The sequence below is a fragment of the Pogona vitticeps genome, chromosome 2, assembly GCF_051106095.1.
Source record: "Pogona vitticeps strain Pit_001003342236 chromosome 2, PviZW2.1, whole genome shotgun sequence".
In the NCBI taxonomy this organism is placed as follows: domain Eukaryota; kingdom Metazoa; phylum Chordata; class Lepidosauria; order Squamata; family Agamidae; genus Pogona; species Pogona vitticeps.
The window spans coordinates 202,366,280-202,438,368 of NC_135784.1; the positions used below are offsets into that span (position 1 = coordinate 202,366,280).

At 42.0% G+C, this 72,089-nt stretch overlaps 1 long non-coding RNA gene across 1 annotated transcript; it reads right to left on the reverse strand.

Annotated features, from left to right (window-relative positions):
* Positions 1-16,971: 16,971 nt before the first annotated feature.
* LOC144586510 (uncharacterized) lies at positions 16,972-47,421 on the reverse strand. Its single transcript, XR_013541371.1, has 2 exons — positions 47,296-47,421; positions 16,972-18,322 (listed from the first exon to the last, which is right to left on the reverse strand). It is a non-coding gene; the product is annotated as an uncharacterized LOC144586510 (long non-coding RNA).
* Between the last annotated feature and the right edge of the window lie 24,668 nt (positions 47,422-72,089).

Sequence of the window (72,089 nt, forward strand, 5' to 3'; positions counted from 1 at the left end):
CCCCCCCCCCCAGTGTTTGCTTAGAAATTTCCCACTTGCCCAGCAGTCAAAGAGATTCTGTCCATTGATTCTCTCTCTTTCTCTCTCTCTCTCTCTCTCTCTCTCTCTCTCTCTCTGGCAGGATTTTGGCTGCAAGCTCATTTCCACCTCTTGGGCTTATTTCTTTCTCCAATCCCAGCTCAGATGGAGCTCTTTAAGGCTTGTGTCGGCAAGTGTGCTCTGAATCTTTAGATCCTTGTTTTGATCAGGAGAAATCCTTGGAGAGAAATGCTTGGGCTTCTGTGAACTGGAGAAAGCTATTCTTGACTCAGCTTTCCTTTCTTCCGTGCATCTGGCGATGGTGTCTTTTCATTGCAGCCCTAAATCAAGCCTGTGCCCCCAGGACACAAGCCTTAAGATCCCATCCACAGACAACTTGCAATCAGGATAGCCCTTCTTGTCTCTCTCACACACCCTTTTGCAGAATACAGCATTCTGTATCTGTCTCTATATCTACACTATGTGTGTGCTCATAGTATATACTGATTGTTAAGAAATTTTCCAAGATAATGTGATAATTTATGCCAAGAGCCAGATGTTCTGAATTTCAGCACCCAGAAGCCCGACCCAGCATGACCATAGTAAAAGAGCAAAGTATGCTGCTTATACACCACCTCATGGTGCTTAAAGCAGTCTCTGGGTGATTTACAATTTAATTACGCAGGCTGCACATGCCCCCCCCTCCCCAGCGAGCTGGGTGCTCAATTTACCAACCTTGGAAGGATGAGAGACTAAGTAAACTTTGAGCCGGCTACCCGGGATTGAACCCAGGTTGTGAGCAGAGTTTGGGCTGCAGTACTGCAGTTTAACCACTGCACCACACGGCTCCTTACCTAGTAAGGTATTGCGGGAGTTGTGATTCACAACATCTGGAGCAGGGCTGGCGCAAGCTGTCCCCATGGTGTGGGACATGAAGGAAAGCACCAGGCACACACCTTGCCATCAAGGTCAGCAATCCAGGACCCCCCGGCAGTGATGATGAAGGGAAGGAGAGGATCCCGCCATCAGCAACCCTCTTGTGGCTCCGCCTTGAGCAGTCAGGTTGTTTCTAAAAGCCAGCTCAGCTGGCTCCTTCAGTATCGGCTCCCGTCAGAGGCGGCCAGGCAGCACAGAGCACAAAGCAAGGGTTCGTCTGTTGGTGTTACACGCACCATGGCAGCACCAGGACAGCAACAGCAAGTATTGCCAGCACACTACCTGACAATGAGAGGTAGGTATTCAGCAATACCTGGCTGCTTCTGCTGTTCATTTCAGCGATGCTGGTTTTTAGAAGGGACCAGATGGTGTGGACGAGAATAGCACAGGCTCTTCTTGTAGCAGCAGTGATGCATAGCAGCAGGGCAATGAGCACGGTTACCACACACCTCACAAGCCACCAGAGGATAAGGACAAGAACCTGTGACTGCCAGACAGGCCCTTGCTGGTCCTTTCAACAGAGTGGCTGTTTTTAAACTTGCTGACTTGTTAGCTGCTCACTGCCAGCTTTTAAAGGCAGTCAGAAGGTGCAGCACACAGTATTGATGCATCAGCCCAACTAGTGGTGGCTGTGGATTTCTTCACCTTGTATGCCAGGTTGCCTGAGGCAACCACTTCATTGGGGATAATGTAGAGGGGCAGAAGTTCTCTACACTTGGTCTTGTTGGAGTTTTTATTTACAGTACAACCTTGCATGTTGTCTGTAGTTTGAATGACTTGGAAGGACTTTCCTAGACAAGGATGATTATCCATCCAGCACTAACCAATCATTCATTCTACTTTTTGGAATTCAAAAATAACCTTGCCTCTCTGCTGAGTGTTCTATCCCTCTCTTTCATCAGTTGTGGCAGTTGTTTTGTTGCTGTCGATCTGTTTGGTTGGTTGCTAATACGCGTGCAGTAAAGAAACCAGTATGCACAAGTCTGTAATTCCAAGCAACTGTAAGTTAAGAAATCTTATTTATTCTTTCTCCTACAAATGTCACAGAGTGAGTTATTGAGACTTTAAGTGCCAGTTAATGAGAAAGGGGCAGACTCTGGATCTCTGTAGCTATTTTCCTTTGTGGATCTCTGTACTTCTACTGTATAGCAAAAGATATTTTTTACCAGAAATGCAAAACTCTGCAACAGGTTTATGGGATAGCCTCATGTACATCCATCGCCTTCCTTACAATAATGGTAAATAAATAATTATCTCCAGCTGTGTATATGGTAGTTTGTTCAGTTATATCTGGTGTGTGGCAGAACTCAGTAAATGTACTTTGGTGGTTTGTGGCCCCAGAAATCCATAACTGGCAGGGCTCCTGCCAGTAGCTGAGAAGGTCTGGAAATCCCAGCTCAAAAAAGTAACTCTGCCGGCCTCTCTTCTTGTTAAATATTCCCAGGCACACCATTAAGAACAGGTTTCTTGAGACACCATATATCAACTCTAACTACATTGCTTTGAATGTGTTTTGAATCAGAAAACTGATTAATGAAACATTCTCTACCACTGGATAGTACCATTTACTGGCAGGTTTGTGTTAAACAAATGATTCAAAACTCAAATGAATGAAGTGAAGTGCCTTGTAAGGTAAGATGCAATGTCACTTTTTTGTTCTCGTCTGAGACACATCTAAGGTCTCGGTTTTGAATGGTGTTTCTTTATAATGCATGAGATTGTCTTTAGCAGATGAAATCAAAACACCTCCTGTAGTCTCTGATCTTAAGTCCTCTTCCAGCGGCAGCAACTGGTGTAAAGGCTTCTGCTAAACTCCGGCTGAGGTTGTAACTGCAAGTGGGATTTCCTTCTTGTCTTAGTTAAGTGCAGCTCAAGAAAAGCTTAGAAGTATCTACTGTATTCGGTACAATTTTGGCTCCCACAACGGATTTCTCTCCTCATCTTGATTAAGTCTAAAAATAATACTTGGCATTTATGAAGCAGTCTTTACCATATATTAGCTTCCTAATTAAAGCAATCTTGAGGAGCATTGCAGAAAAAATCTTTCTCAGAGTAAATTCTGAGGCATAGGGGTCCCTCCCAAGAAATAAAGCAGAGATGTTAAACCTTAATGCCTCAGCTCTATGAATTCCTGTGATTGTTCTCCCAATCATTAACAACTAGTGAAAGTTCTTGAGTTAGAAACCCATTAGTCTGACCCTGAACCCGGTGCTTTCTCTCTGTCTCCTACACCCACTCCTCTTTTTCACTTTTTTTCTCTCTCTCTGTTTTCTATACACTAACGAACAAATTATTTTTTAACTGGGTATTCCATCTCCTTTCCTAATCAAGGGATTCTAACATTAGTCCTATTGCTACATGGGCTTAGAGAAGGGTCACCTGTTTCACAGCTCATAACAACATGTTCACACGTATCTGTTTATATTTGTCTCTTGCCTTTCTTTCAAAACTGGGAGTCAAAGTGGTTCCCAATGATACTTTTAAAAAATCATGGTTTCAACACATAAGACTGAAATGGAAATAAACAGACCACCATCTTAAAAATACAGCTGAATAAAAACTTTAAAGGTACATTAGGTTTTTTAAAAGCGCTGGCACCCCAATTAAACAACTTTTCTTCATCTGCTAGTGAATTGCTTAAAACCCTCTTGAAGACAAATATTTCCATCTGCCAGTCAGAAAGGTGGCCAGATTAACTTTCCTAGGCAGGGAATTCCAAAACCTGGATGCAGGCACTGAGAAAGCCCTCTCTTAGAGCCTTCTCCCCAATTAATTACCAGTAAGTATTTGGTGGCTGAAAGTCAGTAGTAAGTTACAGCTAGTGTAGACCCATTGAATTAGTAAGGGGATGGTGAATCAAAGGCACTCTTCCTGTAGTAAAGTTTTGTGAACATCAAACCGATTGTATAATTGTCAGGAGTGCTTATGAATAACACAGAGTCTTAAATCATCATAGGAATGATTTCTCTCTGCATTGTAGGCCGCCAAAGGAGCCTCCATTACCTGATTCTTGATATGTGAACAGTATTCCAAGATTCAGTATTCCAAGCATTCAGCCTGAAGGCAGGCGATGCAGCACGGCCTCTCCCAATTTGAAGAGACCCTTGTCCAGCAGACTGAGGCAAAGAGGCAGTCACGAAACCAGAAAAATCAGGGAGCTGGACAGGGGACAGATTGTATTTGTCTTCTGTATAGAAGAGATTGTCACTCCCAAATTGGCCTTCTCAGCCACACTAGACATTGTTCCAAAACCTCTATTCAGAGCACATTACATATACCCCTAGGGTGTATGAACGCTTTCGTTTTTATGGCTAGGGCACAATTGCAACTGTGTCCACACCTATAATGATCCCTGAGGTTCAATGTAATTGGTCTATTGCAAAATCAAATCGAATGAGGATATCCTTGATGTTCCTAGGTCTAATGAACCCTATGGGTGGATGGACTTGGCAGCCAGGTAGTCCTGTACTAAATCCCAATATTTATGTATAATATGTTTGATCTTATACACCAAGGGGGGATATTAGGTTGCACTATTAATATTTTTATTGGATTGCTTCTCGTACTGGACAACTGAGAATGCTCTAGTCATTCTGCCCTGCATTTAGCAGATCTAACAATCCTTTCTGGATAGCCATGTGCCAAAAACTGGTGACTACGTTCCTTGCTGTCCCTCTGCCAGCCCTGCATTGCTGTAGAATTATTTACAGAAGTGTTCCGTCATTAATCTGTTCAAATGCACAACAAATACACAATCAATGAACCAAAGATATAACAGCATGTTCTCATAGGATGGATGATTGAGTGGATCAAATATTAATTTCTTCTCCCAGGATCTCATGCATAGATTTGCTACAGAGGGAACAAAAGCTCTCCCCATAGCTACTTCACAGGCCTGGAGATAAAAGGAACTGCCAAATCTGAAGTCATTCTTCTCCATAATGATGTCTACTAGGTCTAACAGGGAGCATGTGGTAGGTTATGCCCTGTTTAGTGAATCCAAAGTGTCCTGAATTACTGTATGTACCTTATCATGTGGTATGTTTGTGTATAAGGCAGACATATCCAATTTTAACAAAATCGCATGTCCAGAAATCTCTCTGTCTTCTACCTTTTGAATAAATTCTGAACTATATTTAATATAAGATGGAATTTGCTGCACAAATGGCTGTAAAAAGCTGTCCACAAACTGTGGTAAGGATTCTAATATTGAGGTTGTGAAGGACACAACAGGATGTCCTGGTGGGGGAAACCCCAGTTTGTGTATCTAAGCTAATATATAAAATACTGGAACTATCATATATGGATTGATCAAAAAAAATTTCCGGCGGATTCTCGGATATATCCATTCATTACCTCTTCCTGCACCATGATCTTAATAATCCTCATGAAATGTTCAGTAGGGTCTCTGTCAGGTTTTCTGTAATGGGCTGGTGCAAGTTAATAATGATTGTATTATGTTTTTTTTAAAAAAATAATTTTAAATTTTATTAACATCCATAGTATGACAATGCAAGTTAGAATTGTAGTACAATACTATCACGTTACTTAAATATTCGTTCAGTAGATTGTCTTTCTTTATACATCCACTAGTTCATATTGTGACATAATTAGTTAATTCTTTTAAAAATATTACATGCCAGCAATCCAAATTACTTCCCATATCACATTCTTCTTTTCTTGAGTTAATTCCATATGTTAATAATGGTTGTCAGGTTTTCATAAATTTATCCTGTTTTATTTCACATCTATATATTTTAATTTGATTGGTCAGCTTTTCCATCAGGATCATTTGCCAGATTCTGTTCTCAATTTTTTTTACTGAAAAATCTTGAACATTTCTACAGTTTTGTGTAATTTCAACTCTTACTGCACCAATAAGATGTGTAATAAGGTCTTTATTGAATAATTTTTCATTTCCATCCTTAAATATTGAAAATAATAAAAAAGCTTCATTTTTAATTACTGTTTGATTCAACAATGTTTCTATCCATTTAATTATTTCCCGCCAAAATGCTTCCACTTTGGGGCAAGAGATCCACATGTGTTCTAGTGTGCCTTTACTTCCACTGTTTCTCCAGCACCTATCTGAGATGTCGCTGTTAATTTTATGTGATTTTGTGGGGTACCAATACCATCTGTGGACTACCTTCAAAACCATTTTTTTCGCTTTGACTGATATTGACTTATATAGATATGCAGTCCATATTTCCATCCATTCGTTCTCTGATATACTGATATTCAAATTATTTTCCCATGTTATATTAAATCCCATACCCCTGGGAAATGCTTTCTCAACCAAATGTTTATATATTATATATTTTTTATATATTATGTTTATGTTTATATGTTTATATATTATATATATATTTTTAAATGCTGTAAGCCGCCCAGAGACCTTTGGGTAGTGTGGGCGGCATATTAATTAATTAATTAATTAATTAATTAATTAATTAATTAATTAATTAATTAATTAATTAATTAATTAATTAATTAAATAAATAAATAAATAAATAAATAAATAAATAAATAAATAAATAAATAAATAAATATTATTGAAGTTATTCCCTTCCTTTTATTTCTATCTTTTTCTATACTATATTGTTCTAGTTCCGTGACCATTCTCATAGATCCATAACTTTGGTATAAATGAGTTGCCAAATTTCATACCTGTATTAATTGTAGGCAATTAGTTTTTATTTCCTTTGTTTTGTCCTCTGTCTAATTGTTATTGGCTTCCCTGCATCAAATAGGTCTCTTATTCTATGAATTCCAATTCTTTTTCAATTTTTGAATTGTACATATTTCTCTCTTGATTTAAATTTTGGATAATCCAGCATAGGGCATAGAGGGGATATTGGTGGAGCAAAAAAATCTCATGTATTTACACCATATTTTCAATGTCTTACAAGTATAAGGATTTTGTACTTGCTCCTTCTTTCTAATTGGTTCCACTGCATAGATATAAGTGTTAACTACACCAATATCCTCATCTCTTTCTATTTCAACCCAATCTGGGATTTCTTCCATCCATATAAACTTTATTACTTGAGTAATTTGAAAGGTTTCATACTACTTTATTAATTGTGGTATCCCTAGCCCTCCCTTTATGCTTTGACCATATTTAACACTGTTTATGAACCTTAATTTTTTCCCTTTTCCACCAATAAACCTTCCTAGGTTTTTTGGCCATAATTTTATTTTATTTTTTTTAATTTCAGGTTGTAGTGGTATACAGTATTTTAAAATAATATAATACTCTGGTTTCTCTTCAGATCGTATAAATCGTTCACCTTTTATAATGGTTGTATTATGTGTGTGTAATCAGAGGCATTCATGATTACCAGAGTTCCACCTTTACCAGCTGGTGTAATGGTAATGGATCTATCTTTGCTTAAATCTTCTAATGCTCTCCTTTCATCTCTTTTCAGATTGGAATAGGTGGCCTTATGTGTTCCCTCTAACCTCTCCAAATCTGGGAGGGGGTTTTTATAAGGAAGAGTAAGGTTTTCTGGAGGTTGCACAGGAGCCCCCAAAATATCATGGGAGGCTTTGTCTTATCCAGCCACTAGCAAAACCATTGTGCCATTGAGGGTGGTGAATTCAGTACTCTGCCCTTCTTAGCAGGTAGAAAAGAGGCAATTTTGTCATCACTGTGACAGTATCAGCAGTGATGGGGATGCTTTTTGAAGCTGTAGATATGATTGGAAGGTGTAGCAGGTAGCCCAAAGGCTATGTACTGGCCATTCCAGGCTTAGGTCTTTGAAAGCTCATTCACACATGTAATCTATTTTTTAAGAAAGGTTCCTTTCCCAGGGCAACAAATCATCGAGCTGTTATTTGCTAATAAAAATACAGGGTTTAAATGAGAAGTTGCTCTTTTTGCAATACAGAACAGTGAAAGCACTTCAGAAGTATGAGGCAAAACATGTAATTTATTGTGTTCATGAATTGCATTTGTTGAAACGGGGTTTTCCAAATATATTATGAATTGGCTCCAGATTGGCACTTCTGCCAACAAAAGGGACTGAGATTCAGATGAGGATCCCACTGTGGGAAAGAAGGGTTTTGCCAGTTCTTTCTTCTCCCACAGCTCCTGTGTCACCTCTCATACTATTCCAGAGGACTTCCCAATGCTTCAGAGCAGCCCTTCAGGAATGCAGATATGGGATGCAGAAGGGGGAAGGCAGGCTTGGCCATTTTCTCTTTCCCATAGCTGGAACGTCCCTTGAGTTTGAAGGTACGTGAGTTTTGTTCGCTGGCACTCTGGAGCTAATCCTTTGTGTCTAAACAGCAAAGTGGAATATGGGAGGTTGCTTTGTAAGGTCTTTTGCTCATAGGTCTTGAAGCAGGAGAGTACATGGCAGGGAGAGATTACAAATGGATCTGAATGGATAGTTCAGCGAATTAGGTATCTGTTTATACAACCAAAGGACAGGAACTTTGATTCCTTCATATGTCTCCCAGGAGACGAGCCAGCCTGTGTGGCCTTGGGCAAGCTGCACTGTCCCATAGCACCCCCAGAAGAAAGGATTGGTATTCTACACCTAGGAAATTCTGAAAAAGGCTGCTGTACATTAGAATCAACTTGACAGTATATTAAAATAAATACCAGTGTTTTATGCTTCTGCAACTGTAAAGTGCACTTTATGCATGGCACATGCACACCGGCTATGGAGTAAAAGCAATTTATCATTGCATTTACTATAAATTGAGACCAAAATCCTTTAGAATCCAATGAAGTATTTTTAGATTTATCAGCATTTACTCCAAGAGTGGAAGAAAATAATTTTTGTCTTTTCAAGAACTGTGAACTAAAATATTCTATTGTATAATCCATAGAGAGATAAGTTGATCACAGGACTGTCCCCAAACATGGCAGAATCAAGTAGTGGAATTAAATGCACAGCTACAGAGTGTGGGGAAATCTATTTTTCAGAGACTGGAAAACTGGGCATCATGCTGTACGGCTCTGGGAGTTGTAGATCAATATATAACATATCCCACCTCTGCTAAGTTTTCACTACATTAAAATTTTCCAGTGGAAAACAAGACAGCACAAAACCAAAACAGGAAAATGGCAATCTTAAATCCTTTTCCCTTGATGCGGTAGCTTTCTGTTTGAAATGTGTTTTTAATGTAAGGAAACATTAGAGACAGGTCTCGTGTATCTGTAGTCCAAAGTGGTACCACCAATTTTGTCACCTTAACAGTGGACCTTCTGATTTCCATCTCTTCGTTCTGCATATGTTTGTCATCATGGTTTTCTTTTGGGTCAAGTCTCTTCATGCCAAAAATAGCCATACTTTGATTGCCATAACATGCTACCAGTAATTCAATGTATCTCTGGGTAACAGGGCATACCCTCCTCTCATCTAGCAAGTTAAAATCAATAGTTTATTTTTTGAGACTCCCAGTGGCCATGTGGCTGGGGAAGTGTGGAAGCTTTAGTCCCAAAAAGTAACTTTTCTAAGCTCTGTTTACAACAGGAACAGAATTGCCATCCCATCCTAATGTACTGATATTTCTTCACTTCAAAAGCTGGACTGCGATTCCTGCTTATTCCATGGGTTTTAAACAGGACCTTGGGTATTCAGGTGCCTAGGAGGCAAAGTGAAGTGTATGGGATAAAATTCATTGATACCCCCCCGCCTTTTGTATCTCAGATGGTTGTTCAATAATTCAGTCTGATGTTCCACTGCAGCTGATGTACTGAGCATGGGTCCCTAGGCAATCTTGTAAACCCTTCAGAGGAACATATTTCAGCTGTGCAAATGGGTAATGCCATCTGTAAAGATGGGCCCGAGCATCCTTTTTGCTTTTCTGGGAAATGAACCGAACTGTTTGAACAGAACACTGAAGTAAGGGTTTTTTTTTTCTTTTTCCTCCTTCCTGCTAACATTTAACTTGAACTGCTAATCAACTCAGCTCCCAAGGCTCCCTGCCTTCTCTCCTTTTTTTTTTCTGTACTTTCTGCTACTCTTTGGGAAAAGACAGGGGATAAAAGGTGGTAGGAGGAAGCAGAGCAAAGCACTCGGTGACAAACAACAAATCATATCCACCAGAATCATGGAACTTCTTAACTGTTAGAGCAGTACAACAATGGAATCAATTACCTCAGGTGGTAGTGAGTGCTCCAACGCTGGAGGCATTCAAGAGAAAATTGAGCAGCCATCTATCAGATCTGCTTTGATTTGGATTCCTGCAATGACCAGGGGGTTGGATTCGGTAGCCCTTCCAACTCCATCATTCCATGATCCTATGACTTATACACTAAGCACAGGGGTAGGCTTGTTTTTCTTTAGAGCTATGTTCGGTTGTGCAAAGCATCCCAGTATTGCCCGTGCCCTACTTTGTCCCTCAGGCTTTCCCTCCCACACCTCTCGTTCAAAGGCTTTGCTCTCAGAACAGGCAGTTGATCTAGATCCCCCCCCAAAGAGGTTTGCAAAGCTCCTCTGAAACCTGAAATAAAATCCAGAGTAGATCCACTGCCTGACTGACATGGGAGCTGCTAGCTTTCATTGGCACCACTAGAGAATAATTTGGATAGGGGTGCATTCGTCCCACATTGGTACAATTCAGGATCAAGTCCGTGTTCTACTCGCAATGCCCATTGCTGAACCAGGTTTCATCCAGAGAACAATGAATTAAATTTGATGAGGATGTGGTTGCTCAGGTCCTTATCTGAGCCTTCTTTTTAACATGGATGTCTTTCCTCTTTTTTAAAAGTGCTATATCCTTATAGGAGTTACTGGACAATATTTTACATATGTGTCCACATTAAGTACATATCTGTAGCCTATGACTGAGTTCTAAAGACAGCTGACCATAATATTGATGCTGGGCATCCTCCACGGATACCGTCTATAACAGAAAATAATTTCTGAGTTCACATGAAGTGAATGAAGCATTTTATTCTTCTGAGAAATTATAGGATTGTTAAAAAATGAATTAGAAAAAATATCCAGTCTTGACAAAAGTATGGAAAGAGCTTACTTGGTGACTGACAAGTATTTGTCAGGGACTGTGGTCTCCAGGCTAAATTTAGAAGACTAAGGATGACTTCAAATTAAAAATTCAGACCTGGGTGCTTAAGATTAGGCTCCTTAAATCTGGATCCAGAAACCTGCAGTTAATATTTCATTTGAGTGTTGAAAGATTAATAGACTGATCCCCAGACTTGCTGCCAGAGCTAATACGTGAGCCGGCTGGGCTGTGTCATGTGGCCCATCAATGCTCTGAAACAGAGCACTAGCCAGGCCAGTACAGAGATCAGGGAGGTAAACTATGCTGTAACCACCACAGGACTAGGAGGATGTCCAGGGTGAAAAAAGTATCATCAGATCATAATACTAACATTACTGTTTAATTCCACTGTTGTTGTTGTTGTTTGCCATCAAGTCATCTCCAACTTATGGCAACCCTATCTATGATCTCCAAAATGTCCTCTCTTCAGCTGTCCTGCTCAGCTCTTGCAAGTTTAAGCCTGTCAGTCCATCTTGTATGTGGTCGTCTTCTTTTCCTGTTGCCCTCCATCTTTCCCAGTATTGTTGTCTTTTCCAGGCAATCCTGCTTTCTCATGATGTGCCCAAAGTAGGATAGCCTCTGCTTCAACATTTCTGCCTCCAGAGGTAGTTCAGGATTGATTTAATCTAGGATCCACTTGTTTGTTTTTCTGACAGTCCAAGTTATCTGCAGAGCTCTCCTCCAGCACCACATTTCAAACAAATCATTTTTTCCGTCAGCTTTCTTCACTGCCCAACCTTCACACACATACCCACAACCATGACTGGGAATAGAAGTGTGGATTATTTTGGTCTTCGTCTCCAGTAAAATATCTTTACACTTAATGTTCTTTTCTAATTTCTTCATTTTGTCCTCCCAAATCTCAATCTTCTTCTGATTTTCTTGGTTGCAGCCTTTGGATGAATGACTGAACCAAGGTATACTATTTCAACTTCTTCATTGTCAGTGCTGAAGTTGGGTAGTTCATCTGTAGTCATTATTTTTGTCTTTAATGTTCAACTGCAAACCTGCTTTGGCACTTTCTTCATTCACTTTCACTAAGATTATTTCCAGGACATTTCTGCTTTTTGCCAGTAAGATTGTATTATCTACATATCTTATATTACCAGTGTTCCACTGTTGGAAGTATATTTTCTGTGAGACATTTCCTGTGGCGCTTTCTTTTTAGCACATTTACATTCTGCTTGGGATGGCATCAGATGCAGTCCTTTCTCCCTGGATGTCCTTCTCTTTTCTGCTTCAGGCATTAACTGCTGTTAAAAATGAGTGGCTCAAATTTTCAATTTTGTGTGAAAATAACACCAGCTCTGTGTGTAGACAGTTTTCGCCCTGCAGGAGATACTAACATTAGATATGCTGTGGATCAAATCTCTCTGCACGATGGCCTTAACAGAAGGGAAGAAGTTGTTGGACAACTTTTTAGAGAGCTGAGAAAATGGATTTTTGTATTGCAGCTTGCTAGAGATGTTTGTCATTTAAAATGTAGTGAAAAGCTCTGATGACTATGAGAACAACCACGGGTCTTGTAACACCTTAAAGAGGAGCACATTCTTGCAACAATGTGTATAATCAAGCAATGAGAAATCAAGTGATGTATATGCAGATGTAAATCAGCCCAGATGTGAAGCAAATTGATAGCGGAAAGCTCTCAATCCATGAATACAACATCCCCCAAGCCCTGCGTGCAATTTCTGTGTTGCTGTGTTCAAAGAAATGGGAAGCATGTGTCATATCACAGGCTCTCTAAGCTTCTGACCTTCTAACCTCCTGTTTATGCATCTTCACCCTTCATTAGCTAAAAGGAAAGGGAAGAGGGATGGCCATGCTCCATTAATATGAAGGCTGTGCCTGCACATAACTCTGGGGAGATATTAAAATGCTGAGCTTTCTTTAGAAAACAACCCTTGAAATAGGCCTCATGGGGAGTATTCTCTTCCCCTCCCCCCACTTTTGGCAAAAGCGAACACTATCCTCCATCATTGTTCAGAGAGAGCAATCTGGGGAGATGCTAAAATATGGTGAAAACTGTTTTGGGGATGTACCACTGCGGACTTCAAGGGGACTTGCCTGCTGAAATACTTCCCTCAAGGAGGGAAAACGGTCTGACAAAAGGAAATGAAATTGTCAGGGAGATGATAACATAAGAGCCATTTTCCCTGAAACATTGCAGAGGCTGGGGGAGGGGCGCTTCATTTATGCATGGAATTTGTAAATATAAATAACAACAACAGCTTTAGTTTGAAATGCTTCAGCTTAAGAACAATTTGTTCACATGTTAACTAGCTCTTTTTTTGCACTGTTTATTATTTTCCATTATATCTTGCCTGTCCTCCAGTTAGCTTAAATGGAAATAAAGTCATGCCCCACTTTACGATTGCCCCACATTACAATGAAACTGCATTACAATGACATTTTTGCGATCGCAAAATGATGGTCTGAATAGGTTTTTTTCGCTTTGCGACAATCAGTTCCCTGCTTCGGGAACTGATTCTTCGCAAAACGACGATTTTCCTACAGCTGATTGGCAGTTTCAAAATGGCCACCGGGTAAATAAAATGGCTCTCCGCTGTTTTTTGGGACAGATTCCTTGCAAGACAGCCACTGAAAATGGCCACCCTATGGAGGATCTTCGCTGGACGGTGAGTTTTTAGCCCATTGGAACACATTAAATGGGTTTACGATGTTTTCGTTCTACAGTGATTTCGCTGGAACGAATTAACGTCGTAATGCGAGGCACCACTATACATGACTCTTTACCCACCTAACAATGACCCCGTGAGCTAGGCCAGGCTGAGAAAGGGTGTTTGACCCAAGTTCAGCCAATGAAATTGATAGTTTAGTGGGGAGTTGAGCTTGGATCTCCAAGTCTCAGCTTGTCCCTATAATCATAACAACTATGATAGCTCTCTCTCAAAATAAAAATTTGTACCCTCTTCTCTGTTCTATCCTGGCAATGGTGGTGGGGTTTGAAGTGTAGATTTCTTTTCTCCACTGTCACTCAGCCTTTTAGGAAATCTAAATTTTGTTTAATTTAGGATTTAAATTAAGACTTTTTGCACACAATGCGTTCATTGCATTTGTTTTCCTTTCATTGTGCTCCACCAACAAGTGTTTGTTTTAAGCAGATCTTTTAACAAAAAATCAGTATATGCACTGTTTCATGTAGATAAGAAATTAATTGCTCTCTTGAATGTGTTTTCAGGAGTGTTAGTGGTTACCTATTGATAAAGTCTGTGCTCTAATTAAGAACAAGCAATATGACATAAACACCTTTGTTACATTCGACTACCCAGAAAGAAGTGGTTTTTAGGGAGCTCACTTTTAAGAAGTTATTTGCTCTAATGGTTTGGAAACTGAAGGCCTCCTTCTTCCAGTTCCTTTGTCTCCAGTTTGATGACATTTTCCTGAAGTAGGTTAAATAGATTCACTGTCATGTCATCGTCTTTGTTGTAATTCCTATGTACAAGGCTGGCTCGTGACAGCCTTTGTTAGAGGAAGAAAAACTGAATGGTGCCCTTATCCCCAAGATGAAATACAATAAATTTAATAATTTATTAGTTGCCTATTTGTTGTCAATTAATGGCATTCAGAACTGCCACCTCGGGCAGCCACCTCAGTCTTCCGAACGATTGATTGATTGGTTGGTTGGTTGGTTGGTTGGTTGGTTGGTTGGTTGGTTGGTTGGTCGGTCGGTCGGTCGGTCGGTCGGTTGATTTATATCCCGCCTATCTGGTAACATGACCACTCTAGGCGGCTCACAACATCATAATACAATAATAGAATAATAACAGCAGCAATAAAAATAATTATTACAATCAATATTAAAAAACATCAAGATGGGAAAAATGAAAAATGAACTACAAGGAGGAGAGAAGAGAAAAGCAAATATTAACTGGAGGGGAAGGCCTGCCTGAACATCCAGGTATTTAGTTGACTTTTAAAAATGCCCAGCGAGGGGGCAGCGCGAATCTCTGGAGGGAGATTGTTCCAGAGGCGATGAGCCACCACCGAGAAGGCCCGGTTTCTTGTTTTTTCCTTCTGGGCCTCCCTCGGTGTCAGGCTCCTCAACCTCACCTCCTGGCTTGCACGGGTAACACGGGTAGAACTTTGTGGGAGTAGACGTTCCACCAAATATCGAGGTCCTAAACCATTTAGGGCCTTATACATGAGCATCAAAACTTTGAAGTCGACGTGGAACAGAATGGGCAGCAAATGCAATGCGGCCAGAATAGGATATGTTGGAATTTTCACGCTCCCGTCAGGAGTCTGGCCGCCGCATTCTGCATCACCTGGAGTTTCTGCATCAACCTCAAAGGCAGCCCCACATAGAGTGCATTGCAGTGGTCTAATCTTGAGATTACAAGCACATGTACCAAGGTAGTGAGCGCCCCCACATCAAGATAGGGTCACAGCCAGGCTATCCGCCAGAGATGAAAAAAGGCGGTGCGGACCACGGACGCCACCTAAATCTCCATGATGAGTGCCGGGTCCAGATGGATCCCCAGACTGCGTACCCCACTCTTTGCGGCAAGGGTCACCCCCCCAAATGAGAGGGAGTCACCCAGCCCACCAATGGTGGGAGCACCCACCCTCAGCACCTCCGTCTTGTCCAGGTTCAGCCTCAGCCCATTCTCCTGCATCCATTGCAGTACGGTCCCCAGGCAGCGCTGGAGGGACAGGACGGCATCACCTGCAGTTGGTGAAAAGGAGATGTAGAGCTGGGTGTCATCAGTATACTGGTGACACGATGCCCCACATCCCCTGATGACCCCACCCAGCGGCCTCATATAGATATTAAACAGCATTGGGGAGATAATCGACCCCTGTGGAACCCCACAATTGAGACTCCACGGGGCTGAGACATTCTCCCCAAGCTGTACTCTCTGGGCGTGGTCCTCCAAGAAGGAACGGAGCCAGGCAAGCGGCAGGCCACCAATTCCCAACTTGGAGAGCCTCCCCAGGAGGATACCGTGGTCGACGGTATCAAAGGCCGCTGAGATGTCGAGGAGAACCAACAGAGACATTTTACCCCTGTCAGCCTCCCTCAACAGGTCATCGTATAGGGCGACCAATGCCGTCTCTGTACCATGGCGCAGCCTGAACCCCGACTGAAATGGATCCAGGGCATCTGTTTCATCCAAGAGAGCCTGAAGCTGATCAGCCACCACCCTCTCCACCACTTCGCAAATGAAAGAAACATTGGCGACGGGCCTATAATTGCCAATTTTGTCCGCCGCCAAATTAGGTTTCTTTCTAATGGGCCTAATGAGTGTTTCCTTGAGGGCAGGAGGAACCCTGCCCTCAAGGAAAGATCCATTAATTATTGCCGTGTCCCATTCTGTTGTTATAGGCCTGGCTGCTTTGATTAGCCAGGCCGGGCAAGGGTCAAGGAAGGAGGTGGTGGCTCGACAGCGATCATGCGCCTTGTCCACACATCTGATTGTGGCAGTAGTAGGGAGAGGAGACACCTACACCCCTTTCACACATTCCCGTAATGACATGGGAGCTGTTTTCCAGCTATCTGGTCCCATGCCATACATGTGCATGTCCAAATCCGCATGGACAAGATTGATCAGGTGCTTCTTTGTCCTCCATCACTGGCTCACTGGAAAAGATGGCAATGTTTTCATTGCGCTCTTCACACACTAAATAGTTATGAACTTACTCTTAAACACAGGATGTTGCCCTATGAAAAAATCACACTTTTGGCCCATACAGCTGAGCATTGTCTTTACTGGTTGGCAGAGCCTCTCCATGACACCAAGACTTTCCAGGCATTAGGTGAAGATGCCAGGGACTGGTCTTTGGGCAATTATTTGTTTATTTAACATGTCTATGCTGTACTAATCATTTGGAACAGTCCTCAGAAATGCTTCCAAACAAGGCAAGGCCACCCCTGTCCTCTGGCTCAGAATCTTTAAAAAGACAATTCAAATGGAAAAGGAATATGAAAGGAAAGAGAAATCTGAGGTAAATGTTTCGAGGTGCATATTCTGACAAAACAGAATAAGAAAACAGACGTTAGTCTTCTCACTATGACCTTCTAGGATAGAAACAGTTCAAGGACAGAAGGAGCTGAAAAATCACTAGTCTGGCACTAAACTGTGGACCTTCCTAGAAGAAGTGGCTCCCAAGGATTTGTGAGAAGGGGCTTTTCTTTTTAATAAGGTGATGAAAAGAAAGGCTGTTCCTTCTTCCCTTTCTGTGTTATTCATGCACAGAAAGCTACTACTCTGAAGGAAGTCAAAACGTAGCCAAGACATGATGGAGAGTGTGAAAACAATTGAGCCTGACAGGGAAACCGGATCAGAATCCAAAGGCTGGTGGAACAGAAACCCAGTGGTTCCCTTTAATATCTGACCGCTACTGAGCAGACCACTGGACATCCATCTCTCTTCATCTGCAGCAGTGGCACCAAAGCACAGCAAAAGCAGCCCAGCAACTCCTTCCTCTGGATTGGTCTCTAGTGCCAGCTGTGTAAGCATCCTTAACAGCAAAAGCTGCAGCTGCTAATCACTGCTCAAGACTTTCCCATAAGGATGATAAGGAAAACAGAATCTGCACCACCGGAGACTGGGTCAGATATAACAAGAAGTCATATTAATCAATAAAAATAAATTAGTTCTGCCTGTCACTGGTTCCCCCATAATCACGTCAAAGACAGCTCTACCAGATGCATTCAAGTCACCCTTGGCAGCCGGTCAGAATAGAGATTTGTGTTATTGATACTGATGTGGGTTAGTTCACACAATCATGTCTCTCACTTGAGAAGCACACTACCAAATAATGACTCACATGTGTGAATTGACTCTTCCAACTCAAGCACTAGTAATAGGACTTTGCTAGCAGTTTAGATCGTCATGGTTCTTTCATAGTACAATCATTTAGCACATTCAGCCATAAAATATTCACTGATCAAGTAATGCGAAATTAACTGATACTCATTTCTATCAGAATAAATCCTGCTTCTCTTCTTCCCTGCTTAAATCTCTATAGCCCTTTCCAGTCAGAAAATCTGAATTCAAAGCTTGATCTCACATATGTGTAAGGGTTCATTCTGGCTATTCAGAGTAGCCACAGGATGGCTAGACTCCTCGTTGTCATTGATCAGGTTGTCTCAATGTGATAAGACACCTTGGTAGGGAAGTATTTCTTGCCTCCAGCTGATAGAACGACTAACTCCTTGGTGAGAAAGATGAAAACAAACCATCAAGACCAGCCATGCTCCACCTCTTTTTGGCCACGGCCCTTTTAGAAGCTGTTCTCAGGTTCCAGGGCTCTCTCTCAAAAAAGGGAAGCCTCGGGCTGTCTGCTGACAAGGATACAACAAGAACAGATGAATCTGTCAGGGAGGGGGGGGGAAAGGAAAAAAAAATAAAGCAACCAAAAATGTGGCACCTTAAAGACTAACTGCTCTATTTTAATTAGAGCTTTCCTGGACAAGTCCACTTCTTCAGACATGAGAGTGGGACTGCAGGGCAAATATTTATGCATGGCCCCAAAACAAAGAGACTGATTGTTTCCTGGACGCAAGTAGTCGATGATGTGGCATATCTGTGTCAGGGGGCCTCTGTTGAGAATGGCTGATCTAGACCTTCAAATTCTTAAACAAAGGAGCAGTCATGCCAGCTTTGGATAATCATGCACAGCTTTGTATGAAACTAGGCATGTTTTTCCTGCAATGGGGTGGGCAATATTTTGTACAAAATCTCATTCTCAACAATGCAAGAACAAGGGCATTAAGCAATTAACTCACCACACTTCCTAGCAAAGCAGATGATGCTTTGCCCAGGAGGCCAAGAAAAGGGAGGATTTATATCCCTAATTCAAAACATAAAGAAATACACTCTGCATGTTCTTGGAAACACTCTGCTCCAGGACTTAAAGAGCTTTCTTCTGGTAATTAATAATTAAGGCCTGGCTGTTAGCAGTATTCTATTCTCCTTCCTGCTATCAGCACATAACAACTACCACCAACACCACCACAACAAAAGCTAGATCATTCTCATTAAAGCTGTGATTCTCCTACTCAATTATAAATCTGTATTTCAAATGTCCTATTCATCTCTGAATACTTGCAATAATGGAAGATGCAAAAGGAATCAAAAGCTCCTCCCACCACTACCACCAAACCCCTATTCTTCACTCCCACCGGTCCTTAATAAATCCACATTCAACATCAAAACACCAGCCTTAGTGCAGGCAGCCGCTAAATCCTGCTCCCAGGACTTTTCATATAAGACCATCGCTGAGGCTTACCAAAGAAGGAATAAATTTAGTCGAAAGCGGACAGACGGCTTTCTTTCTTTCTTTGAAAAACATCTGCAAATGATCAGCCCCGAAATTTTGTCTGATTGCTGGACAGCTCAGAAATGCAAGTTGAAACATCTGTGCCTCAGCTATGCACCACTGCGGATCCATCTGCAAAACGCATCTTGTGTTAGTTGATTGACTTCTGCTGGGCTGGGTAGGATATCAAGGAGAAGCAGCAAAATTCCACAGCACAGGGAGGATTTACTCCTCTCCATCCAACTGCTTTCTTTTCAGCCCCTCGTTCCATCTTTCTGCTTTTCTTTCTATCCCCCACCCCACCCCAGCCCAACATGTCACGGTTATGCTTTGGAACAGGGATAAGAAAATATGGAGGGAATTTTTCAAAAGGCAGACATTAAAAAAATGATGTGGGTGTATAATCCATCCTCAAACAGGGTTACAATTGGGAGAGGGGGACATCACCCCTTCCAACATATTTCAAACTACATGTGCTTATTCTTCGGCAACAATTTCAGGACAGCTGCAGAGTGACAAATATACTTTCTTCAAAAATTGGCCTTCTTGAATGGATCTGATTGATCACAGCACCTCCTGCCCACTGTGAAAATGAAATTTGAGGTGATGGGGCACCCACGATTCAGCACTTTTTTAGATACAAGCGTTTTTATGTCTACTGATTTCAGTGTGAGAGGTTTAAGCACATGTTAATTTTGAACACAAAAAGTCAATTGGACAAACAAAGTTATCTTCAGTGGAATTATGATTCATTTTGAGGCACATCTCATGTTTTTGTGTACATTCCAGTCCTTCTAGGCTTTCATGTTTCTTTCAGTAATAAGCAGTTATTACTTCTGCATTAGTGATTACCAGAAAATCCCAGTCATTGCTGAGTTCATGTCCACTTTCATGCCCCCCACCTGAGCAAAATTACGCCGTTGCCCACTACTAATGCGTTTGTTTGAGGGGGCCTAGTTTTGCCTTGCTAGAAACCATGTGACTTGTTCAGGAGAACATAAGAAGGGCTAAGAAATGTATGAAATACTGCCTGAAATCTTGTTGTTTATCAAATTCCCCATTGATTTGCTGGGCCTACTCTAGCTGTGACTTACTACACTAAGCAACAGGATTTCAGCCATTGAAAGCCATTAAGATACATGATTAACTAAAAATTTTGAGAAGAGAGATATGGATCAGGCAACTCCGTGGTAACTATTACATTGCATATAACAATGAGGTAGGACAAAAGCAGCTATGTTGCCTGAGTAATATGATGGGGAGGGGGGGAAACACTCTTTCTTGGAAGAAGCATTTGCTTTACTGTTGAAATCCATCTGGAAGATAGCTTGGAAGTGTTACTTTTTGGATACCTGAGGATGCCTGGGGATTCTGGGAAGTATAGGTAAAAATGGAGCTTTCCCAAGCTTTGGTTCAGAATCTTTATTCTAGAGCCTACCACACACACACACACACACACACACCTCTACCTTACTGGAGGACAAAGCAATATGTGGATATATTGTTGTTGTTGTTGTTTAGTCGTTTAGTCGTGTCCAACTCTTCCTGACCCCATGGACCAGAGCACGCCAGGCCCTGCTGTCTTCCAATGCCTCCCGGAGTTGGGTCAAATTCATGTTGGTGGCTTCGATGACACTGTCCAACCATCTTGTCCCCTGTCGTCCCCTTCTCCTCTTGCCTTCACACTTTCCCAACGTCAGGGTCTTTTCCAGGGAGTCTTTTCTTCTCATGAGATGGCCAAAGTATTGGAGCCTCAGCTTCAGGATCTGTCCTTCCAGTGAGCACTCAGGGTTGATTTCCTTTAGAATGGATAGGTTTGTTCTCCTTGCAGTCCAAGGGATATATAGTTGGTATTAATTTTTAGCATGCGCAAGCACTCACCCATCCCACCAGACAATTGATCCTCCCTATTTTTTTGCTTGTAATAATGGAGTCTGCAGTCTCAGACAGAACCCTCTGGACATTTGAGTCCTGTTCTGGTTGGGAGCATGCTAATAGTGAGGCTTTTGATCTTCATTATGGCAGTTCTCCTGTCTTCAGCAAAGATGAGTTCAAGGCATTCAGGAGAGGTGTGATAAGACTCCATTTCCCATTCCCTCCCCCCCAAAAAAAAATCCCTCCTGTCATCTTCTCTTCCCTGCCAGGGCAAGGTGCAGAATTATTATTTTTTAAATAATATGAACTGTGACATCATTTGCCACATAGCTCAGGTTTTCATGCTCCCTTTGAGCTTAGCAGCAGTCCTTTCAGCAGGTCAGAGAGAAAAAAAGATTTCCCCAAAAATGCTATGTAATTTAAAGCTATCCCTGTTGCAATTAAAAATATTTGAGGGCAGTTTGGTTTTAAATAGTCAATTTAGAGCCATTACTTTTATGAAAAACGTGCCCCTTAAAAGTTGATGTGCTCTTATCCAGTGCCTGTACGTTTAGACACTCCTTATGGGGTGAGTAGAGTTATGGAGAATGGCAGAACAAGCAGTTTCAAATTCACCACCACACCAAGGCCTGACAGGCTCATAGTTCTGTAATGCACTTTAAGATTACATCTCTCCTGAAAGTTCTGGCTCCACCAGACCCCTGTTTGCTAGGTGACTCTTAGAAAAAGACTGCAAATAAGCTTCAAGGAGTTTAGCTGTACCTACTCAATGCCAAAGCGAACTCCTGAAACTGCAGGGTTGCCACCCTGTATTCTCCATCACAGAAATTGGATGCAAAGAAATGAAGGGGGGGGCAGAACTTCATGGTAAAGGTAAAGGTAAAGGTTCCCCTTGACAATTTTTGTCCAGTCGTGTTCGACTCTAGGGGGCGGTGCTCATCCCCGTTTCCAAGCCATAGAGCCAGCGTTTTGTCCAAAGACAATCGTTCGTGGTCACATGGCCAGTGCGACTTAGACACGGAACGCTGTTACCTTCCCACCAAGGTGGTCCCTATTAATCTACTCGCATTTGCATGCTTTCGAACTGCTAGGTTGGCGAGAGCTGGGACAAAAAAAGCAAAAGCAAAGCGTGCTGCTTATATACCACCCCACAGCGCTTCAAGCACTCTCTGGGCAGTTTACAATTTAATTATGCAGGCTACACATTGCCCCCCCCCAGCAAGCTGGGTACTCATTTTACTGACCTCAGAAGGATAGAAGGCTGAGTCAACCTTGAGCCAGCTACCTGGGATTTGAACCCCAGGTCGTGAGCACAGTTTTTTAGCTGCAGTACAGCGGTTTAACCACTGCGCCACGAGGCTCACTCCATCACGTGGATTCGATCTTACGACTGCTGGTCTTCTGACCCTGCAGCACAGGCTTCTGCGGTTTAGCCCACAGCACCACCACATCCCCCACAGCGCCACCACGTCCCTAGAACTTCATGAAATAGAGATAAATAGTGGGGAAAGCTTAGTCTGGTGGCTTAATTGTGGTGTGTCGGAAGAGAGATGTAATATATTGAGAAAGAAGCAGGGGCAACTTGTAAACAGCCTTATTGTTCAAAGATATTTTACCCTCCAGAAGGCGAATGTGTTTACGTGGAAGAGAGTTTTGCGGCTTTGCAGCAGAATCAAAGTATGATTGATGCTGGCTGGCTTGTGTCGAGAACTGGACCAAGCCATTCAACCTCATTCCACTCCATTCTATGCACATAACTAAACAGGAATGGCTGATTTGCAATTTTCCTTTAACCCTGGGGACAAGACACTTTTCCTGGGAGCTGCAGGGCTGGGCTTGGGGACACAAGATAAACTGTTTTAGGGATCTTAGAAGAATTTATGGGGGCTACCCTTGGCCCCACCCCCTCACTCTGTCCAGTGGTATGATCAATTATCCTGGTGCCCAGAATTTACAAACCTGACTTTTCGGTCCATTTCAATCTTTTAAGAAAAGCTACCTACTTTTGCTAAAATGAGGAAAGGACAGATATGTCTGCATGTAGCCCTGCTTGCTTGAAGGGCAAGAGTGTTAACCAAAATGGCACCGATTCTGAAGCTGGCCAATTTAAACGTTGAAAGGAAACCTGCCTTGTGCACCATCTGATACATAAGACGCATGCCTTCCTGTGCTTTCTTTCTACCTTGCAGCTATGTTCATTTATTTTATTGACTGCATTTAATTTTTATAGAGACCATCTGACTGATGGTCACTCTGGGCTCTTCGGTCGATAAACGTTGAAAAGCTTGCTGAAAGAAACATGTTTTGAGAAGCTTCTTGAAAGACACCAGGGAGGGGAGGCAGAGAAATTTCAGGTGGGTAATTCCTTCCAAAAGTGAGTCGTGACTCTCGAGAAGGCCTGGGTCCTTTTTCTCTCCCTCTGGGCCTCCCTCAGGGTGAGTGCCCTCAGCCCACCCAATCTGAGAAGTGCCAGTTGAATGTTGAATGAATACTTTATTACAGTCAAAGACCAGTAAAACCAAATCAATATAAAATACATACATATATTGTAGTTTCGTAGAAGTGCCAGTAAGTTGGGCAGCCCCTGTTGGGTGTGTGCATTCTGCCATGTACTGCGCCCCCCAGATGTTCACTTCCCTTGCATATTTGAAAAGAATACATTGCCCAGAAAGTTTTGAACATTCTGAGGGGGCAGTTCTGTATGTATTTGGCTTGAGATGGGGGTACCCAGCTATCTGAGCAGACACTTGGCATCTGAAAAGGTACCACTTGGCAGTAGGCACAGAGCATGGGGCTTCAACTCCTCTGTTATGAGTTCTGACGTATTGGTTCCTTTTTTGAATTCAGTAAATGGGGCCTTGATATTCTCTGTATGGCAGCAGAATGAAACTGCTCACAGGCACATATTTTGGGTGTAACCAGCAATACTGGAAGTTTCAACTGATATGGAAACCAGATGTCAGCGACAGGCAGCCGACCACTGATAGAAAGTAACAGGATCAGGGAACGTGCTTCAAATAGAATCCCAAAGCCTAACTGTGCCCTCTGGATCTCTCAGTAAAGTCATTCATGATGGAAGGAGGAGCATTCTCTTCTTGTGCCGTGGTTATGATGAATCAGATTGTGCATGTGCTGTTTAAAGCACATTATATAAGAATCAGCCTTGCAGCGCTCTCACGTAAAGCCTTGAGGGGTATTCAGATTGCAAAGGCCCAAAGTAGATTTGTATTTTTAAAAAGTAATTTAAAGAAAATCTAAATCCCAACTTATTTGTTGCTGTTATTTTAATAGAGTCATCCAGTTTAAGAAAGCCGAATGGCTGGTAATTTTTTAAAAAAATCATAAATGTGTATACAAATAAAACCACACCTGAAAGAAAAAGTATAGTTAGTTTGGTTTTTAGATGATGCCCAGGAAATTGGAGGAGAACAGATGAAGTCAGCCAAAATTCCCTTTCCTCCCTGAGAACTAGGGAAATGAATCTTCTTAAGATTGGAATTGCTGCCTGTTTTTTGTAAATATTTCTATTATGAGCAATACCATTTTTAAAACCATATCCCTGATTATTTGCAGCCATCTTTTTGTGTTTGATAAAATACTGAACCAGTTAATCCACCTGGTTTCTAATCTCAGTTCCTGTGCCTGATTTAACCCACCCACTGGGACAGACCTGCTCCCACTGCCTCATTCTGTTTCCTCAACCCATGATAAAATATTGGCAGAGTGATATAAGATTGTAGTTCCCCACAACTTGTCATGATTCGCACGTGTGAAAATGTGCTAGAACCGTCTGTCTAATGTCTCAACTGATCTAGTACATTGGACAGAGTGGTCTGCAGTTGGACACGGAGCCACTAGAGGACACTGTTGTGTCAGCCATATTGGTAGTCATGATTGAAGACAGGTGGCCAGCTCTTTTCCCTTCTCCCCTTGTCATACTTGGTTTTATTATTCAAATATATGTGTGAACAATCCAGTGAGTGAGAAGCATAACTCTACTGAGTTTGATTGATTAGAATAATATATTTTCAGACGAAGCCATGACACGCTGGCAAAATATTGGGAGTTGGTCTCATCACCTTTGGGGGAAAATGGTTTTTGTGGTGTTGAGGCTAGAATCTCCTGACCTTGGAAAAAGACAAGAAAGCGAGCATCTCCTTGGAACAGGTAACTTCTTCCTAGCATAAACCCTGTAGCACAGTTAGGCGTTACGAATTATGAAGTGTCTCTCCAAGACAGATGAAGCAGAGAAAACCCAGATAGATCCACAGGTCCTTTCCAGTAGGTTTAATAGTCCATCCTTAAAGCAAACTTACCTGGTTTTGCCCACCTCAGAAACCCATCAGGTCTACACCACTTCCCCACTACTGTGGTCTGTCTCTCCTCTCCCTGCCCCAACATTGCTTTCATGCTGGTCTTTTTTTGCTCCCACTGTATCCTAGGGCTGACTCAGCTCATTACTGATTCCATGTTGAAAACTAGTGAGTCCTAGAGGGTGCTTTCCCTTTGTCTCCCTGTCCAGATTTCACACACACACACACACACACACACACACGCACGCACGCACACGCACACGCACACGCACACGCACACGCACACGCACACACACACAGAGAAGGCCCTCTCTCCCTTACTTGACAAACTGATACCCATTCAGCTTAACAGAAGAACACACACACACCCCCGATGCCTATGATATTTATTAATGGGACCACATGATTTGGAGATGTGTGTGTCTGTAGGTGCATGTGTTTGTGTGTCATCAGGACTTAATGGTGACCCTTTCTAGGGCTTTCTGGGGAAAGTACTCAGAAGTGGTTTACCATTCCCTTCTTTCGGGGGGGGGGGTGCCTTGCGACTGTGCAGCTTGCCTAAGGCCATACATGGTGGCTCTTCTTTTTGGAGACACGGTGGGGAATCGAACTGGCTCTGCAGCCAGATATCTAAACCACTGAGCTACCCAATTTAATTATTGCTATTAGGATTTCTATAGTACCCATTCAAACTGCTGCCTTTCTAGCTCTTACTGCTTCAGAGATCTTTTGGAATAAGCAAACAGACACATGAGGTTCTGGGGAAACTAATTTTAATATGTAATGAGTCGAGTTATTTATTTATTTATTTGATATCTATACTGCCCATCTGGCAACCCAGGCCACTCTGGGCGGTTTATATTTCATACGTAATGAGTCAAGTTATTTAAGTTAGGAAATCAGTATCTGTGGTAAATTTCATGATTCTAGCTCTTACTGTTTTGTAAATGACTATCTCAGAACCAGTTTCAAAATATAGCCTGTCCAGTTAGCGCAGCTGGGAAATCAGTATTAACTGTTCAAAATATTGTGTGTCATCTCTTTATCATTTTAAAGGGTTTTTTGGGGACAAACAAAAGAGGTTCTAGGGGAACATATTTTGAGGTATAGCCTCTTTAATTTAAGTTGAGAAGCCAGTAGCATTGGTGCCAGATTTTGCGTTTCCAGTGTTTACCAGTTCAGAGATCTTACGTGACAAAATTCCAGAAGTATGAATGAGATTGTTATTAATGTAATCATAACAGCTGCATCCCATGCTTTATTTATCCACAATTTCATGGGAGTTTCAGTTTCCCATTTTACATGTTATGAATTCAACACTATAAATCTGGCAGCCAGCATTAGATTTTTGAAGTTTTAACATCTGTCCTTCATTACCACCACCCCTGCTGCTGTTCCTATTCTTTTCCAATCGTATTTAATTTTTTTCTTAAACTTACCAAGAAATCAAAACAGATTAAATTATGAGTATTACTATTTCCCATCACCAAATATAATTTCCATTTATATTTTTTAAAAAGAAAATAAAAGAAATTCCCATTAGCATGCCTCCTAAAGAATGTGCTTTAGTGTGCCAAAACTAAGTGTGTTTTCTACTTCTGAACAAAACTATTATGTTTCTGTCTGCCTATTTCTACTCTCATATAGGAGTACATTTTGCCATGAGGGCATGTTCTTGTACCTTTGACTTCCATTCACTAATCAACAGGATTTGAGTCTGTTTCCAATTCCGTTCTGTAAGCACAGTATGGCATCAGGAATTCCATCAGAAAAGCTGCTCTCTTACATTAAGAGGTGCAGCCCTTGTATAAGGTAACAAGGATGATCAGGGGACTGGAAACCAAGCCCTGTGAGGAAAAACTAAAAGAATTGGGCATATACAGCCCTGAGAAAAGAAGACTGAGGGGAGATATAATGTTAGTTTTCAAATATTTGAAAGACTGGCATACAGAGAAGGGGCAGGATCTGTTCTCGATCATTCTATCGTGCAGGGCACGTAATAATGGACTCAACTTATAGGAAGCTAGAATCCACCTGAATATGAGGGAAACTTCCTAACTGTTAGAGCAGTATGACAATGGAACCGATTACCTCAGGAAGTGGTGAGTGTTCCAACATTGAAGGCATTCAAGAGAAAATTAGGCAATTATCTGTCAGATACTTTGATTTGGATTCCTGCATCGAGCTGAGGTTTGGACTTGATGGTCTTACAGATCCCTTCCAACTCCATTATACTGTTATTCTATGTCAATAAAAATATGATTGGGCTGAGTACTAGTTTACAAATAACCTGTCCTAGTTGGGATTAACTATTGGATTCACTCCTCTGTCTCCTGAACAAGTGCTATTGGAAAGATAACAAAATGCTAAACACCATGCACAGATGTTTCAGAAATATGATTGTCCCCATGGAGGTTTTCTTCCAAAATAACTTTTCAAAGGATTGGGGGGGGGGGCGATATTATTTTATTTCTAATAATAATGATAAGTGTAGACTGGGGGGGGCAGAAGGAGCCTCCCTGAATAATGTAAGAACAGTGAGCACATTTGGTCATCCCCTAGGCAACAGCAGCACCCTTTCAACTGATTCTTCCACTCCAGAAACACTATTAGATTTATTCTGACATGAACAAAGAAGAAAAAAATTATGGCAGACCGATTTATTGGCTGAAATCCTGTAGTAAGCTGCAATTAGAGGAGGCCCATTGAATCAGTTGAATTTGACAGGGGCTGGACTTGATGATCCACAGAGTCCCTTTCAGCCCTGTCCTTCTAAGATAAAGATTTCTCTCCACCTGGCTGTTGGCATTGGGGAAATTAGCAAAGAGACAGATACATGACAACTGTGGGAACAAGGCCTTTGCCAAGCTGAAAAACAATGGAACAATATGAAAAAGCTACACAGTTGGATGTTTTCAAGGTCTCTGTGCTCAGAATGTACCATGATACAAGAAAATGAGGGCCGTCAGTGGAACAAAATGCAATTGTTAGATGCAAGGACATTTGGAAAAGAATATTAGATGTCAGTTGGGAAAAGGGTACTCTACACAGCACCCTAACCATAGTTTTGCTTTTATTTTTTATTTTAATTTTTACATAGATCTTTTTGTCCTTACTTTCTTCTTACTTTTGTTTTTATTTCCATGACAAATACAGACACACCTGCACCACAGGAGGCTCAAACTTCACCATTTTCTTCTAATTCTCCCATCTGAATTTTCCTGGACCAATTTTCCTCCACATTCCTCCAAGTCTTCCGAAGCCTGCTCCCTGGGGAGGGTAACCCTCTGTGTCTCTTTCTCCACTTTTAGGCCAAATACTGTTCAATGGGTGGGACCACAGAAAGCTTTTACTAGCCAGCCAGTGGGAGATTAGGGGGCGTGGTTCTTGTTCCTTGCTTATCTCCTTTATTTGAATAAATGTTCAGGTTAATTGCACCTGTAAAACAGCCTGAGGTCATCTCCAGTTACCCAGTCTTACCCACTGGGGTGAATACTGAATCTGATTGTCAAACTTTTACATGCATCCCTTGGATTCAGTAGTTCTTCAACAGTTGAGACTAACAACTAAGGTGGATTGTGCTCCCAGATGTATAATAAAGTTTGTTTCAAATTCTCCAGCACACATTAATCCCAGAACTTGATAACGGTCCTTTTCAGATGGCAACTTTCAGAATTCCCCAGCCAGCAAAAACAGAAGCAAAGATCTAACAGGTACAGAACCACAGTGGAGGTCCTGGATGTAATCAGCAGCTTGTAGTGTGTTCACAGATAATACTGAACAGCCGTGCTGCACAACTGAATTCTTCTTCGATCAAAGAGATTTCTGAAGATCCTTGGGAAGTGTGTAGATGAAACTTCAAGATGCACCCGCAATATTGAATAGGACAACCAAATAATAATACCAGCAGTCTCTTCAAACGAGAACATATAAATCACAATTCATCCATGCTAACTTTCTCAAACATGTTAATACCCTTATGAGCATGAAGCGGACATCCCTCAGTGCAGTCAGGGAGACATCAGAATGCCTGTCTTTGGCTGAATCAGGTCAAAGGACTGACTCATAAAGGCTATTGCCATTTCCATCTCTATTTAAAAAATAAAAATAAAACCTATCTCCTACTCTTTCCTCCTCCAATCCTCACCTCTGCATTCTGGATCTATTGTAGCCTCTGAAAAAGTCTTAAGAGGCTGCTGTCTAGGGGATGCATCGGCACAATCTATACTGGAGGCAATTTGCTATCCCTTCAAAGAACCATTAAAAAAACCTCCCATGTTTACACAATCAACTTGCAAATGAATTCTGTACTTTTCTCCCCATGACCAGTTACCAAACAAAAGCGAACTAATTTACAACTTGAAAAGCTGCTGAAATCCACTCTTTAGGAAAAACAAACTTCCTTTAACTCTTAAGGTACTTCTTTGTCTCATGGCTTTTGCTCCTGCTTATGCTCTAAGGCTCTGGTCTCCAACCTTGGGCCTCCAGATGTTCTTGGACTGCAACTCCCAGAAGCCTTCACCACCATCTCTGGTAGCCAGGATTCCTGGGAGTTGAAGTCTTAAAACATCTGGAGGCTCAAGGTTGGGGACCATTGCTCCAAGGCGGTGGTCCCCAACCTTGGGCCTCCAGATGTTTTTGGACTTCAGCTCCCAGAAATCCTGGCCATCAAAGGTGGTGGTGAAGGCTTCTGGGTGTTGTAGTCCAAGAACATCTAGAGACCCAAGGTTGGGGACCACTGCTCTGAAGCATGAAGGACTCCCACCAGACCTAACTTCCAGAGAATCTGGGCAAACCCACTCCAGCCTAGTGTTATCAGCTGGTCACCCACATACAAACTGAATCCAGGTGCATCTCCAAATTGCCAACCCAAGCGTGTACAATCTTAACAAAAATAGGGAGAATCCCCATGCCAGAAGCCACCTCCCTCCTGATCAAGAGGATGGTAACCTTTCCCAGATATAGCCCTCTCCTCTTCTTCTGGAACATCTACCTTGCTTCTTTCATCCTCTGAATTATAATCTTATACTGAAGGTAGATTTTTAAAATCCCACATCACTTCACAGCTAATCCACCCCTCCAGAATGCTTAACAGATTTTGTCAGGGTTGGTGGAATTGATCCCCTCTTTACCCCTTCTATTTTCCCTTTTCTGTTTTTTCTCCCTTTGACTGAGAAACCAGCCTTCCATCTCTCAGCTTCTCTCAGTAGTCTGGTGTTTTGGGAGACCTTCAGTCTCTTTACCCCCTCTATGAGCTCAGTTTCAACTAGCTTCTTCCATGAGTTGAGAAAGGATAAGTCCTTGCAGGGCTGGACTTAGGGGAGGGCAGCTTGTTGAACAGCTGAAAAGGCTGCCATCCTGACTGAAGGGTTGCCCTGACCTCAGTGGTTTTTTCAATGCAATATCTATAGCAAACTATAGAAAGGAAGAGAGAAAGCTATGGGCGTTTTGCTGCTCTGCATAGTGCACAGCCACTGCACAGCTTTTTAAAGCTTTGGCTTGTGTGCAGTGTAGCACAGTGCTTGAGAAATCAAGATTCTGAGCAGTGTTGTTGTTGTTGTTGTTGTTGTTGTTATGTGTCATCAAGTCACCTCCAATTTATGGTGGCCCTATGAATGTGAGATCTCCAACATGCCATGTCCTCAACTGTCCTGCTCAGCCCCTGTAGACTCATGTCTATTTAGGAAGTCAGTCCATCTTATATTTTGTCTTCCTCTTTTCCTGCTGCCTTCCAATTTCCCAACATTATTGTCTTATTCAAAGACTCCTGCCTTCTCACTTGTTTGTCTTTCTGGCAGTCCTGGGTTTCCACAAAGTTCTCCTCCAGCACAACTTTTCATTTTTGTTTGTGTGTCATCTTTCTTCACTGTCCATCTTTCACACCCATACATGATGATTGAAAATACAAGAGTGTGGATGATCTTGATCTTGGTCTCCAGTGGCACATCAATATACTTCATGATTGTTTCTAATTCCTTCATTGATGGCCTTCTGAGACTCAGATTTCTGATTTCTTGGCTCCACTCTCCATTTGGACTGATGTTTGAACCAAGGTATACAAAATCTCTATTTCAGCTTCTTCATTGTCAACATTAAAGTCATGTCGTTCTTCTGTGGTCTGAGGACTAATAGCCTCCATTTGAAAGCTACTTACATGATCACAAAAGTGGAGTAGGAGTATGCTGTTTAAATACCACTCTGTAGTGCTTTCTCTGGGCCATTTATAATTTTCTTGTGCAGGCTACACATTGTCCTCCCCTTCATGGATTCCTGCCTTGTTGTGGCAAAGGAGGCTGAGTGATTCAGAGAAGTTCTGGGCTATGCCGTGCAGGGACACCCAAGACGGACAGGACATAGTGGAGAGTTCTGACTAAACGCAATCCACCTGGAATAGGAAATGGCAATGCCACTCCAGTATCTTTGCCAAGAATGCCCCATGATCAGAAACAAAAGGCTAAAAGATATGACGCTGGAAGATGGGCCCCTCAGGTCAGAAGGCATCCAACATGCTACTGAGGAAGAGCGGAGGATGAGTACAAGTAGCTCCAGAGCTAATGAAGTGGTTGGGCCAAAGCTGAAAGGACACTCATCTCAAAAATGATAGAATGATGTCAATATGAATCCAAGGCAGACCTTTCAACATCACAGTAATCCAAGTTTAGACACCAACCACCAATGCTGAAGAGGCTGAAATTTATCAATTATATGAAGACTTACAACACCTTCTAGGGACGTGGTGGTGCTGTGGGCTAAACCGCAGAAGTCTGTGCTGCAGGATCAGAAGACCAAGCAGTCGTAAGATCGAATCCACGCGACGGAGTGAGCGCCCGTTGCTTGTCCCAGCTCCCACCAACCTAGCGGTTCGAAAGCATGCAAATGCGAGTAAATAAATAGGTACCATCTCGGTGGGAAGGTAAACAGCGTTCCGTGGCTAAATCACACTGGCCATGTGACCACAGAAAGATTGTCTTCGGACAAACGCTGGCTCTATGGCTTGAAGAGCGGGATGAGCGCCGCCCCCTAGAGTCGGACACGACTGGACAAAAATTGTCAAGGGGAACCTTTACGTTTACCTTTACAACACCTTCTAGAACTGACACCAAAGAATTGTCATTATAGGGGACTGGAATGCTAAAGTAGGGAGTCAAGAGATAAAAGGAACAACAGGTAAGTTTGGCCTTGGAGTTCAAAACGAAGCAGGGAAAAGGCTAATAGAGTTTTGTCAAGAGAACAAGTGGTCATCACAAACACTCTTTTCCAACAACACAAGAGGCGACTCTACACATGGACATCACCAGATAAGCAATGCTGAAATCAGATTGATTATATTCTCTGCAGCCAAAGTTTGAGAAGCTCTATACAGTCAGCAAAAACAAGACCTGGAGCTGATTGTGGCTCTGATCATCAGCTTCTTATAGCAAAACTCAAGCTTAAATTGAAGAAAGTAGGAAATACCACTGATCTAGTCAAGTATATTCTAAACCAAACCCATTATGAATACACAGTGCAAGTGAAGAACAGATCTAAGGAACTAGAGTGCCTGAAGAACTATGGATGGAGGCTCATAATATTGTACAGGAGGCAGCAACAAAAACCATCCCAAAGAAAAGGAAATCCAAGAAAGCAAAGTGGCTATCCAATGAGGTGTTACAAATAGGAGAGAAGAATGAGGAAACAAAATGCAAGGGAGATAAGGAAAGTTACAGAAAATTGAAAGCAGACTTTCAAAGAATAGCAAGGAGAGAAAAGAGGGCCTTCTTAAATCAGTAGTGCAAAGAAGTAGAGGAAAATAATAGAAAGGAAAAACCAGAGATCTGTTCAAGAACATTGGAGATATTAAAGGAACATTTTGTGCGAAGATGGACATGATATAGGACAAAAATGGGAGGAACCTAACAGAAGCAGAAGACATCAAGAAGAGATGGCAAGAGAACACAGAGGAATTAAATCAGAAAGACCTGGATGTCCCAGACAACCCAGATACTGTGGTTGGTGACCTTGACCCAGACATTCTGGAGAGCGAAGTCAAGTGGGCCTTAGAAAGCATGGCTAACAACAAGGCCAGGGGAGGTGATGGCATTCCAGTTGAACTATTTAAAATGATGAAAGATGATTCTTTAAAGGTGCTACACTTAATATGCCAGCAAGTTTGGAAAACACAGCAGTGGCCAGAGGAGTGGAAAAGATCAGTCTACAATCCCAAAGAAGGGCAATGCCAAAGAATGCTCCAATTACCATACAGTTGCACTCATTTCACACTCTAGCAAGGATATGCTCAAAATCCTCCAAGGTAGGCTTCAGCAGTATGTGGACCGAGAACTCCCAGAAGTAGAAGCTGGATTTTGAAGGGGCAGAGAAACTAGAGACCAAATTGCTAACTTACGCTGGATTAAGGAGAAACCTAGAGACTTCCAGAAAAACATCTGCTTCATTGACTACGCAGAAGCCTTTAACTATGTGGACCACAGCAAACTATGGCAAGTGTTTAAAGAAATGGGAGTGCCTGACCACCTTTATCTATATCTTGAGAAATCTATATGTGGGACAGGAAGCAACAGTTAGAACTGGATATGGAACAACTGATGGTTCAAAATTGGGAAAGGAGTATGACAAGGCTGTATATTGTCTCCCTGCTTATTTAACTTATATGCAGAATACTTCATGCGAAAGGCTGGACTGGAGGAATCCCAAACTGGAATTAAGATTGCCGGAAGAAATATCAACTGCCTCAGATATGCAGATGATACCACTCTGATGGCAGAAAGTGAGGAGGAATTAAAGAACCTCTTAATAAGGGTGAAAGAGGAGAGTGCAAAAATGGTCTGAAGCTCAACATAAAAAAAACCAAGATCATGGCCACTGGTCCCATCATCTCCTGGGAAATAGAAGGGGAAGATATGGAGGCACTGACAGAGTTTACTTTCTTGGGCTCCGTGATCACTGCAGATGATGACAGCAGCCATGAAATTAAAAGACACCTGCTTCTTGGGAGGAAAGCAATGACAAACCTCGACAGCATCTTAAAAAGCAGAGACCTCACCTTGCCAACAAAAGTCTGAATAGTCAAAGCTATGGTTTTTCCTGTAGTGATGTATGGAAGTGAGAGGTGGACCATAAAGAAAGCTGACCACCAAAGAATTGGTGCTTTTGAATTGTGGTGCTGGAGGAGGCTCTTGAGAGTCTGCTGGACTGCAAGGAGAACAAACTTAGCCATTCGGAAGGAAATCAACCCTGAGTGTTCACTGGAAGGACAGATCCAGGCAGCTGCCCCCAGACTATGGAATGCCCTCCCGACTGAGATTCGTCTGGTGCCGACGCTGATGATATTTCGGCGCCAGGTCAAAACCTTCCTGTTCCAGAAGGCTTTTAATTGAAATAATATTAGCTGTGGGTCTGATGGCAATTTTAATTGTATCTTAATTGTATTTTAATAATTTTATCTTTTACTGTATTGAATTTTAATTATTGTAAGCCGCCCAGAGACCTCTGGGTAGTGTGGGCGGCATATAAATTGAATAAATAAATAAATAAATAAATAAATAAATAAATAAATAAATAAATAAATAAATAAATAAATAAATAAATAAATAAATAAATAAATACTTTGGCCATCTCATGAGAAGACTCTTAGGAAAACTTGGACTATCGGCCTCAGATTTGTAATATATATATTACAAAAGACAAAAAATGTATTAGAGTATAAAAGGACACCAAATCTCAGCACATGGTTGTGACATAATGACTTTGAAACACAGCTCTGTATGAAACAGAATTTGAGACTTTAGAGATTATTTCAAGCAATGTTTTGCCTTGAATCTAGTAAACATTACTAAATGGATTATTATTATTTTTTACTAGCAAATTTAAGGTGGCTGTAAAAGAACTCCTTGCAAGTCGAGGAGGAAGGGAGTAGTCTGTACTTTTAGCTAGGTGTGCAGCTCACCAGTAAGGGAGTATATAGACCAATCAAGATGAGGTGAAATCTTCCTTTTTATCTGGGCAGCAACACAGAGAAGGCTGGTCAGATCAGCTAGGATCAGCCCAACACAAATAGCGCCCCTTGCAGTTGGTTGTAAAGAAAGAAGGAACAGGAAAAGCTGTAATTAAGGGTTCTTTGGCAGGGCAAAGCAACCTGTTACAAAAAGGACTCCAGAGTCCAGACTTATTGTGGAAGGAGTTCAAGGAGTGAGTAACTAACTAATATTACCCAGGTAACGGAATACCTTTTCAAGGTGCCACCGAAGACTAATTTTGCATGGCAGTTGCTGCAGGGCATGGTGCAGGAGCTGTGTTGATGATTTATTTTTCCCTGAGTGAGTGGTGGCAGAAGCATTTCATTTACTATGTAAGTGGAGCTCCTGCCTCTGGCCATACCACTGATTCCTGCTTCCCCACATGAAGCATGTATGTACTGTATATTTTTATTAGTGACTGTCTGCCTCAGATTGTGCGAGGAAAAAAAATACTGTGTGTCCATGAATACTCCCTTTCCCCATGGCTCTGTCTGCCCCTGGTTGCCCTGCCTTCTGCCCCACCAAACACAATAGGGACCACCGAGCAGTAAGAAAAGCCAGCGGTGGGTTACCACTACGGTAACCTGTGAGACTGAGCCCCAGGAATCAGAAAAAAAAAAGATGTGCTGGAAGGATTTTGGGTTTTGAAGGATGTCCTCAGGAGATGCAGACTCTTATCCCTATTTCTTTATCTCGATGAAAGGGGGGAAAATGAAGACCATCTGTCATTCTACTTGAGCTCAGGACAAGGAAGAGTTGCAGGCATGAATTCCCACACGCAATCAGTGTGCCCAGTGCTTCTTGCATGCTCTTATGCATGCTCAGGATTGCCCTTACAGAGAACAGCAGCCAGGCATCCAACATCTGCTCCAGACCCCCCATAAATCCAAGGTCTGACCTCGACTCGCTCTCAGGGCTTTTGAAGTCCCCCCTCCCCTAAAAATGTTTTTCCTCTAAAAGTCAGTGTATGCAAGCATTCCTTGGAAGTACATTTTGAGATGTTTGGACCCCGAGTGCCCATGCTTGTCACAATGAGCATTCTCAGAACACAGCACTGGAGATCTTGCTGTTGGAACTCTAGGACTTGCCATTCCCAGTACATTCAGTTGATGACTTGAAGGTTGCTAAGCCACAAAGGCCAAAGGAATTGTCAACAACGTTAAAATGACATATTAGTGATAGCTTAGTGGTCCTCCCCAAAGGCCATGTTTGATGGCTCGCTAGCATAGGTACCACATTTTTCTGTTTATAAGATGACCCAATGTACAAGATGACACACACACCCCATTTCTAACCCCCAAATTAGAAAATTTGCACAATTGCACTCCTTTGGTCCTGAAGCCCTTTCATGGCTGCTTCATGATCAAAGGGGTGCAATCCTGCCACCCTTTCATGAATGCTTTACCCTGTGGCTTCACAAAAGGCAGGGAAAGCCTTCCGTGTATAAAACAACCCTCATTTTTTTGTCTAATTAGTTAAGTACAAAGTGTCATTTTATACATGGAAATATATGGTATTTCTTCTTTCGTTGTATCAAAGCATTGAACAATTTAAAGTTATGGACATATCTATCTGGCTGTGGAGCCAAAGGTTGGGAGTTCAATCCCGTCCCCCCCCCATGCATCCTTGAAGAACCAGCCTGTGAGGCCTTGGGCAAGCTGCACATCACAAGACGCCCCCTGAAGAAGGGAATGCTAAACCACTTCTGAGTACTCTCTACCTAGGAAGCCCTGAAAATGGTTGTCGTAAATCAGAATTGACCTGAAGACACACAATTATGATATGAAATATGTACAGGGAAAATTAAAAAACAAAAACAAATGAAAATGTTAAGAAAATTGGACTATATTTTGCAGTAACCTAAAGGAACTGGATCCTGCAATAATCCTGTAAGCAACAAGACCTAAATCGACCACTTCTGCCTTTCTTATAGTTTTCTACTTCAGCTCGGTTTTGGAGGCGGGAAAAAAATGAAATGGAAAGCTCTTCACTTGAGAGAGTATCATTTGTCATTTACAGCCGTCTTCCTGTCATATCCTGTAAGGAACTGAAATAGCTTCCCTCTGTTTAGGGTTACAGTAGTTCTGCCTGAAGGCCATTTTTAGAAATGTCTGGATGTTTATTTTGTGTCGGCACAGGAAGCGTGTGTCAGCATTAAACGTAAGCCAGGTCATAGACTCAAATTCAGACAGTGAAGTTGGCCAAGGTGAGTGCATTAGGGGGATTTTCCAGTATTCAAACTGGAATCAGCTGCAGAAAATTAGCCCATATTTTTCTCCCCTGGGGACAGAGGCAACTTTTGCTTAATCGGTTGCTTACATTCAACACAGCTCCCTGCTGAGAAAAGAGTAACTGGAGCCAAATGGCTGGGAAAGTCAATTTGCAGGTAGCGTGAAGGCCACAGGGGACAACAGTTTGGAAAGTTCCCTGAGCAGTAACTTGGCTGTAGCCTAGTCATTTTCATGACTTATTCATTTGCAAGGGAAGGGGGAGACAAGGAGTTATGCAGGTGACTGAATTACTCCTGGTCACTTAAAACTCACTTAACACTGAATATTTTATTCAGCCATTTCTGGCTTCTGGGGTTTCACTGGGTATCGCCATATGCTTTGGGCTCCTCCATATTATTGTGTTCTTTCTGCAATTACTCTGGGCCATTCTGGAATTTTATTTATTTATTTATTTATTTATTTATTTATTTATTTATTTATTTATTTATTTATTTACTTACTTACTTACTTACTTACTTACTTACTTACTTACTTACTTACTTACTTACTTACTTACTTTACTTACTTACTTAAGCACATTTGAATGGAACATCCTAGTATTGGCATCCACACATGGGGAGGGCATTTGTTGCTGAATGCACTTCTATTACAGCATTGCCTCTCCACATACAGCAGGAGTTGCTGCCTCACCTCTTTCTCCCAGCACTGATTGCCCTGTTCTTCAACTCTTTTGCCTGACTTCTCCACCCTCTTCCCACCAACCTCACTTTCTCTCCCCTTCCCCTCATTGTTTAGTCCCTCACTTTGTCTCAAACCTTCGTGTTTTCAGAAAAATCTTTCTTAGTTAGTTAGTTCATTCTTGATCTTCATCCTTCCTCTACCTTTTTAAAATCAATATTTGCTGGAATATTTTGCACTGTTTTGAAACTCTTCCGCACACAACAAGCGAGGAAGAAAGTGAGATAGGAGACTGGCCGGTTGACGGGAGAGCAGAGCAAAGCCGCGGGGCTCTTTGGATGCTGCCTTTAGAGAGGCACTGTCAGGAGATACCACTGGAAACAAGTGGATGTGTCCACTCAGCCAATATTAGGGCTGCTAGGAACAGTCTGCAGGCTACCAGGAGCTCCCGTGCCATTTTGTCCGATGCCACCATCGATGCCGCTGTTCTGAATCATGCAAGTGATCTTTCGCCATCTCCCTTCCTGCCTGCCCATTCAAGCAGGGCACTGGCCTTTTCTCCAGAAAAGCGAGATGTGGAAAAAAGATCCACTTGCACAACCTGTAGTGCCCATGTCCTCCCAAGGCTACTCCTACACACTTGAACTATGGAAAAACGTGGGCTTTGCTTTGAACTGAGCATGCACAGATGTATAAGACTGCACAGGAGATGGGAAGTTGGGAGGGCAGAAAAAGCAAAAAAAATTGAACAAATGTTCGGTGTGAACAGGACCTTTGAAGCATAAAAACTACCCTTAAGGACTAGGATCTCTTTTTTTAAAAAAAGTCATAAAATAAAGTTATGGTTCTTACCCAACAGTGGCTGAAATTCAGTAGTAAGTCACAACTAGCATAAGCTCTCTGAATCAATGGAAGTTATAAAGCAGTTGCCTCACCAAAAGCCCACAGAGTCTATGGGCCTACTCTAGGTTCAGTTGAGTACTGGATTTTGGCCAATACACTCTTTACTGCTGAGGTGGGTGGGGCTCGTCAGCCTTGGAAGGCAGCCCATTTAGGAGAAGGAAAAATCAGATTTCAAACCTCCACTGCCTTGTGGCTATATCCACTGATGGAAACGGGGTCAGGAGTTAACCTCGAGGCAAAATCCGGAGCCGGAGTCCCAGAGGTAGTTCGTGTCATTCTGTCAACTCCTGCGACGTTGCTGGAACCAGATGTATTGGCTCTTGCCTTTCCATTGGACTATTTCAGTGACGTGGAGAAGGGGGATTTGCTGCTTGAGTAACAGCCTATCCTCCATATTATTCCATATTATTCTACCTAGGCTTTGTGCTCTGGAGAGGACACTCATACAGAGCGCATTACCATGGTCTTTCAAGACTGAAGGATGCCTAAGAAGCTGAGGTGCTTCCAGCAAATCATGACATAAAGTACTGTTCACAAAGGTGTTCTGAACAGACTCCATAAGTGGCAACCTGTTTGGGAATCCATGTGCTTTCTGTTTATTCCTTTGTTTTGTGTGTGTGTGGAATCAAATGACTCTAGATGCTGCTGTGCCAGTCACTAAGATGGCCATATGCTGCTCCTGAACCTTTAAGAGCAGACTGACTCACATATGCATTTTTAACCATTTCCTTTTTCATCCCTTGAGCGCTTAGCCCTTGATGACTCACAGCAGAATGTGTGAAGCATCTCCAATGAAAATTCTGTCTTGTGCTGTTTGATCTGCAACGGCTCATTCACACCTTTATACAGTGCATTTCAAAGATGCACCAAGCTTCACACACAGTATATCACAGCAGTGCTTAAGGCAGGTTGTCTGGGTCCTCACAGAAAGTACCTGTGTTGTGCACAAGGAATTATTTACTTGGCTGTCTGGGTATGCACAACTGTCTGGACAAGTGGACTGGTACACAGAGGTCAGACAAAACTGCAGGGAAATCATAAGCCTGCCCTACAACAACAGTCCTGTAGAAAACTGCTCCAGTTCTTGCTCCAGAGGTTGCAACACACTGTCACATAATTCACTAGCCTGGTTATTCTGGGGGAAACACATGTCTGATAGCCCAATCCTCTGCGGAATTAGCTGCTCTTGAGACCACGCTAGGTCCTCAAGCAGCTCTTCAAATGTCTCCCCCTTTGGTTAAAATTAATGGGAGGGGGTAATGGTTTACAGTGGAAGTGGGAGGTATAAGAACACAAGGAGAGCCCTGCTGGATCCTAAACCAAAGGCTTGTCTAGTCCAGCATTTCATTGCTGCAGTAGTCAACGAGATCCTTGGGATGGCCTCAGGCAGGGCACCATGTGAGTCACTACTAGTATGCATGGGCAGGCTGCCGCTCACAGTAGAGGCAGCATTTTGCAGTTGCCATCATAAACAGCAGCTACTGGTATCCTTATCTTCCATTTATTTGTCAGATCCCACCCCCCACCCCCAAAGTCATCCAGTGTGATGGTCATGGCCGCATCTTGTAGTCATCACCATATTCCACTGCATTTCCAAACTATGGAATTAAACTCCACAATTTAAGCTGGATGGAAGAGGTGCTGCCTCTTCTTCGTGTGTCCTGAAGCCCACGTCGTTTGGTTCCACTGAATGGTGCAGAGTTCTAATGTTCCAAAAGAAGAGAGAAGAAATATGTGCCTGCCTACTTTCCCACTATCTTTCCTCAACTAAAAAGCTTTGACTATTGTAACTTTTCGCAGTACAGGAGTTGCTGTAGCCCATTGATCAAATCAGTAGTCATTTTCTGCACATTTTCTACCTCTGCAATATCTTTTTTTTTTCAAATGCAGGGCTGGAAGTATTCCTCGTATTATTGCAATGTCTCCACTATAAAGTGCTGCTATTTACCCAATAAGGTAGAAGGATGTTTTTACTGTGCTTCCTGTATTTCCTCTCCGTGGCCAGTGACAAGTTTGGGAAAAACCTGGAGGAATTGTTACATACAGTTTTGTACTATGCAATAAGTATTTGTAAGGATCATTACTAAAGAAACAAGCAAAGCTAGAATTTATCCAGCTGAGTAAATTGTAACAGCTGAGAGAGCAATCCCAGGATTGGCTAACCCTGGGATAAAGCTAGCAGACCTAGCATGCACACTCTGTGGTGGTGTGGATTGGTGTTGTTGTGCTGGAGTATCCTGGAAGAAGCCGTGTCTTTGTGCTGTATATTGGAAGAACTCTGGCTACCAGACTGAACATATGGTATTTGACTGCTGAACTAACTTATAAGAACTTTGACTCTGATTTATGCATTGAGTTCTGTGGAAACTGCTGTGTATGACTTCGGGACTGGAAACAAGGACTAAGCTGTACATGTATGTATATATCCTGTAAATAATACAACTATTCTGCTATCAACACTGCTTTATTGCTTGGCGTCTTCATCTCTCAGGGAAGTTCTTTTGGTTAGTGCCACCTGGTGCATCCTGGTAATACCGCAACTCTGTCAGCCAGTAGTGGACATGGGTGGGCAAGTGTGGATTATGCTGTAGCCCTAACCCATACTCACCACTGTCCTCACCCTGCTCTTGTAATCAAGGGAAAAGAAGTCAGAGGATCTGAGCACAGATTTCTTATATCACATCTAGTTTAGCAAGAAGAGAATTAAAATCACTGGGCACAAGAAGAATCCCTAAATGTGCATGGGATCAGCCTGTGCATGTGACAATGCTCAATTCTCAACAATTATACAGAGGACTGCAGCTGAAAAGTGAGGAAAATCTTCATACGTTGGCTGCACGCTGTTAGCGTGACTGGGTGGACTCTGGCCAAGTTTCGTGTATAGTAAATCCAGTCCCATGCCTGATGAGTCAGGTAGCATTCTAATTAAAACTGTGGTATGGTTACTTTCAGGGATAACAAAAAGCTTTGTTAAACAAGTATTTTCAAACCCCCGTATTTCCTTTGTTGTTTCCTATTTGGCCACTTAAAGAAAATGACAGAATTTCCCAAATCCTAGATAAGCTCTCATTTCCTTACTGGAATCCTATTACATGAGATGATCTTACCACAAATCTCTTAAGGTTAGTCTGCAGTAAGAGAAAGGTGTATTGTTTCCTTGAAGTAATAAAATCAGAGCTGAAATACCTCCTGGTAAAACTCTACTGGGTACCAGGAGAAAGACAGGGATGTGAGCCCAGAATATACACAATAAACAGAAGATGAGCAGGGACAGAGATTTAAAAAAAAAAAAAACCACCACAGGAGATGTTGAACAGAAGATGGATGAGAATCTCCTAGTGGGAGATATTCCAGGGATTTGCAGCTGAGTGGCAAGGACCTCTGACTCATTGTAGTTTAACAATGCAAACAATTTGAGGGTTTCCCCTCTGCAGCTCAATTCAGCTTCTTGAAACAAAAGGAATTGTAGGGAACAGGGAAGGGATGGTGGACTCTGTGTGAGTGGACCAGTCAATTTTGACTTTCTCATTCTTGTACAGCAAATTAATTCCTGAGTTCTTATTTTTCTTCTTTTATTCTTGCCATCTTGGGACTCTTTGCTTTAAATTAACTGTTAAAATCGTAAATTTATATTACATTTTATATCATTTTGTTTTTAATGTAAAACTGTATATTTTAATTTGTTTTTATCTTCTAAATTGTGAGCCGCCCAGAGTAGACTATGTCTAGATGGGCGGCATATAAATGCAATAAATAAATAAATAAATAAATAAATAAATAAATAAATAAATAAATAAATACAAAAAAATTTGTCTGCCCCACTCTTTTGGGGCTGAGCTCCAGCTAGTGGAACTGGAGTTCTAATACGTAAAAAGAAAGTAGAGCCTGTAAGCGTAGGGTGTCTTTTCTTGGAAATACCACCAGAGGCCACTCCTTCATATAGAGGTATGCTCTGTTTGAAGGGACATCCAATGCAAGTCTAGTTTAAAGATAAAGAACCATAAGAAGAGGGAGCAGCTTGGGCCCCAATCAACTGTGAGAAGCTGACAGTAGACTGAATAGGCACACAGGTTGCTTGGTCACACTTTTTCCCATTGAGGAGAGATGCATTGTAAATACTTGTAAATGTTCATTTTTATATATGAGCAAGTGAGGAAGACTGTGACCGGGTAACATGTGTGCCTACTCAATCTGCTGTCCAGATGCTCACTGTTGATGGGGATCTATGCTCTTCTCCCTTCTTATGGCTCTTCATTTTTAAATGTATGCTTTTCATCCCCTCTGTTTGACAATGACACATTTCTGTTTGTTTGCTTTTCAAAATACAATAGGACCATGGGATCTGTGGCATCGCTACCTGCAGTTTCACCCATTGGCTGCCTGAAAATATTAAATAACCCCCCCCTCTCAGGTTTGCTTATCCACGATTTCCAGCAGACACGACTGAAGTGTCTTTGGGAACTAATCCCCAAAGATGCTTCAGTCCTACTGTATGCTTAAGTCCTACTATGCAAGCCAGACATCCATCCAACCCTCCTTATTCTTGGTTACTAGTATAATAAATGATAAATAATTCTCTGTCTTTTAACTTGCAGAGGTACATGTAAGTCTACTAGGTGCTGTATATACATATTTTCCTCCCCCTTCATACTTCACACTCAAATTACAAAGCATCTAACATACATTAACTGAGTGGTTCCCACCCAGGCAGTTCACAGGACTACAAATGCTTCTCTACAGCTATAGATCAATGTGGCTCTCTCTGGGTGTTGTACATGACACTCTGGAGAAGGTTCAATAGATGGGTGAGTCACTCAGAACTTTGTGTGATTAATACAAAGATCTATAGAGGAGTTTGCAAGTGTAGTCCTGTGAGGAGGTTACCGAACTATTGTGATTCAAAGCCCTTGTCATACCCCTGCTGGAGGAGTCCTCCCTCATGAAGAGCCAGAATGTAGATTCTCCTAAGATATACCAGAAGCCAGTATCCAGGACAAGCTAGGACCCTCGGGATGAAGTGCTGAAGGCCCTTTCCTACCAGAGCTACTCTGCAGCATAACCACAAGCAGAGCTGTCCTGCACTGAGCAATACTGGTAGCCTATCCTGTTTGCAGCCTCTGGCTGGCGTCAGCTGTATATGGGTGGGGAATTGCTGTTTGCAGAAGTAAAGGTTGTTGGAACCAGCAGTTTTTGGAAACAATGCATCACTTCAATCATTGTGGCTACTCTGGCTGTGCTGGTATTAACCCTGGCTTCTTAATGGACCGGTCTCTGCCTCTTTTATATTTGTTTAAGAAATTACTTTGAAAGCCTTTTGTAGTTGACCTTGGTTCCACTTCTTGGGTTCTGTTGTTGGTCCACTCCTTATCTACTTCTTTTTCTAATTCTGTCTGTGCATTGACCTTGGCTTGGCTTTCCAATATCTGCCTGCTTCTTAAGTGCTTGTTGACTCCCTTTGGGATTTTTTCATACTAAGCTGGACTGTCCCACAGTGTGTTGGACACTTGCTGCCTGAAGCCCTTACCAGAGCTTCCTCATCATAGAAGTTCTGCAAGAATTTTCAGATGAACATACTGTTCTTATAAACTCCTCTGAAAACCTTTATGATTAATCAGTGGAGGGTGGTGACTCCATTAGCACTGCAATTTAGGTTTTAGTCTGACCGTCATAAGAACTATCCAAGGTACTGAACCCTGTTCCCACAATAGCTCGATTGGCTTGAATATTTCCTCTAAAGTTCCACCTAAATTCTGAAGCAGATTCCTTGCCCTCGTGAAATAGGACTCATCGGCCTCCCCTGTACAGGCAAAGATCTGAGTGCCTCCCAGGGGAGGAGGAATGGGAACATAGTTTACATTGGCATCTCTGTCTCCTGTTGTCTCCCATTTAGACCTCTCCAGTTTACAGCAAAGTTCCTGAATATAGATTCTGTCAGGATATTCTAACAGTGGACTAGAAGTCTCAGGGTCTGCATGCTGGTTCCACATGAGGGAGAGCCATCAGTTCTGCACAGGGGGAAGGAAAGAATTTCGAAAAGGCTGGTGGATATGGAGTGGGTGGAGAGTAGGAGCAGCTCATTGTCCAAGCCACTGGTTCTTAACCTTGGGTTACTCAGGAGTTTTGGACTGCAACTCCCAGAAGCCTTCACCACCAGCTGTCCTGACTGGGGTTTCTGGGAGTTGCAGTTCAAAAGCATCCGAGTAACAAAGGTTAAGAACCACTGGTCTAAGCAGTTGCCTCACCCCCAAATTCAGGCAAGGTGTTCTTCCTGCATAGACCGCAAAACCCCTATGGTAAGAAGGAATTAAGGCAATGACATTAACTTACCCATCATTTTGTCTTTATCAAAGTTTGATGCTCAAGCGTGCCCCCCTCACCGCCAACCGCCTTTAAAGTGAAAATTGTTGCAGTTTGTGCAAAAGGTTGGCCAGGGGAAACAGAATAGCTGCTTTGTTCTTTAGGAGCCTGGCCCTATCTAGCATTGCAATTATTCCCGCTGACTTGGCCTTGTTACAAATACTGCCAGATCACATTTGCCTAAGAAAAGCAAGAGGACAACAGGCCTCAGGATTTCCAGGCCGATGGTATCAGTTTCCAGCCTCCCAACATCTTGCCCCTGGATGATTCTGCCTGGCTTTTAATCACATAACACTAACTCTGTCTCTTGCACAACGTAGTCTTTGAATGAATGATCTATCTGGCTACTACCATGTCTACTTCTGAACTCTGGTGGGTTAGCTCTCTGACCCGTTGTTTTACCAGGTCATAATCAGTTAGTAATACTTCCAAATGAGACAAATATTGTGCAATTACACTGCCTTATTCAATTTTGGGGGAGTCAAAATGACGTCTTCAGATTGTGGTTCCTCACTCCTACTACTTCCTTCTGAGGAAAAAAAAGCTTAATGGAGGGGTAGACGAAATGAGTGCACAATGCTTTTGGATGGTTAGCACTAGTTTCCTGTGCATCCTTAAATCCCTAGTTGCATCTTACGTTCCACATTTTAGAAGCATCCATGTGTAGATGACAAGTTTTGTCTGTGAAGTTTTTTTAAAACGCCCCCCCCCTTAGATGTAAAGGTGGAAAAAAAAATCAGTGTTTGCCTTTCTCTGTCTATTCTTTTATGCTTCTCACCTTGGGAGCCAACAACCCTTACTATTCCCACTCCCACTAACTAGCTGCTAAAGAAGAAATGAGATAAACATAGATAAATAACAATGAAATGGAGTGTTAGAATCCCCTCTATCTAGTCTTTGAAGGGGCCTGCCAGAATTCTTAACAAAGCATGATTTACAGAGGGCTAGTTTTCACATGATGAGTGTAACATTTAACTAGAACCGAATGTTTCACTGTCTGAAACCTTGGCCACCGCCTGTGTCTTTGGAGTATAGACTCTAGCATGGAGGTTGGTAAAGAACAATGAGATGAACTCATCGTCATCCTAATATTAAACAATGGGGGGAAAAACTTTGTTGCAAATTTCCCTTTTGTCCCAGAGAAGCCTCTGGGAGCTTTTAATAGTCTCGATCCTGCCAAGACTGCAATCCAGCAGTGACTTTTTATTATTAAAGTCTTTCCCCCACCCCCGCAGCATCCTGAGGTTCCATTAGACCAGGAGACAAATTATCGTTAGACAGCACACTGCCATTGTTGATTAAAGCAGACTGCAGGGTTACTCACAGCAGGGTTTGGCAAAATGTGGACCTCCAGATGATGTTGGTTTCTTGATTATCATCATCCCATAGTCAGTATAGATGATGTTGGTTTCTTGACTATCATCATCCCATAGTCAGCATAGCCAATAGTGAGAAAGGCCAGGAGTTGCAGTCCAAATGGCATCAAGAGACCTACACTCCTTGTTTTAAGGTACTCTGTACCTTAACCAAATCTGCCCCATGACCAAATAAGTGTTTGTGTGTACAGAAACAAGTCTGTTTCACCGAGCCACCCAGAGCAGGAAAATGCAAAGTGGAATAAAATTAAATTAGTAACAGGAACTATAAAGCACATACCTCTTTTGTTCTGGGGACTTCCCTGGTGACAATGAATTCTGATGCCTTCCTGATGGAAGACACTCGGGCGAACTCACTGGCAGCCAGAGCAGATCATTCCTGCTTCACCACAAGGACCTTCAAAAACAAACCGACAAACCAAAACCAACATGGGATAATTCATTGTAAACAGAACCCTAGCCATTCTTATTTTAAAAAATTTCCTTTCCCCCATATTATTATCCTTAGTTCTAATTGGCTAATGGATTGCTTTGTAAAAATGCAAGTAAATAAATAAACATAAGAATATTCTAGATTGAATTCTACTTTTTCCCTCCTATAAAGGCATTTCTACACTCTTAAGTAAACTGTCAGAAGTCTCTCTGGCCTAGGTTAGTAAAGAGCTAAGAACAAACAACTGAACCATAATCTAACTCTGATAGCAGAGAGGTTACAACAGACTATAAATTGGTGTCATAAAACTGATGGAACTGACAAAATGGCATGATTGAGGCCACGAAATGGTGTCACTAACCTATTTTAAGTTTGGATGAGCAGTACAAAATACACAGTCCACTGGTCCAAATGGGACTCTTCTGGTAGAGTTTTGAAATGACCGTTCTCTGCATGAGGGCAGCACCTCAGCCAGTCCTGCCACATGACTCCTTCATTGATATTTAAGATTTCCTTGACATCTTGTGAAAGGCGGTAGATATTTGGACTGCTGGCTAAATAAATGTCAGGGTCTTTCTTCAGGATGTACATATTCCAGTCTAAAGATTCTGCTGCATTAAAACACACAAATAAAACAAATCTCCTCCTAAGTTCCTGGAGAAGTGAGTCCCAATGCACAGAGGAAGGGGCATTTTTAGAAAAGAAAGCAAAAGTTTCATGGTTTCTTTGAAATAACAGTTCTAGATGTTGTGTAGGGCCAGCCCTGCCATTAGGCCGAGGCAGCCATCTTAGGCAGCACATGGTAAGAGCTCTAGCAAGGGGTCTGGAGGACAGAACTGTACTCTTAAGCTAGCCTCAGGTGTGGTAAAGAATGCTATCCTATTGCCGGTATTAATTCAAACACCATCTGTCAGCTTTTGTGCATAGAATAGGAAAGGTTGCCATCTTGTCCTTTGCTTCATCCAAAAAAATACTTTGGGGGTTCCCTATAATATGAAAGGAAGTCAAAGCTGATTGAGCCAATTAAATAATGCCGGACATTTTCCATTTTTAAAAAATAAGCTAATGCAGTGTAGAGGCTGGAGTGTGTCTATTGGACTAGAGAGCGGCATCCTGGGGAGAGCTGAGCAAGAGAACTGAGTTCAAATCCCCACTTAGCTCTCTCTAGAGCTCAGTAGGTTATCTTCATTGTCAACCCACATACTCTCAAATGTCAAAGATAGGGTTACTATATTTTCCTGTAGCACACTGCAGGAGATGGTGAGTTATAGATTAATACTGCCCTATAGAACTTACAAACTATATTTTCCCACATGAGAAACAATAGAAGAAATGGAGGGAGAGAAAGGAGAAGGTTAAATAGCTCCATATAGACAGTCTTCCAGAGAGAAGAACAGGATGCAGTGTGGAAAACACTGTCGTCATGGGGTATTTTTCCCCTTCATTACTGCAGAGCCCTATTCTTGAAATGCTTATTATTTACAGAGACATAATGTCAAGTCCAGCTACAGATAAAGCTTATTTTGGCCAATTCTTCACACTGTGAGTAAGGAGTCCATTTTGCATTCCCACTCCTTGTTTTGGTAGTTTGCACCTACAGTATACTTATTCACTCCCTCCATTTTATTTTGGACTAGCACATTGACAGTCATTACGACAGACACAGTGTGCGTAAATTGAGGATGAGTTTTATATTACCAATAGCCAGTGATGAACAAAGTGTACCTTTGTGAATAGACACATATTGTTCCCCTCAGTTGTAAGACCGCATTCTGTGATAGAGCTGCCCAGTGCTCTTGTTGTTTCCACACTGCATCCACAGTAACACCATCAGAGCTACAAAAAATGGCAGCATTAAGAACAGCATATATACTGTGTCAATACTTAACAGAGACTTAGGTTTTTGCTTAAAACTTGTATTTGTTATATAATACCCATCAATGTTTTTATAATTTTGATTGATTGTGTCAGGTATTCTTGAACAATGACGATGATGGTGAAGTCAAGAAAATGACGACGTCTAGACGTGGTAGGATTTCCAGATCCAAACTGATAGACGCCTTGAACATAGCACACCATATATAGTAGTAATAGAATGAAGAAATGTCTGGATCATTGACACTGCAGTTCCAGGAGATGCTAAAGTTGAAGACACAGAACTGGAAAAACTAACAAAATACAGAGACCTGGCAATTGAAATATCTTGCTTGTGGATGAAGCAAGATATTCAGAAGTTACAGCAACCCTTTCCAGGCAGAGACTACGCAGAAGTGGTTCACCATTCCCTTCTTCCAGGGGGCTCTGGGGGATTGTGCAGTTGTCCAGGGCAACAAAGCCTGGCTCTTCTCCATGGGGGCACAGTGGGGAATCAAACTCCCAACCTCTGGCTCTGCAACCAAGTACCAACTCACTCCACTATTCAGTTATAATGGTATTATGGTAATATTGATTTTGAATTTTTTTTATTACAGCAACACAACTACCTTTGCTTTTAATTTTATTTTAATTTAATTTAATTATTTTTGTTTCACTTTTAAACTTTCAACAGAATACTGTGATCCTTTGACAGTAGTTTCTTAAGGAAAAAGGGAGGTGGAAAGGAATCTTGGCTCACTTTGTCAAACTCAAGCACATCAGGAAGGTTCTCTCATCTGTAATAAAAAATGATGGTTGGTTGCCAAATCTGTGAAGTCATGGGTTTCGCATTTAACACTTTCTGTGTGCTTGAAGGCGCTAAGAAAAGGTAAATACAGTTGATTGCCAGCTCTCTGGCCAACTCTTATATTATCATCAAATCCTTTACGATGACTGCAAAATGGATGAAATCCAGGTTGGAATCCATGGGGGGTAAAAAGCAAGCAAAAACTAATCTTTGATGGGATTTAAACAGCTATTTAAAACTTGCAGACAGCTCCCTGGGCTCCTGCATACTCCGCTAACTAGTTAATATAAACGAATGTTAGATTGAGGAAGGAAGTGACTGGAAATCTCTCAGGTTACTTTTCCCATCCAAATGCCAATGTAATGCAAGATTTCCCCTGTGCCATATCCTTTTTGTTTAATCCAACATAGTTTTAATTTATTATTGCCTCATGATCTGCACCAAATTCCAGAGTAGATTTTGTTCCTTCCCATTATTAAACTGCTTAGTTATACTTTTTAGCATCTGTCTTTAACGTTTGGTGATGCAAAATGTCCTGATTTAATGATCTCCCCATTATTACTATCAGGTTTGGTCCTTGGAAAACTGAGGTGACCACCCCAGGAAGCAGATCCTTGGGGTGGAAGAAACAGCTGTGGATGATTCTCATTTGAACGTTTGCAAATACCTCCTTCCTCCTCAAGCATCCATCTCTTACATTTTTCTGGCTGCTTGAATCCCTCAGATGTGGGATACTGTCAAATCTCCAGGGTTAGAATAAAATTGAAGTACAACTCCAGCCACCTTCTCTCCATTAAATGACAATGTGCAATATTTCATCTTTCACCTCAGGCAGCAAAATATCTTGGATCAGCCTCGATTACTTTTATACGGTGGGTGGCTCCTTCCTGTGCCCCTTACAATTCCTTTGTAGCTTTAGTAAAGCACCTTCCCAGGAAAAAATTTGGGCCACATGGGAGGAACTCAAAACTGGCATTTCCTCAGACCAGTATCAGTTCTCAAAAACGGTGCAATCCTAGTATTAGGGGGAGAAGCAAAGAGTGGGTACTTCCCATGTGTCCTTTGTTACCATGTGTTCTCCTTCACAAACTCACCAGCATACGCATGTTCTGACAAACATAAAATCAGGGGCATGAACTCACAGGTCAAGTAGGGGCATCTCATCCCAAAATTGTGGGTCATCTCCTGCCCCAGTAATCCACTGTCTATGCATGAACTTAAAGGGATCTTTCTCAGAGGTTAGGATACAGATAATAGATTTTGCAGTGTACCTCAACAAAGTGGTGATATATCTACTTCAGCGTAGGGAACAACTTGAGAACGTCTATTAAGAGTACAACTGTACAAGCTTTTGCTGCAAGTATTTTACAGAAGAGACAGCAGCTTATTTAGTAAAGCAGGCTCCCAAAATGCAGAACAGTAGAGAAGTAAACACAGATGATGTCAGGAAGATCATTGCTGGATCAACCCCAAAGCATGTCTAGTCAATAATACTGTTCCCACAGTGACCACCCAACTGCTTTCTGGGAATCTTGAACGAAAGCCCACATGTGGTAAAACTCACCACTAATGTGTCCCCAGTATCTGGTGTATTGACGAAAAACTAGTTCCTTTTATTTGTCTGTAGTCCTACAACCTTAAGTTTTAACAGATGACCCCAAGTTCAGAGAGAAAGTTCTAGTACTGTGACAAATGGAGAAAAACTCTTGTTCTTTATGCCACACAAAATTTTATAAACTTCACTTATGTTCCTGCTTAGACTTTTATAGGCTGAAAATCCTCCAATCCTGATAGGGGAGTTGCCTCAGTTTTCTGCAGCTTCTCCGGCTCTACAATATCCTAAGGTGTGGCATAATGGCTACTGCTGTAAACAATGTTCCAAATCTTGTCGCTCCCTCAGTGTCAACAAGGCCATTGTGATACTGGCAGATTTGTTCTTGGTTCCCTTCCTAACAATCCCCAATAAGGAAATTTCTCTCTAGGGAAATGAATCAGCTATATCTCTTTAGATATGAGTATGTGTGAAGAACTTGATGGCAGCATGAGGATTTGAATACCAGTCTCAACAAAGCCTCGTCTAAGTCCAGCATTAGTCTAATTCCTAGCATAGGCACACTTATGTCAACGGGATTTAAGTTAGGTGTGATTAATGTGTTCCACCAAGTTAAATGGATCTACTGCGTGCCTACCGCTGGATTTAACCCATTAACTGCCACATTACACTGCCTGTCACTAGGCCGAGACATTTTAGTGCTTGAGATGGAAAATCTAATTCCAAAGGAAAGCTCTGTGTTACTATTTTTCTAGATGTGTAATAATCTTTCATGCCATTGCTTCCCACCTCTACATATTTGCAGTGTTTAATTTTTCTTTCAAAATCTTATGCTCAACACCTGAAGTGGGGAAATGCAGAGCTCTGCCTCCCCACTTTGCTGCACACATACCTGCCTGCCTATCCTTGCTGAGTGGCTGCAACAACATTGTCAGGGGAACCCCACCAGGTGCTGCAGGAGGCAAGGCAAGGACTCAGTTTGTTTTGTACAGCACCTATGTACTTCTCAGTATGATCCCTTTACTTGGAACTAAAGGAATCCCACATCTACTGGGCTATGATATCTTGTGATGTCTCTATGCTGTTTTTATATTGAACTTTAACTTCATAAATAATGCTTTCAGATGTATTGTTTGTGTTTTCTGAGAAGTCAGTGATCCGGTGCTAGGATATTCTCCTGTACAAGCCCTCTGGAAAATAAGAAACATTGGCTTTATTTTACTTTATTGATTGGTTCCTGTTTCTCTTTTAACAGAACTCCTATTTTGCCAACTTCCCTAAGGCTCACCTGCCCATTGACTGCTTGTTTCTTGTCATAATGGGCAGCTGGATTTCTTTCTTTCTTTCACTCCTTCTAACTGTAGCACCTCGCTTCCCTTTGTGAAACCACCAGAATAACCTCACCCAGGCTTGATATCTTTGTTTTGAATGGCCTTGGGTGTTTTCAGTGAGAAATGATCTAGAGACTGTGGGAGTAGAGTAGTGGGTTCTTGCTATATTCTCTCAGCTAGAAAGCATTCCTTTTTTTCTTTTTCTTTTTTTCTTTTTTCTTTTTTCTTTTTTTTATTTTTGGAGAAGGCAATCCTCCTTGCTGTTCCTAGAGTCACATAATCATAGAATTGTAGAGCTGGAGGAATCCCAAGGAGTCATGAGGCAGGAAATGCACTACTAAAGCAACCCTGACAGGTAGATGTCCAACCTCCACTTAAAAACTTCCACTGAAGGAGAATCCACTATCTCCTGGGGCCGTGTAATCCACTGTCACATAGCCATGTTGGGAAGCTCTTCCTCTTGTCTATTTGAAATGGCCTCTCTTGTAATTTGGATCTATTACTTTGAACCATACCCTCTAGGGCTGGAGAAAACCCACCTAGATCTCCCACCTAGATCTCCTCGAGTCACTCGCCAGAGCCAGGAAAGACGGCTGAGGGGCCTGACGCTGAGAGAGGCCCGAAAAGAAAGAACACAAAATTGGGCTTTCTTGGCAGTGGCCCCTTGATTTTGGAACAGCTTGCCGCCAGAGATCTGCCTGGCACCCTCGCTGGGTGTCTTTAAGAGTCAATTAAAAACTTGGCTCTTTAGGCAGGCCATCCCTCCCACCAATTCTTGATTGAATTTTCTGGCTTTTGTTATTTATTCTCCCATCTTGATCATATTATTATTGTAGTTTTTAATGGTTCTTTTTATTTGTTTGATGTTGTGAGCCGCCCTGAGTAGACTTTTGTCTAGAAGGGCAGGATATAAATCCAACAATAAATAAATAAATAAATAAATAAATAAATAAATAAATAAATAAATAAATAAATAAATAAATAAATAAATAAATAAATAAATAAATAAAACACGCCTGCTCCATTTCCCACATAATAGTCCTTCAGATAGCTGCAGGTGGCTGTCTTGTCATCTCTCAGTCTTCTCTTTTCTAGGCTTGCCTGGTTTCCAGTCCTTTTTTACTCTTGCTTGCCCTTCCCTGGACACTTTCCAGCTTTTCAATATTCTTCTTAAACTGTGGTGCCCAGACCTGAACACAATGTTCCAGGTGAGCTTTAACCAAAACAGAATAGAGTGGTATTGTTACTTCATGTGATCTGGATACTGTGCTTCTATCCATGCAGACTCATGATAGCATTGGCTTTATTTGCTGCTACATCACACTGTTTAGTTTGTAGCCTACTCCTAGATCCTTTTAACAAGTACTCTACTACTGTTGAGCTGGCTTTCTCCCATTCTATAGGGGGGATGAATGTTTGGGGCAACTATCACCAAATATATGTTTATTTTCCATCATGTTCACACAATATTTTGGTTCAAGTGTGGCAAGCTGAAGTATCACAACACACTTTCCAACCTCAATGAAACTGTGAAAGATATTTGTTAGTTCATTAGTACTTTGTCTCTCCTAATCAGCTGAAGATTCATAGAAATAGATAAAAATGTCTGAGAATTTGTTCATTAAGAGGTACTTATGCCCTTGACAATTCCAAGCTTCTGGATCACATCCCAGCTATTTAGGTGCCCAGCACAGTTCTAGTATCGTAACAACATATGGCATAGCAATAAGTTACAGAGTGGAAGATAGACCAAAGTATGTGAAATGATTAGTAATTTTTACCAAATCCATTTAGCATTATTCTCTATTAACAATACATAGGTCAAAAACTACAATTCTGCTTTATCCTATTTTGCTTTCGCTCAGATTCCTTGTTTGAAAAAAACATAGCAGAGTATTTACAAACACTTCTATATGAGAGGGAGAGGAAATAAGTTACAGAGGCTAAGCCCAACAGAGCATTTAAACACACATTTAACTCAAAGCACATGGATAAATTTGTTGACTTTAGATATGCTCCATTGCTCTGGTGACAAGTGTAACTTGTGTTGGTCTCATGGTAAGACCCCAATCTCTTCTCTCCGTTTATAAAGAGGAAGTCCCTACGTGACAACAAGGAGGTGATAATCAGCGAAGAAAAGTTGTTAATGAAGTGGGGACCCTTGGCTTACCATAGTAGAAGAGAAGTTTGCCCCAGGGGTCCTGAAACTACCTGTGAGTATTTAACACCTCTGTGGCCAGAATCCTAATACTTACATATGTCATCTTAAGTCAAACAGCATAAATCACAGCAGCAAATTGACTTTAGCTAAGAAGCTAGTTAAGAAGCTGTGCAGTTTTACAACTCCGGCACCAGTAGTATAACCCTCAGCTTCTTAACTAGCAGCCATTCACTGCAATAATTTCTGATGTTTGATCTATGCCAGAATAGGATTGTGGCCAATGTATGAAATATTTCAGGGCTACTCCCATAGAATCACTGATTGTGGTGCCTGCAATGTGACAATTTAATACAGCTGGGAAATTCTAGTGTTTTGCACTACAAAACCCAGAACTCACTGGCCAACTGAGCTGGGGGATTCTGGATGTCTAAGTTCAGAACAGCAATTGTTATAACTTCTGGTTGTTGTTGTGTTGTTGTTTTTTTAATGATGCCTAACTGTAGTTAGACTAACAGACAAGTCCAGGATTCTGTCGCTTAAGGAAGGTTCAGTGGAGAGGAGACAATCAGCTTCTGAAGTCTGTCCCTACAGTGAGAGGTAAAAAAAAAAGCAGTAGTAAGAATCATAGAGTTGGTTAAAGACCATCCAATCTAGCTTTCTCCAAATAGATGTCTGCCTGGATGCTTGAATCTATAATCCCATTATCCTTGACTAGTGCTTCCTGGAACTAATGGGTGTTATCCTTGACTAGTGCTTCCTGGAACTAAGACATTGGAAGCCAGCAGGTTGGAGAAAGCTGATCCAGTCCACATCTTCTGTGCACCGAATCCACTATCTGGTTCACCACCTCTTTTCTCACAGTGATCAAACAGATGCCTATGGGAAGGGGGGACATGAGGGGGGGGGAACTGCCTCTCAATTCAGCTCCCTCATAAATGACCTGTAAATTGATTGCTTTTAGTAATGCTATGATGCATTTTTCTGCAACACGCCTGGGGCCACCTTGGGGTGAAAGACAGTATAGAAATTGTATTTTCTTCACACATTTAAATATGTGCAGGCTAGAAGCCTATTGGGATAGACTGCACATGTAAAGGTAATCATGCAGTGGTTTTCTCCTCTTGGCTTCCTGTCTGGCATGCAGTCAGAAACACTTTCTTTACCCAATGAAGCTGTGAACCATGACAGACAGGCAGGCAGGCAGGAACACAGTTCAATTTGCAGGTGCAACTGTCTGCTTACTCAGTGTGATTCTAAGCGGATTCTGGCCCAGGTGAGGAAGGTTATTGGTTTTAGCTGCAATCGCATATACATTTATTTTACAGTTTTATATCGGATTATTCTTTGATAGGATTGCACTGATAAAACCTTTATTAGAGAACCATTGTAAAAATAGCCACCTAGTTCATGTTGATTAGCGAATTTTAGATTCACTGTTTTGCTTCACTTTCCTTCCAAGTCTGCGGTGGTGGGTAATTATTGTAGCCTTCTTGAATTACAGTAATATGACTTATATAAGGCTAAGACAGTTAATGGAAACTCTTGGACCATTCAAAATGGTAATATAAATGCTTGTTATTACTCTTGAACCACAGTTTTTGAAGCTGATTGTTTCAGGTATGATTGTTGTTACGTGCCGCCAAGTTGCTTCTAACGTATGGTGACCCTATGAATGAGAGGTCTTCAGGATGTCCTGTCCTCAACAACCCTGCCTGGCTCTTGAACACTCAAGCCTGTGGTTCCTTTAGGGAGTCATTGCATCTCATATTTCGTCTTCCTCTTTTCCAGCTGCCTTCCACCTTTCCCAACGTTATCTTTTCCAGAGAATCCTCCCTTCTCATGATGTACCCAAAGTAGGGCAGCCTGAGTTTTGTCATGTTTACCTCCCAAGATAGTTCAGGCTTGGTTTGATCTAGGATCCATTTGTTTGTCTTTCTGGCAGTTTAAAATATTTTACATTGCTGCAAACAGTTCTCCAGTAAATATGTGTGTTTTGCGTGTCTGACATTAAAACAAAGAATTATGTACTGAATGTCTACATGTCAACTTTCATTGTACTGTCTCAATGCTGAAGGAAGATACTGTAATGACAACAGTATTGTTTATCTCTTCTGGCACTCTTATAATAAGTGGGGTGGGGGCCAGAAATCAAGCTATGTTTTGATCCACAAGTGCAGAATTGTTTCAAAAACAGCAACTGAATTGAAGTTTCCCAGGAGTGCATCTCCAGCATTGTGCGACTGATAATTCTGTAAGCCATTTCTGATAGTGGAGTAGGAGGCAGTCCAAACAAACAGGTACAACTTTTGAAGGGGTTCTTGAATCAGGACATTATTTGGCAGAGTGATTGTAGACAGTGCGGGCTTGCTCCGTGTCATGTTCAGAGAAGTCTGAACAAGTACTTTAAATTTTTTTGTTTTAAAGAAAGATTCCCCCTTCTATTTTATTCTCTTTGCAACCACTTTGGAGAGAGAGGGAGAGAGAGGGAGAGGGAGAGGGAGAGGGAGAGGGAGAGGGAGAGAGGGAGAGAGGGAGAGAGAGAGAGGGGGGGGAGAGAGGGGGAGAGAGAGGGAGGGAGGGAGAGAGAGGGAGAGAGAGAGGGAGGGAGAGAGAGAGAGGGAGAGAGAGAGAGAGAGAGAGAGAGAGAGAGTACAAAGAGAAAAAGAGAGATCAGCACAAGGCATCTAGATTTACGGATTGTAAAGCTTTCTGGTTTTCAGTCATTCTCAGTTACATGCAGTCTGGATTCTTCCTTGCAGAGGTTACCTACTGGGATGTACTTGAACTTTTGGGAGGGAAATGCAATGGCCTGGAAAAGAATGTCTACTTGTCTATGATTTTTTATTTTGCAGAATTTATAGCCATTTAAGCATCAAATCTGCCCCTTCCTATCTTCTGGATTTGCCATTTGCTTATCCATGCCAATATGCAGGATGAACTTGTATTCCTTTCCAATTCATGGCCTCCTTCTTAACACCAGAATTTATGAATCACCATATTCTGTTTGGAACAGCGACCGCATTTCAGCTTTAAAAAACGAGAGCAGTAGCAACAGCAAAGTTCATGTTTAACTGGTACCTATGGGCAGCTGAGTGGTGGGTTCTTTGTGGATATGAGAAGAAGGAAGACTTCCTGTCACTGGGTCCACAAAGTGGAGAGACTGAATTCTGAACTGAATACCACTCCCTTCCATAGACATATGCAGCCAGATCAAGAGTGGTTTCACATATATGTGTAATGGATCATCTGGGTGAATGAAACCCTATCAATTAACTACTACAAGTAGACACTTAACTGCACTTTCTGATGATGACTCAAATGCCCATACTTTCACACAAGATTGCTTTGTGCCCTAAGCACTAAATGCCTAGAGAACGTATTAAAAATGCACACATAGATGCACATGTGCACACAGGTGCACACACACATATGAGAATTGCTTAGTGTTTGAGTGAAAAGTGATTAGCCGATGAAAAAAAATCCGGGATTTTTCTTTGTTTCGTATCTCTTTGTGAATGCCAATTAGCACAAGAAGGGATCTAGTAGGCCATCTTAACAGCTGACACTGGTGTTGTCACCATTGAGGCTGGACTGTTCTGTGTGAAGCTTGGCATCCTTTTTCCTGTTGGAAATACAGGAACAACATTGCAAAGCAATATGCCATCAGGAAGTATGTCCTGCATACAAAAAACAGAGGGATCTTGGGAGGACAGAATTTCATTCCAGTATTTTCCTCTTTCCCCTTCATGGATTGCTGCCTTGTCGTGGCGAAGGGGCTTGAGTAACTCAGAGAAGCTATGGGCTATGCCATGCAGGGACACCCAAGACGGACAGGACATAGTGGAGAGTTCCGACTAAACGCAATCCACCTGGAGTAGGAAATGGCAATGCCACTCCAGTATCTTTGCCAATAATGCCCCATGATCAGAAACAAAAGGCTAAAAGATAGGACGCTGGAAGATGGGCCCCTCAGGTCGGAAGGCGTCCAACATGCTACTGAGGAAGAGCAGAGGACGAGTACAAGTAGCTCCAGGGCTAATGAAGTGGTTGTGCCAAAGCCGAAAGGACGCTCAGCTGTGGACGTGCCTGGAAGTGAAAGGAAAGTCCAATACTGCATAGGAACCTGGAATGTAAAATCTATGAATGTTGGGAAGCTGGAAGTTGTCAAACAGGAAATGGCAAGAATAAACATCAACATCCTGGGCATCAGCGAATTAAAATGGACAGGACTGGGCGAATTTAGCTCAGATGATTATCATATCTACAATTGTGGGCAAGAATCCCGTAGAAGGAATGGAGTAGCCTTCATAGTCAACAAAAGAGTGGGAAAAGCTGTAATGGGATACAATCTCAAAAATGATAGAATGATGTCAATACGAATCCAAGGCAGACCTTTCAACATCACAATAATCCAAGTTTATGCACCAACTACCATTGCTGAGGAGACTGAGACTGAACAATTTTATGAAGATTTACAACACCTTCTAGAACTGACACCAAAGAAAGATGTTCTTCTCATTCTAGGGGACTGGAATGCTAAAGTAGGGAGCCAAGAGATAAAAGGTACAATAGGGAAGTTTGGCCTTGGAGTTCAGAACGAAGCAGGGCAAAGGCTAATAGAGTTTTGTCAAGAGAACAAGATGGTCATCACAAACACTCTTTTCCAACAACACAAGAGGCGACTCTATACATGGAAATCACCAGATGGGCAATATCGAAATCAGATTGACTATATTCTCTGCAGCCAAAAATGGAGAAGCTCTATACAGTCAGCAAAAACAAGACCTGGAGCTGATTGTGGCTCTGATCATCAGCTTCTCATAGCAAAATTCAAGCTTAAACTGAAGAGAGTAGGAAAAACTACTGGGCTCCTCAGGTATAATCTAAATCAAATCCCTTATGAATACACAGTGGAAGTAAAGAACAGATTTAAGGAACTCAATTTGGTGGACAGAGTGCCTGAAGAACTTTGGATAGAGGCTCGTAACATTGTACAGGAGGCAGCAACAAAAAACATCCCAAAGAAACGGAAATGCAAGAAAGCTAAGTGGCTGTCCAACGAGGCTCTACAAATAGCAGAGAAGAGAAGGGAAACAAAATGCAAGGGAGATAGGGAAAGTTACAGACAATGGAATGCAGACTTCCGAAGAATAGCAAGGAGAGACAAGAGGGCCTTCTTAAATGAACAATGCAAAGAAATAGAGGAAAATAACAGAAAAGGAAAAACCAGAGATCTGTTCACGAAAATTGGAGATATTAGAGGAAAATTTTGTGCAAAGATGAACATGATAAAGGACAAAAATGGGAGGGACCTAACAGAAGCAGAAGACATCAAGAAGAGGTGGCAAGAATACACAGAGGAATTATATCAGAAAGAGTTGGATATCCCGGACAACCCAGACAATGTAGTTGCTGACCTTGAGCCAGACATCCTGGAGAGCGAAGTCAAGTGGGCCTTAGAAAGCCTGGCTAACAATAAGGCCAGTGGAGGTGATGACATTCCAGTTGAACTATTTAAAATCTTAAAAGATGATGCTGTTAAGATGCTACATTCAATATGCCAGCAAGTTTGGAAAACTCAACAGTGGCCAGAGGACTGGAAAAGATCAGTCTACATCCCAATCCCAAAGAAAGGCAGTGCCAAAGAATGCTCCAACTATCGCACAATTGCACTCATTTCACACACTAGCAAGGTTATGCTCAAAATCCTCCAAGGTAGGCTTCAGCAGTATGTGGACCGAGAACTCCCAGAAGTAGAAGCTGGATTCCGAAGGGGCAGAGAAACTACAGACCAAATTGCTAACATGCGCTGGATTATGGAGAAAGCCAGAGAGTTCCAGAAAAATATCTACTTCTGCTTCATTGACTATGTGAAAGCTTTTGACTGTGTGGACCACAGCAAACTATGGCAAGTCCTTAAAGAAATGGGAGTGCCTGACCACCTTATCCATCTCCTGAGAAACCTATATGTGGGACAGGAAGCAACAGTTAGAACTGGATATGGAACAACTGATTGGTTCAAAATTGGGAAAGGAGTACGACAAGGCTGTATATTATCCCCCAGTTTATTTAACTTATATGCAGAATACATCATGCGGAAGGCTGGACTGCAGGAATCCCAAGCCGGAATTAAGATTGCTGGAAGAAATATCAACAACCTCCGATATGCAGATGATACCACTCTGATGGCAGAAAGTGAGGAGGAATTAAAAAACCTTGTAATGAGGGTGAAAGAGGAGAGTGCAAAAATGGTCTTAAACTCAACTTCAAAAAACCAAAGATCATGGTCACCGGTCCCATCACCTCCTGGGAAATAGAAGGGGAAGATATGGAGGCAGTGACAGATTTTATTTTCCTGGGCTCCATGATCACTGCAGATGGAGAGAGCAGCCACGAAATTAAAAGACGCCTGCTTCTTGGGAGGAAAACGATGACAAATCTTGACAGCATCTTAAAAAGCAGAGACATCACCTTGCCAACAAAAGTCCAAATAGTCAAAGCTATGGTTTTTCCTGTCGTGATCTATGGATGTGAGAGCTGGACCATAAAGAAAGCCGACCGCCAAAGAATTGATGCCTTTGAATTGTGGTGTTGGAGGAGGCTCTTGAGAGTCCCCTGGACTGCAAGGAGAACAAACCTATCCATTCTAAAGGAATCAACCCTGAGTGCTCACTGGAAGGACAGATCCTGAAGCTGAGGCTCCAATACTTTGGCCATCTCATGAGAAGACTCTTTGGAACACTTGGACTATCGGCCTCAGATTTGTAATATATATATTACAAAAGACAAAAAATGTATTAGAGTATAAAAGGACACCAAATCTCAGCACATAGTTGTGACATAATGGCTTTGAAACACAGCTCTGTATGAAACAGAATTTGAGACTTAGAGATTATTTCAAACAATGTTTTGCCTTGAGAAGAGAAGACTCCTTGGAAAAGCCCTTGATGTTAGGAAAGTGTGAAGGCAAGAGGAGAAGGGGACGACCGAGGATGAGATGGCTGGACAGTGTCTGCGAAGCAACCAACATGAAATTGACAGAACTCCAGGAGGCAGTGGAAGACAGGAGGGCCTGGCGTGCTCTGGTCCATGGGGTCACGAAGAGTCAGACACGACTAAACGACTAAACAAACGATTTTCCTCTTTAAACAAAGCAAATTATGCTTCTTATATACTGCACCAGAGCGCTTAAAGCACTCTCTGAGTGGTTTACAATTACGCAGGCTACACATTGCCCCCTCAGCAAGTTGGGCATTCAATTTACTGACTCTGTAAGGGTGGAAGGTAGCAGGATTGAGCCTGCTACCTCGAATTGAACCCAAGTCATGAGCAGAGTTTTGGCTGCAGTACTGCTGTTTAACCACTATATTGGTGTGTGTAACTGAAACTCAGACTATCTGCTGAGATGCCAGCATTTCCCCAAGCTGGCTATGGGATTCTAGAAGATATATCTCCCCCCCCCCCAAAAATTAATGTTTCCAAGTTCTATGTAAAGCACATATGACCAGGGGTGTTAATGGTATTATAAATAATAGTGAACAAGAATGTTAAATACTCTAATTCTTTCAGTTCAAGTATGCCAATTCCACTTCCCTAAACTAATATCTTTCTTCCCCACTGGGTTGTTTTGTTTGTCATTCCTGCAGAGCTAGGCAGGAGGATTAATGCAACTAAGCAGTCCCTCTTCTGATCATGTACTGTCTCCCCCTGCCTTTTCAGTGCCTCAGAGTTTTATTTTTGTTTAGCTTTCTTTCTCCATTAACTTTGAGATGACTATTATTAAGATGTGTTTAGAGCTCATTCTTTCCTCTTTATTTTGAGCTTCTGGCTGACTACGCTTGGCAATTACATGTAACCACTTCACTTTGTAATATATTCCCCATATTTCCCTTCCAGCTGACCTGATACTTTCATACAGTAACATACTACAAAGTTCACTAACCCTTTTATCTCGAGGTGTAAAGGGGCCTCTGTTGCTTCTGCATTTTGAAATCCACATCATTCCTTCTAAACAAACTTCTTTTCACATGCAGATAACATAGAGGATTTTCCCCTCCTCACCTGCCCTGCTTTGCCCTTCAGTCCAAGGCAAAACCCTTATTCAATACAACTCTGTAAAGTTCCTGCATCTTTGGGGGTAAAGCAAGTGACAGTACACCTTGGGCAACACCAGAACACCAGATGCCAATTTTAGTGGCATATCCTCACTGAAAGAAAGACTCTTCTGCTAGTATATACAACAAAGTAAGCAATAAACACTTCTTGGAAGAATGGTAGGATAAATAAATGTTACTACATTCTGACAAATCGGAACAAGTGTATAGCAACCCAAATAGTGCTTTCAAAGTAAGTTACATATTTAAGGAGTGGTGTTATCAATTCCACACACCACTCAATGAGTTTCCATGACCAAGCATGGATTCAAACCCAGGTCTACACACTCATAGAGTGTCACTGAAACGAATATACCACATTAGACAGGCAGGCAGGCAGGCAGGCAGGCAGACATACAGGCAGGCAGGCAAACTGATGGTTCGAAAGAGTGACATATAATTATAAAAGCTCTAATGCTGCAGGACAGAAAATAAAAACACGATGTGAGATGCATAAATATTCAACAAAGCACTTGTAAATTTTTCAAAAAACAACTTTTAGCAGGGCAATTCAAAATAATGCTATAGGCCTGTGGTGAGCAACATACAAAACAAAAACCTCATGCCCAAATTTACCCCTTTACCATTATGGGCCCCCAGGATTTACACATTCATTTTTAAAAGATTTAAAGGCTTGTAGAGTCAAATTTTCCCCTCTGTGGGGATACTGGCCTGTTTTGAGGTACCGCCTACAGCCCTGAGTCACCATACATTCCCAGTTTTCTTTTTAAAAACTGGCTACTATCGGGGGAGACTGGGAAGTGGAGGAGTCACAGGATGACATGCCCAGGTAATACCCAAGGACCAGTGCTGGCAGCCTCTTGAGTTCTGAAGGTTGCCCACTTTGCTATAAACTATTCAATGTAAGCTATACAGTGTCTGAGGGTAGCTACTGAAGCTGAACCCATAAAACATGGGCCATTGACCAATGCTGAAGTAAGTGACATGATAGGTGGGAATCATGAACTGGAGGGGAGTGGATCCCATTCCAAAATTTGGAGAGGATGGTCAGTGCCCATCGAACGTGGACGCAAACGCAAACGCAAACGCAAACTCAAAAAACAACTTTTAGCAGGGCTATGCAAAATAATGCTATAGGCCTGTGGTGAGCAACATACAAAACAAAAACCTCATGCCCAAATGTACCCCTTTACCATTGTGGGCCCCCAAAATTTCCACATTCATTTTTGAAACATTTAAAGGCTTGTAGAGTCAAATTTTCCCCTCTGTGGGGATACTGGCCTGTTTTGAGGTACCGCCTACAGCCCTGAGTCACCATATATTCCCAGTTTTCTTTTAAAAAACTGGCTACTATAGGGGGGGACAGGGAATTGGAGGAGTCACAGGATGACATGCCCAGGAAATCCCCAAGGTTCAGTGCTGGCAGCCTCTTGACTTCTGAAGGTTGCCCACTTTGCTATAACCTATGCAAAGTAAGCTATACAGTGTCTCAGGGTAGCTACTAAAGCTAAAGCCATAAAGCATGGGCCATTGACCAATGCTGAAGTAAGTGACATGATAGGTGGGGATCATGAAGTGGAGGGGAGTGGATCCCATTCCAAAATGTGGAGAGGATGGTCAGTGTCCATCGAAAGCGAACGCGAAAGCGAACTCTAATGCAAACATAAACACAAACGCAAAAACGCAAACGCAAACGCAAAAACGCAAACGCAAACGCAAACGCAAACTCAAACTCCAACTTAAAAAAAGAATTTTTAGCAGGGCTATGCAAAATAATGCTATAGGCCTGTGGTGAGCAACATACAAAATAAAAACCTCATGCCCAAATGTACCCCTTTACCATTGTGGGCCCCCAGGATTACCACATTCATTTTTTAAAACATTTAATGGCTTGAAGAGTCAACTTTTACCGTCTGTGGGGTACTGGCCTGTTTTGAGGTACCACCTACAGCCCTGAGTCACCATAAATTACCTTTTTTCTTTTTAAAAACTGGCTACTATAGGGGGGGACTGGGAAGTGGAGGAGTCACAGGAAGACATGCCCAGGTAATCCCCAAGATCCAGTTCTGGCAGCCTCTTGACTTCTGAAGGTTGCCTACTTTGCTATAAACTATTCAATGTAAGCTATACAGTGTCTGAGGGTAGCTACTAAAGCTAAATCCATAAAACATGGGCCATTGACCAATGCTGAAGTAAGTGACATGGTAGGTGGGGATCATGAAGTGGAGGGGAGTGGATCCCATTCCAAACTTTGGAGATGATGGTCAGTGTCCATCGAAAGCGAACGTGAAAGCGAACTCGAACACAAACGTAAACGCAAACGCAAAAACGCAAACTAAAACGCAAACGCAAACACAAAAAAACCACAAAAACGCAATCGCAAATGCAAAAACGCAAACGCAAATGCAAACGCAAACTCAAACTCAAACTCAAACATAAAAAAAGAAATTTTAGCAGGGCTATGCAAAATGATGCTATAGGCCTGTGGTGAGCAACATACAAAACAAAAAACTCATGCCCAAATGTACCCCTTTACCATTGTGGGCCCCCAGGATTTCCACATTCATTTTTGAAAACATTTAAAGGCTTGAAGAGTCAACTTTTAACGTCTGTGGGGTACTGAGCAATAAAACATGGGACATTGACCAATGCTGAAGTAAGTGACATGGTAGGTGGGGATCATGAACTGGAGGGAAGTGGATCCCATTCCAAAATTTGGAGAGGATGGTCAGTGTCCATCAAACGCAAAAGCAAACACGAAGTAGAACGCAAACGTAAACGCATATGCAAATGCAAACACTAAATCGCAAATGCAAAAACGCAAATGCAAACGCAAATGCAAACGCAAAAACGCAAATGCAAAAATGCAAACGCAAACGCAAATTCAAACACAAAAATGCAAACGCAAAAATGCAGAAATGCAAAAACGCAAACGCAAATACACAAACGCAAACGCGAACTCTAACTCAAACTCAAACTCAAACTCAAATTCAAACTCAAAAAACAACTTTTAGCAGGGCTATGCGAAATAATGCTATAGGCCTGTGGTGAGCAACATACAAAACAAAAACCTCATGCCAAAATGTACCCCTTTACCATTGTGGGCCCCCAAGATTTCCACATTCATTTTTGAAAACATTAAAAGGCTTGAAGTGTCAACTTTTAACGTCTGTGGGGTACTGAGCCATAAAACATGGTACATTGACCAATGCTGAAGTAAGTGACATGATAGGTGGGGATCATGAACTGGAGGGAAGTGGATCCCATTCCAAAATTTGGAGAGGATGGTCAGTGTCCATCAAACGCAAATGCAAACGCGAAGTAGAACGCAAACGCAAAAACGCAAATACAAACGCAAACGCAAAAACGCAAACAAACGCAAAAATGCAAACGCAAACGCAAACACAAACACAAATGCAAACGCAAATGCAAAAACGCAAATGGAAATGCAAAAGCAAAAACGCAAATGCCAAAACGCAAAGGCAAATACAAAAACGCAAACGCAAATGCTAACGCAGAAACGCAACTGCAAAAACGCAGACGCAAATGCAAACGCAAACGCAAAACGCAAATGCAAAAACGCAAACGCAAAAACGCAAACGCAAATGCAAACACAAAAACGCAAACGCAAAAATGCAGAAATGCAAAAACGCAAACGCAAATACAAAAACTCAAATGCGAACGCTAACTCAAACTCAAACTCAAACTCAAACTCAAAAAGCAAATTTTAGCAGGGCTATGCGAAATTATGCTATTCATTATTTAAAACTGACATTCATTTTAAAAAAAAGGCTTGTAGAGTCAACTTTTCCCCTCTGTGGGGATACTGGCCTGTTTGAAGGTACCGCCTACAGCCCTGAGTCACCGTATATTCCCAGTATTCTTTTTAAAAACTGGCTACTATAGGAGGGGACTGGGAAGTGGAGGAGTCACAGGATGACATGCCCAGGTAATTCCCAAGGTCCAGTGCTGGCAGCCTCTTGACTTCTGAAGGTTGCCCACTTTGCTATGATCTATGCAAAGTAAGCTATACAGTGTCTGAGGGTAGCTACTGAAGCTAAAGCCATAAAACATGAGCCATTGACCAATGCTGAAGTAAGTGACATGATAGGTGGGGATCATGAACTGCAGGGGAGTGAATCCCATTCCAAAATTTGGAGAAGATGGTCAGTGCCCATCAAACACGAACTTGAAGGCAAACGCAAACGCAAATGCAAACGCAAAAAAGCAAACCCAAAAATGCAAACGCAAACGCAAAAATGCAAACACAAACACAAGTGCAAACTCAAACGCAAATGCAAACTCAAACTCAAACTCAAACTCAAAAAAGAACTTTTAGCAGGGCTATGCAAAATAATGCTATAGGCCTGTGGTGAGCAACATACAAAACAAAAATCTCATGCCGAAATGTACCCTTTTACCATTGTGGGCCCCCAGGATTTCTACATTCATTTTCTAAAACATTTAAAGGCTTGTAGAGTCAACTTTTCCCCTCTGTGGGGATACTGGCCTGTTTTGAGGTTCCACCTACAGCCCTGAGTCACCATACATTCCTAATTTTCTTTTTAAAAACTGGCTACTATAGGGAGGGAATGGGAATTGGAGGAGTCACAGGATGACATTCCCAGGTAATCCCCAAGGTCCAGTGCTGGCAGCCTCTTGACCTCTGAAGGTTGCCCACTTTGCTATGATCTATGCAAAGTAAGCTGTACAGTGTCTGAGGGTAGCTACTGAAGCTAAAGCCATAAAACATGGGCCGTTGACCAATGCTGAATTAAGTGACATGATAGGTGGGGATCATGAAGTGGAGGGGAGTGGATCCCATTCCAAAATTTGGAGAGGATGGTCAGTGCCCTTCGAACGCGAACACGAACGAAAACTCAAACGCAAACGCAAACACAAATGCAAACGCAAACGCAAACGCAAAAAAGCAAACCCAAAAACGCAAACGCAAACGCAAAAACACAGAGGCATATGCAAAGTCAAACGCAAACGCAAAAACGCAAACGCAAATGCAAACTCAAACTCAAACTCAAAAAAACAACTTTTAGCAGGACTATGCAAAATAATGCTATAGGCCTGTGATGAGCAACATACAAAACAAACACCTCATGCCCAAATGTACCCCTTTACCATTGTGGGCCCCCAGAATTTCCTCATTTATTTTTAAAAACATTTAAAGGCTTGTAGAGTCAACTTTTCCCCTCTGTGGGCAAACGCAAAAGCAAACACAAACGCAAAAACAAAAACGCAAACGCAAAAACGCAAACGCAAATGCAAAAACGCAAACGAAAATGCAAACCCAAATGCAGACGCAAAGGCAACCTCAAACTCAAACTCAAACTAAAAAAAAGAACTTTTAGCAGGGCTATGCAAAATAATCCTATAGTCCTGTGGTGAGCAACATACAAAACAAAAACCTCATGCCCAAATGTACCCTTTTACCATTGTGGGCCCCCAGGATTTCCACATTCATTTTTTAAAACATTTAAATGCTTGTAGTGTGAACTTTTCCCCTCTGTGGGGATACTGGCCTGTTTTGAGGTACCGCCTACAGCCCTCAGACACCATACATTCCCAGTTTTCTTTTTAAAATCTGGCTACTATAGGGGCTGACTGAGAAGTGGAGGAGTCACAGGATGACATGCCCAGGTAATCCCCAAGGTCCAGTGCTGGCAGCCTCTTGACTCCTGAAGGTTGCCCACTTTGCTATAATCTATGCAAAGTAAGCTATGCAGTGTCTGAAAGTAGCTACTGAAGCTAAAGCCATAAAACATGATAGGTGGGGATCATGAAGTGGAGGGGAGTGGATCCCATTCCAAAATTTGGAGAGGATTGTCAGTGCCCATCGAATGCCAACGCGAATGCAAACGCGAACTCGAACGCAAACGCAAACGCTAACGCAAACACAAACGCAAATGCAAAAATGCAAACGCAAAAACGGAAACGCGAGGATGGTCAGTGCCCATCGAACTCGAACTCCAACTCCAACTCTAACTCCAACTCCAACTCAAACTCCAACTCAAACTCAAACTCAAACTCAAAAAACAACTTTTTGTGGGGCTATGCAAAATAATGCTATAGGCCTATGGTGAGCAACATACAAAAAAAAACCCTCATACCCAAATGTGCCCCTTTACAATTGTGGGCCCACAGGATTTCCACATTCATTTTTGAAACATTTAAAGGCTTGTAGAGTCAAATTTTCCCCTCTGTGGGGATACTGCCCTGTTTTGAGATACCGCCTACAGCCCTCAGACACCATACATTCCCAGTTTTCTTTTTAAAAACTGGCTACTATAGGAGGGGACTGGGAAGTGGAGGAGTCACAGGATGACATGCCCAGGTAATCCCCAAGGTCCAGTGCTGGCAGCCTCTTGACTCCTGAAGGTTGCCCACTTTGCAATAATCTATGCAAAGTAAGCTATGCAGTGTCTGAGGGTAGCTACTGAAGCTAAAGCCATAAAGCATGGGCCATTGATCAATGCTGAAGTAAGTGACATGATAGGTGGGGATCATGAACTGGAGGGGAGTGGATCCCGTTCCAAAATTTGGAGAGGATGGTCAGTGCCCATCGAACTCCAACTCCAACTCCAACTCCAACTCCAACTCTAACTCTAACTCTTAACTCCATCTCCAACTCAAACTCAAACTCAAGCTCAAACTCAAACTCAAACTCAAATTCAAACTCAAACTCAAACTCAAACTCAAAAAACAACTTTTACAGGGCTATGCAAAATAATGCTATAGGCCTGTGGTGAGCAACATACAAAAAAAAGCCTCATACCCAAATGTACCCCTTTAACATTGTGGGTCCCCAGGATTTCCACATTCATTTTTTAAAACATTTAAAGGCTTATAGAGTCAACTTTTCTCCTCTGTGGCTATATTGGCCTGTTTTCAGGTACCGCCTACAGCCCTCAGTCACCATACTTTCCCAGTTTTCTTTTTAAAAACTGGCTAATATAGGGGGGGACTGGGAGGTGGAGGAATCACAGGATGACATGCCCAGGTAATCCCAAAGGTCCAGTGCTGGCAGCCTCTTGACTTTTTTTTTAATACTTTTTTAATTTTATTTTCAAAACTATTGGGTAATGGGGAAGGAATACAAAAGGCAAAGGGCAGTGGGGGGAATGGAAAAAGGGTTTTGAGAATAAGAAAACATCAAATGCATAATCATTCAATCTTACATATCAAGTATATAAACATCTAATCTATTCATGTTCCAATAAAGATTCATCTTTCTTCTTCTTTTTCTTCTTCTTCTTTTGACTATTTTGTCTATGTATTAACCTCTTTAGCTTTCAACTTATACGTGTAATACAGCTTAAATCTATGTTATTCCCACAGCATCAGAACACCAAGGCCAATTGTGAAATATATCCCCTCTTTCACCCTCCTTTTTTCTTGAGAATACGCTCAGCAGACCCAAAATAATATAAATCCTGCTCTCCCCTCCCCTTTCCTCCCTGTGCTTTTTTTGTTTCTGCGACTCTTTTTTCTTCCATATTTTAAAAGGGGAAACAATATCATTCAAAGTTTGCTTTTCAACCTCAATTTCCTTATCTGCTATCGCTACATCTCTTACTGGGTGGTCCTCCATCCCTTGTATATTATCTGATATCTTCATCAATACAACCGGTTCTGAGATCTCTTTTTGATGTAATTTAACCTCTGCTACCTTCCCTCCCCTAGAGCCTCCAATCACGTCTTCCATCTGGTCAATATAATAATTTACCTGCATGAATTTTTGCAACAGTGACATCTGAAAAGAGGTTTTCCAGTCTAGCCACCGATCTGTAATTTTCTCAGGGGGAGGTTCCATTTTCTGTTTCCACTATTTTCACATAAAATTCCCTCTCCCCTTTACCCCAGTACACATCCAATATTTCTAATATTTCACCTTGCAACTATACCATATTAGCAATAAGATAGCACGTACATTCAAGTAAGAGATGAAATCTAAAACATAAATCTCTCAAGTGTCTTTGTAGTCCAGTCCTTTTACACGTTGCTAATATCTTCAGACCGGTTGCTTCTTCTTTTCCTCTTCTCCAAGTTTGTTTTAACCTTCACCCGGCAAGACTCTATTATTAGAATGTCATTTGTCAAGATCCCAGTTCAGTTCAAACCACATAGCCCCCAGTTCACAGCTCACAGTCCGTTTCTTCCTTTTACTTCCAAAGACTTCCTTCTCCTCCCCCGAACAGGGAGATCCAGCAATCAGAGTCCCGGCAATATATTATCCACGGAAAGCAGAGTCCCACACAGTCTAAAAATATATAACCACAGAGGAAAAGGGGTCCAAAGTGAACAGCTTGCAACAGAATTTATTTTTTCAAGGCCCGTCAGTTGATTCTTCAATAGTTATTTTTCCTCCTTTAATGGAGACACGAGCTATTTCTGCCTAGCTGTTCCTTTAGAAATAACTCGACCTTCAGCTTGGGTAAAGCTGGAATGCTAGGAATGCCACTCCTTATCTCATTTGGTCATAAATTTGCACACAATCACTTGTTCTTCATTTAATGAGGTTTTTCATAGAACAAGGGCTTCCACTTACTTTGATGTATACTTTCGCCGTGCTTCTGTTTTCTTATTCTCGGCAAACGGAGCTGTCTTTGGCTAGTTGCCATAAATGGTGCCCATCTTCGTCTGTGCTGATGTGAATTTCCAGAAGAAAGACAAATTGAGTTGCTGCCCAATCTTCTAACTTCTGTGGCTCACCAGCTGCTGCAGAAGGGACTCTCCTGACTCTTCGTTGCCCCCCCCCATTTCTGGAAGGGTCCCAGACCGAAGTGGTTCTAGCTTTCCCCGGGAGCTA